At 41.1% G+C, this 72,089-nt stretch overlaps 1 protein-coding gene across 1 annotated transcript; it reads left to right on the forward strand.

The window, feature by feature from the left end:
• Positions 1-27,182: 27,182 nt before the first annotated feature.
• TMEM200C (transmembrane protein 200C) lies at positions 27,183-35,779 on the forward strand. Its single transcript, XM_032122357.1, has 2 exons — positions 27,183-27,330; positions 29,414-35,779. Exon 2 carries the CDS (start codon positions 29,456-29,458, stop codon positions 31,085-31,087), a length of 1,632 nt encoding a protein of 543 aa, XP_031978248.1. The 5' UTR covers positions 27,183-27,330; positions 29,414-29,455; the 3' UTR covers positions 31,088-35,779.
• The last annotated feature ends 36,310 nt before the right edge of the window (positions 35,780-72,089 follow it).

The raw sequence follows: 72,089 nt of genomic DNA on the forward strand, positions 1-72,089 counted from the left end.
GGTGTTTGAACACCAGCAACTGTGTACATTTTGTTTCTTTGCTTGTTTGGGGATTTTTTGCCCCAGAGTCCTGCTTGCTCTTCTCACAGTTTTTTGAAATGACCCATCTGTTTAATCACACAGAGGGATTTCTATCAGCTGTCAGGGGGGGCCACATCAACCAAAGCTTCCACTGCAAAGAACAGTGACCAATCACAGTGATCCAGCCAGGGCTTCCTTTCACTTTAGGTAGGTTATGGGAAAAACAGTGTCTGCTACTATCCACAGTCATAGCAGCAACTCTGAGAAGTGGTAAGAAGTCATCTGGAAGCATCCCACAAGCTTTTCAAAGGAGGCTACGGATCAGGATTTGTCAAGAGGCACTGTCCAGCAGCTGGATGCTTTTCCACACACGGTCTTGTGTGACCATCCCCAAGGTTACCAGCAGCTAGGGCTATCCCTTTCTTATGCAAGTCTACCACTCACTTTTTATCCATGCTCTTTATGCATCTATTGCTTCTCAATGAGCACTCTTTGCTTATAGGTGTTTGAATTTTGCCTGTACGCCTTCTTTCTCTAAGGGCATGCCCAGCCGTGGCATGGAGGGAAATCTCAGCTGGTTTCATCCAGAGATTTGGAGAAAATCTAGGTGGTCCCTCTGAGGAAGAGGCAGCCTGTGTGTGAGCTCTCTGGGGTAAGCCAGTGCCTGTGCTCTTGCTGTGGTACATGTACATAAAAATACATGGAGTCTGATTAGTACTCAACATCCACAATAAGGCAGCTTATTTTACATGTAAATATTTCTTCTTGGGTTTCAGTCTTCTAATTGTGAAAACAACACCCTAAGGTTAAATCTGGTAGGTGTTTGGAAGGTGTGAGAGAGAGGAGACTATACCCCTTGAGGCAGGCAGAAGCACAGGTGGTTTGTGCCTTAAGCTCTACATACCACATCAGTGTACCTTCAAACAGAAAGAAGTCTTTCCTGTTTAATGGCAGAGTCCAAACCCAGAAATATCACAGGGCTGCTTGCTCTTTAATGGAGTTGGAACAGTTTCCTGCAGGCTCTGAGCTGTGCTAATCTTGTGATGTTTTCTGTGCTCATATGGAAACAATCTCACCAGCAGCCCCAATGGCTTGCCCTGCAAGTACACTCAGTACTATAGAAATTGAGAACTGACAGAAGAGGTCATCATCAGTATCAGATACTGAAACATCATGCTAGTAGTTAACAATTTGCCAAGATGCATGCAGGTGGGTGCCTTGCCGCTGTGGAAGCTGATATTCTGTGGGGCAAAAAGGCTGCTGCTGCAGGGTGCACGCACACACGCACACGGATGGAGCACTATGGTCATTGTGGATGCTCATCAGGGTAAATCAGCTGGACAATGCCTCACAGACCTTCACAACAAATGTATTGGTGGATTTGACATGACAAGTCCCCATGAGATTGCTGTGGCAAGCTTCCAAGAGCTGATGAATGCTCATTCTTGAGCTATTGTTGAGAAGGGGAAATGGGAGCCTAGCTAAAATAATTGCCTGTCAAAAATGAATCACTTAGAGAAGCACAGCATCAGCCATGTTAGGGGGGAAAAGGATTCATCAGAGACATGTTATCCACTGAGGGTGCCTCATTTGAGAATAGTCAGCATGGCTTCTTTAAGGTGCAAGAAAGAGGTCAAGCAGGTAGCTGAAAATTACCTACTCGATACAACTGGATTCCCAAGAGGCTTCTTAAAACTCTTTCATCAAAGAGAAAGAAAATAAGCATGCACAGCAAATGCATACAAAAATCAAAAGAGAAAATAGGATTAATGGTCATTTCTCAGTGCAATCACTAGTCAAATTCTTCATGGAATGGTGCTGAAACTTGTACTGTTTAAGATAGTCAAATTTTATCACCTTGAGAAGAGGATAAATGAAGAGAAAATTTGCAGATAATTCACAAAAATCCAAGGCACTAAAAACAAGAACTACCATGATGACTTTTTCTTACCTTAAGGGGCCAAGCAGCTGGACAGTAAATTGGTAGGTGAAATTCAGTGTAGATAAATGTAAAGTGATGCACATGAGGAAAACTAATCCTCGCTTCACACAAAAATTATGACCTCTGTACTGACTATTACACTTGGGAACAAGACCTTCATGTTATGATATATAGCTCCATAAAAAGCATCAGGTTACTGTTCTACAGCTGTTGAAAGAGGAAAACAACAAATGTTTAGAACTATCAGGAAGAGAATCGAGAACAAAGCAAAAATAATCATGCTGCAATATAAATCCATGTTCTGCCAACACCTTGAATATTCTGTTCAGTTCTGCTCACCTCATCTGCAAAAGGATGTATAAGGTTCATAGAAGACCCACAGGGATAAATAAAAGCAAGAAAATCTTTGATAAGAGGAAGAGTCTGGAACTGTTCATTATGGAAGAGGCTTCTTAGGGGCTTAGAGTAAAGGTCCAAGAAATCCTTAGCAACATAAAGAAGGTGGGCAGAGACCATCCACTTACTGTCTCTTCCAACACAAGAACTAAGGCCAAACAAGCAAGATCTGTGTTCAAAAGCAGCAAAAGGAGCTAGTTCTTTATCCAAGTGGGTAGTACACCTGTGGAACTCCTTGCTATTGTGGCTGTGAAAAAACACATATGGGAGTAAAAAGAAGCCAGGCAAGTACTGCATAAATAGGCAAATGCCAGACAAATCCTACACAACACCACAACTAGAAAACCTCAGAAAATAACCTACAGTGGCCTGAGCAGTTGCAGCTATAAGAGGAAGTATCCTGTTCATGGTGTGAGCAATATAAAATTTCTTATGTTCTTATGTTCTGCCCTTAGCTCTCACAAAGAAGCACCTGCAGCTGCCTTTCCAGTCTGTTGTTGATTATTCTGTGCTACGGAGGAGAAGAAAGTGTTACTAGTGATACCCACATGCCAGAGACTGCATCCAACTCCATCCAGGGCACTGTGACTCCTGAGATGATCAGATGCTTAGCACCTCAGCATGAGCAGTTGCATCACTGTTTTTTGGCCTTCTCTGAAAACAGTTTAATTTTACAGTCCATATTTTCTGCACATACAAGCGTATGTTTGTATATTGGTTCTTTAATAAGTTAAATAAATCACCATTAAAAGCCAACCACTGCTCATACCAGTTCTGTGAGATAAGGTCATTGTTGCCCACTCTAAGTAAAAAGGGTGTCTGAAGTGCTTCAGGAACACCAGTACGGTAACATTTCTGTTGTCATGCAGCCACTACATTTTTTTCTGGTCTCCTTCTGCTCTTTCTTTTAAGCTCTTTGCTAGTGGGTAGATCCCTACTGACGTATGAATGAGGCATGAAATTCATTCCGTGATCTTCATGTTCTCTTGATTGTTTTGGACTCTTTACCTCTGCTTTCTGTCTGCTAGATTTAATTGGCATTGGATCAGAATCAGAAAGGCATAGGCTCAGTGTGGCAGATGGCAGCCCTGGATACATCTCTGCTAGAATTGGACATCATGTTGCATCCCCGAAAACACTTTTCTAAGTATAGATAAGATCTATATCTTCTCATTTTAAAGGCATTAAATATTTGCACTAAACCCAAATAAATTTTGGGCGTTTGGGGTATCATCTATATCTACTATCAATCGAGGAGTATAGTAAAAGAATGTCTGGGGAGCAGCACAGCAGGTTATTCATTTTTAGATCTATCAAATGCATCAAGTGATATTAGTCCAGAAACTGTGCCATGCAAGTTCTGGTCTCTGATTACTGACAGTCTCAGTAAGAGAAAAAAGCCCAGTGAGCAAGCACATCATATGTAATACCCAGTACTGCCCATCTAGTGTGCAATAATCATTCTCCCCACACCAAAGAGTGGCGCAGATCCAGACCCACTTCTCAGCCACAAAATCCCAATGTTCTATGAGGAGGGCCTCGCATAAGGGGCTGGCATAATCCTGTGCAGTATATGAGCAGTAGCTCATGCATCAGCCTCCAGATGACATACGTTTAGTAGGATCCTTTAGACTTGGCAAGCTTTGCCTGGAGATTTTTGAGCTTTTAGTTTCAGATTTAGCCCAGCAGATTTACCACCAAGAATAAGAAACTGTTTTTACCTCCCAAATTCCAGTACAGCAGAAACCAGTATCTAAAGGAATAGTTATTGCTACCAAAGCTTAGTTGTTTACATCAGAAATACCATTTTATTCTCACCCCATTTCAACTGCTCTTTGGATATAGTCAATGCCTTAAAAAAGATGCCAAAAGGGAGTCCTTTCTCTGCTTGAACAAAAATCACTGCTTTTAGCTTCTGTTTTATTTCTGTTTTGTCTGTATTTCCGAAGAAGTCCAACACTTTAAATAGCAATTTGGAATCAGTGTTTCCTGCTGCATTTCTCTTTCAGTCAGGGCTATAGTATGTACATTTTGAAAGGACAATCCTCTTTTCTCTCTCCAGCTGAACATTAAACACTGCCAGAGCAGCAGAGCAGAGGGCCACTGGGAGGTGAGCAGAGACTGAAGAAAGTGTGATGAAATCCTCTTCTCAGCTACACTGCCTGTCTATTGACAACTAGAAAATATTTCCCTTAAAGAAACTGTCTGTGGCATTCAAACATATATCATGTATACCCTTCTGGAAAGTAATAGACAAATAACACAGTGTCAAAGATCCTTTTAAAATTATAAAGCTCCATTTCAGTCACTAATAAGTATTGCCCTTTTCTATTCTGAATGTCTTCATTATTCAGAACAAATGCCTGACCACAGAATCATATTTTACTCATATGTCAGGTATTTCTTTTTTCCCCCATCAATATATACTCATACAACATACAAATACAGGCAAACAGATACATATATATTTAAACCCACAAATATCTTGTAGAGAACAGAGCACATTTTGTTTTCCAAAATAGTATGTTTTGGAAAGACATTCTGAAGTTGTATACATACAAAAGTCAGTGAGAACCAGTAGTGTCATTCCAGATACACACAGCAAAGCCAAAGTTGCAGCAACCCAGTAATGGGATCCCAGCTCTGTCTGCCTGATTTCAGTACAGATCCCTCTCCCCAGTGCAAGCCTGGGTCCCTCACCTCTTGAATGACGAGACAGCAGGCCTTGATTTTCCTCGGTTTCCAATGCATTATTACTGATCTGTACTTCAGCTTCTCCCATTCTCAAAAGCAGCATTTCTCACTGCTTTCCTTCCCCCTCAAAGGGTTTATGGACATTATTGACACTGGAAGGACTCTGTTCCCTCCCCATACCCCATAGAGCTCCCACCTTTATCCTTGGTGGTCCCAGTGGGGTAAAGACTTTTTCACACCCATGGGCAGATGTTTCTCTGCTTAGAGTAGGCTCCTCCATGGATCACGTGGCCTTCCTGCTGCACGTTGAATCAATTCAGGCAAGGTCCTTGAGTGTGAGCTGGTGAATCTGAGGATGCTGCAGCTGCTGTTTGAGGCATCAGCTGGTAAATGTTTTCTCTCTGCAGGCACCAACCTCTGCAGTCAGCCTTGTTCCCCCTCATGACTAAGTATCCAGTGCTGTACACATTTGGTAGCAGGAGCTTTATGTACCTACTGCTCTGTGGAGATAGGAGTCAGGGTGTTAGCAGTGTGGAGTATTTTCTTGGAGATTTAAAGCCCAGACAGACTACACAAGAGTTTAATGCTGACTATTACTGCCTTTCTTCAACTGCAGTCTGGCCTTTGAGATAGGTATTAAATGAAAATAGGTTTTACAGCAGCTAATTTCAGGCATCTGATTCACTTTCTGGCCCTGCCTCCCCTCCCTTCTCTTTACTGAGCTCAGGCAAAGCAGAGAATCCAAGGCAAGGAGCCCACATCACATGCAGCCATACCCATGGCAACCCCAAGTGTCAACAGCTTCAAAATTGGCACTTCCCAGACATTCATCCTCATCTGTCTCTGCCCAAATAAGTGCTATATTTGTTTAAATACAGGGAACCCAAACACTGTGGGGATGCCCTGCCTATGTATCCATGAATGGAGAGTCTCACAGTAGGGCCTGAAGATGGCTCCTGCCTGCACTGAGATCTCCCTTCACTCCTGCAATAGAAAGGGCGGAGGATGGTGTCTCTGGAGTTAGGTTTCCCTAAGGATGTTTCTCCAGATTTCATCTCTTGGTGACTACTCTGTTAAGACCTATCATGCAAGTGGCAAAGGCTCCTGGATCCTGGGTGCCTCATTCCTCCTCCTTGTGGTAGAGCATGTGGGCCCCTGGCCAGCCTGGATTAAAGGATCCTTAATTGAAGGATCCTCAGTAGTACCAGAGAATCATATATTTTTCCTTAGTATTTTTCAGGCTTATTTATTTTATGTTACTGAGTCACTGATATCTACAGTTATCACTCAGAGCTCACATTTTCTCCACACCAGGCTGGGCAAACAGTGGGCCGACTTAGCCATTCCTTCTGCATCCTTCATTTCTCTAGCTAAAAAATAGATGTTCCCTTGCACTTCAATTTGTTCTTAGCAGCAACATAAATCAAGTAAAAATATTTCTTTAATTCCCCTTCTCTAAAATTTGTTGAACCTCTACCTCTTCAAGATGGCCACATGCTGCTCAGAACTGATCCCTAAATCAGGAACATCCTTCTTTCCCTCCTGCTCAAACACTTCTATGTCAATTTTTAACAGACTTTCTTCACACATTTTGGTCTTGAAGGAGCTGTGTTTTCCACATTTCTGTTTTGCTTCCAGCTTCTACCAAATGATGCTATTACAAAAACATTGCTTTCTTATTTCATTTAGACTGACTATCAAACATTAGATAAGTGTAAAACACAGGACATCTTCTGAGAAAACAAATGCTGGTAATGGAGAGGAACTGGAAGAAAGAGCCATATAGAAACTCTTCCCAGGGCATGAGCCAGAGAAAATGGCCTTTCTGTTTCTCTTTATTTGTGCAATATTTTAGATTTCTCTGTGACAGAGCCATATAAAACCCTAAAATTGCAGTGTCTCAGCTCCAGGCAGTGTTTAACTCATTAAAAATCTTTCTCCCAAGCAGCTTGTGACCTACAGAGGCACCAAACTATGTCAACAAAATTACAGACTGGCACAAAACTGGGGCAGACTAATCCTACATATACTACACCTTTAGTGTAGTAGTTCCTTCTCCTTCGTTTCTTCTTGAAGAAATGTGCTCCTTAATGTTTCACTATACACCCAGGAGCTCATTAAACATATCCTTCTAGGTCTCTTAAATAAAACTAAGGATTCTTAAAGAAAGAAACACTCATATATAGCTGGAACTTCATATTACATTACTCTGCCAGCCCAGCCAGACTACTCATCTGCTTCCCTAAGACCTCAAAAATTACTTTTCTCTCTATTATTGTTTGCTGTTTTCCACAAGATATCTTTAATACTTAAAATGTACTTGTTTTTACTTCCCACAGCAAATTACTCTTTCTGTGAATTCTACCTCTATGCTCCTAACACACTGACATCAGATAATACTTAATTCTCTTCTGGATTCTGTTCTTGATGAAACAGTGAACTGTCCAATAAGGTCCCAGCTATGGCAACCCTAGCCAGTGATCCACCTCTACTTAGGTGAAACAATTTATTGGTCATGCTGCATCCCATTCCACATGTTTTATTAAAACAAACAAACAAAAAACAAACAAACAAACAAACAAAAAAAAAACAAAAAACAAAACAAGCAAGAAATATTGCCTGTTTCTCAATGCACTGGAAGACAAGTTTTAAAATTAGATCATGCCCCTCTTTCTGTAGATAACTAAGGTGTAGAAAATACTGGAAAAAAGCCCCAACTTTTTTTCAGAGGAGTTAAGACGCATGGATAGCTAGACATACATTGGTGGATTTTAGTGTTTGCAGTAGAACAATAATTTCTAATTAACAGCTTGCATATGACAATTCCCAAGACTTGCTTTTCTCTACACCATGCCCTGTTAAGGGGAGCCAACCCATGGCACAGAAAGATGTAACTACTACAGCAGGGCTTCCACCAGTGTGAAGCACAGAGTCAGTTCTCCCAAAGCACAATATTCCTTGACTTTCTACTTACAAAAATACATGAATAAAGAACATTTGGCATGAAAGCTCAAAGTTCACTGTGATAGAATCAGCTTTCCATCATTCTATATTTGTTGAAAAAATGAGAAGCAAAGCCATTGTTAAACAACTCAGGGAACACACCTTAATTTCTACTTATTTTCTAGTCTGCTAGAAGATTTGTCTCCTAGGTTTACTTGCACATAACCTTAAGAAATATTCCCTGCTGCTTCCCTTTTCATCTCAGGAGCCCAGAAGACCTTTTCAAACAAGGATATGCTGCATATCACACAACCTCTGTGGCTCTCAGCAGTCTAGGTATCCCCTAGCTTGTAGGCATCAGGCAAACAATATGGCATCCTCAAGACTACACAAGGAGCTCAGAGGGACCTATGCCTTAGTCACAGCTACTTTTTCTTCTATTCTGAAATATCTTAAGAATTAATCCTGACAAGACTAATTTTTTAATAATGAAAAGAATGCCAACTTTTTAAGGCATTCAAAACTAAATAATCACTTTTCATGTTCTTCTCCTGCCCTTTGCAGAGACAAAATGGAAATATGAAAGAAAGAGAAGGAAAAGAAAAAGGGAGTTTAAAGCAGAGAATCATAAAAGAAAACCAGAGGAATCATACCTTTTTCACTCCAGCTTTTAAACATGTAATAAATGTTACACTGACATTTTTACTTATTTAGTAAGAATTTTTGGCCAGTGTTTGACCAACTCAATTGTTCAACTCAACAGCATTATCAATAGTGCATGATTTTAATCCTGTTTCAGGTTTATGTGTTTTTGCAGAAGGAAGCTGAAAGGTTCATTATTATTAGGCTGATATTTAAAGCCTTTATTGCATGTTGTATTTATACTGGAAAGTTTAAACTTTTCATACTTTCTGAACGTTTCTTCAATTTTTCTTGGTTTTTGCAAAAAGCAAATACGTGAGGTTAGTGAAAAACACAACAGCTTGGGAGTGGGGGAAGATAAAAATCAAAAGGTAAAATTCTTGTTGTGACACATTTTTAAGATGCTTTCTCATACTCACATGATGGGAAGATCCAGAGGGAGAACTTCTTAGTAATTATTTTGAGGACAGCTTAGAAATATCGTCTGCGCAACTCTGGTGAAACTATTTGCGTTCCAGACTCACGAAGAAAACAAATGAAAAAGGTGAGCAGTTTCTCAATTCTGTTCGGTTCTTCTCTCAAAAGAGAGAATACCAATAAGACAGTGGTGTTGTTTCTTTTGATTCATGGGGTGTCTATCACTCAGGTAGCTTGATCCAGCAGAAGAACAACAGTAGAAGAAAAAGTAGAGAAAGAAATGCACTTGCTGAAGAGGCAGATGAGAAGACAAAACCTTGTCTGCCTCATTTATTTATTTAGAGCTATAAAACCATTCAGAAGCACCCCTCTGCTCTGAATCTCATCTCATGAATTAAAATACCCAGTAATATGCAATATAGAAAGGACAGCTCATCACAATTCAGCACATAAATATTGAGTAGTTATCATGAGGAAAAATAAGCTGAAGGCTGTTCGTCTCTCAACCCAGTCTTCCCTAAGAGCCTAAAGAAAAGACAAATTTCAAAGGTTAAAAAGACAAACTAAAAAGAAAAATGTCCTGAAAATGGTGGCAACAGCATCGAAGTCAAGGATACCACATAGAGTGAAGCATTCAGAAGCCTTGCTCAGCATGGCACCTGTGCATAGGCTTACCAGTGAATGAAAGAATGATCATATGGAATATTCAGAGCTATTCATCCATCTAAGTGACTAAGGTGTTGCTCCTGCATGCATGCTTGGTCACAGTAAAGAACTTGAATTTAAGGTATCCTGCTCCTCTCTTGGTCAGTGCAATAGAGAAAATAATCCCCAATGAGGATGAAACACAGATTTTTATCCTGTGTGTTCTACAGTGTCTACAACATCTTTCATACAGTAGAAGGTACCTAAAAATTTAATTGCCAAGAATTTCCTACTCTGGAAACAAGAATAGTTATCTTTTGATCCCAATTCAGCATTACTAAGAAAAAAAATTATTTATAATTGTGTTGGTTCTTTCTGCAACCCATTGCAGTGGTAATTGTCACTAAAAAATATCGAGTTATTCTAGTTTATTGACATAAATGTAGCAGTTGCCAGTTCCGATTTTACCAAATGATGATTTTTTTCTAAAAATGCTTGCTTCTAGGGGCCAAACAGGAGAGCAATGCATTGGAAGGCAGTAGTGGGTCAGTCAGATGCCTTATTGAGGATCCAACTCTCAGATCAGCTATCTTAAATGCTGGCACAGAAGTCATCAGCATGGCTGTTAATTTTGGTTTTGCACACGTAGTTCTTGGTTTGAGTGCACACTTGGTTGGTTTCTCACTCAAATGAAGTCCAAGCAATTATTTCATGTTGTTGTTTGGCTAAATATCATGAGAAGTCACAGGTCTCTTCTCCATAGCAGGCAATTCAAACAGACCAGGACAAGAGCATGAAGGTAATTTGTATCTACTTTAACAAGACCTGTTACCTTCCACTGACTTTTTCACAAATATTATCAAATCAGTGGAGAGGCTTTTTTTTCACATCTAGCACAAGCTAGAGGAATATCATGCTCTGTGGCATCATGTCTGACAAAGCTGCAGGAGGAGGTCTTTTCTACTGGTAAAGTCTGATCCATGCGAATGCTGTCCTCATGGAGGAAAGACAGTGGTGCCAACATTCCTTCATGGGTTATCCTTAAAGATGAGACAGCTCTCTATCAAGACCAGAATTAACTGCATCCATGGCTTAAGGCAGAAGCTCCTGAAGGAGTGTAATAGAGCTGTGCTTACAAGGGTCGTGCCAGTACTAAAACGTCGACTTCTCAAAGTCCATCTGATCCTTGCAGCACTGCCCAAGTCTTAGCATTTGAGAGGTCATAGCACCTTTTGACTAACACAGATTTAGATGTTCAGTTTCTGCTATAAGAAAAGTACAATAAATTCTATACTGCCCCTGGCTGGCATAATCCCAGTGGTAAATTTGGCCCAGTCTCTTTAAGATTGTATTCCCTCCATTTAACTTCACTTTCACTCAGATATCTGTAGAAATTATTTAATCAATCCACTTTTACCTGTCATGATATTCAAGAAAGTAAAGTAGGTCAGTGGTCAGAGAAATTTCAGTGAAAAATGAGAAATATTATCTTTTTCTCCCCTCTCCTTTTCAGTCTCATTTTGGAACTGAATGTTACCAGTCCTTGGAAGGATGCCAAAATTCAATATTGTGCTGATGGGGACATGAATAATGTATAAAGAGACACTTCAAACAGTGTATAAAATCTGAGGCACAAAATGTCTAACAAGGCTAAACCAAAAGCTTTGTAAAAGTTACAGCAGAACCAATTGTTCAAGTACTCTTAAGACTGTTCCATCCCATTCAAATTCAGATGCCAATAAGTGACAGATTTCTTTGCAAGAAAATTGCTATGACCTCAGTAAAACAGAGAATGGAGTTAAAGATGCTGAATTTAGACACCAAAAAAAAAAAAGCAGCCACTAATAAAAATCACACATACAAAGATATTCAAAGTTTTGGGTTGGTTGCTGGTATTCTCTTTAGTTTGGTTGTTGCTGGTGTTTTGGGTGGTTGTTCCTCAAAAATAAATCCGTGTATTGTTGGGAGTCCCAAAACCAAGGGGACATAAAAGGATAGGCAAAACTCCTGGGTGAAGCTAGTTATTTTCTACAGAGTTTTTCCTCCCCCTCTTTGTATTTAATACATTGAGTACCAGATCTGCACTCCACACTGTAGAAGGAGCAGAGACTCTTCCTTCTCTACAGCTCCTTATTCCCTTCCACTGACAAACAGACTAAATGATACACACCCAGAGTTAGGGATGAATAGGTGTATTTTCTATGTGAAGACTTTCAAAATTAAATGCTTTCAATCTGTCCAGTTATACATACGAATAGGTAATGGAGTATCTAGGTTTAAAATTCAGGATTCAGTTTAGAGAAATAATAGAGGTATCTCCTAAAATGCTTTTTTTTTTTTTTTTTAATTTCTGTTTTTGTTTTCTGGATTTTGCTGGTTGGTTGGTTGGTTGGTTTTTTCAAGTAGAGGCTAAAAATGCTTCAGACTAAAAATTACCTTGTTGATGTTCTTCGGAAAAAAGTATAGACTGTGTAATCCATGAAACACATTGGTGACATTCCCACTTTGCCCTTTGGACTAATATGCCAGGAGCTTTTCATCAGACTTCCTGAGACAAAATCGTGCATTGCTCCCTATAAATTAGAGCCATGGTGTGAGATACTCAGAGAGGAACATGGTGACTGTGAATGTGAACTTGAGCCTGCCTCCTCCAGACCTCAGACTTCCTTCCACAGGAATGAATGAGAATGTGTAGAGCAGGAGAGAGTAAGAAAAGAGAAGGAAAAAAAAAAAAAAGGAGTGAGAGGTGACACACACCTCCAGAACCCCAAAAATGAATCTATATTTAAGGCACTGCTGCTTGTCCTACACACCCTCACTGTGTATATGCACACACATGCACTCAGCACAGGGGGAATGATTTAAGGACTGGCCAAACTCATTGCTACTCTAGCTAATAGCAACTTACTAGCCAGATAAAGGGAAAAACAAGGAAAACTGTGCTTTATTGGACTGTCTGAAGCATGTCATCTCCTGGGGCTACCCTTGCTGTGGCACAACATATTGCAGGATCTCTGTCTGAAGGCTATGCCCAAAGGCAGAGTGTAGCCATATGAAAATAAATGCAAGTGATATTATAAATATTGTGGCCCTTCACAAGATATCACTCAGAGGAAACAGACAGAAATAAAATCCAGCACACTAAAAATGTGAGTTACAGAACATGTTCTGATGATGGAGGATAGCAACAAATTAAGAACCTACGTAGTAATAACTGTGAACAAACCTCGAATGATTGTCCCATCATATTCACAGAGCTGTCATTGAGGGTCAGGAGCTGTTTCCTTTATGAACAGTGTCACTCACTATTTCACTATTCAGCTGTTTTCAGTCATTGTAGGCTGAAACTTGGCATTCACATAATCAGCTCAAATGCAAATCTGTCTCTAAAAATGACTTAAATGGGTTAGGCCAAATTTAGTACTGGAGCAGTAAAAACAATAATTTAGGTATGGTTACATATTGTCTGACAATAGAAATGTCACGTCTAAGTAAATGAAAATTTGAAAGTTTTAAAAAATAGCTGACAAAAAATGGATAAATAAAAAATATCTGTAAAAAATGGATAAAACTTTCTACATCTCAATTCATGTTAATAATACTAATTTAAAAAAAGGCAAGCACAAGTTTATTCTTTACCCACGTAGCAAAAATAAATCTACAATTTACATCAGAATTAACATCACACCCTGATGTTTTCCTTCTGGAAAGGAATGGCCAAAATCCACAGGATTATGGTGTAACTGAAGCCATAAGGGGCCTCTTGGGAGCACCTGGTCCAGTCTCACTCTCAGCGGGGTCCCTGTTAAGTGCAGGCAAGGACCTCACTTTAGAGAGTGCATTACTTACCAATTCAGGTATTATTCAGCGTGACAAAACTGAGCCTAGGGCAAGAGAACAAGTGAAGACCAGCCTTTGAGCATTCTCGCTTTTTGACAAAGAGGTCAGCTCAAAAGGAATAGGCTCTAAGCTCCCAGTGTTTCAGCATCTGTTTCTTTGTAGCAACTTAGTCGGCTGCTGGTTTCCAAAACATCCAAGCTTTGGGTCTAAGCCTTATCTCATTTACACCAAGGTAAATGTATATCTGACAGAGTGCAGCAGTGAGTGCAACTAGATTGTGAGAGATCTGACTCAAATGCTGTTGTTTCCTCTTCCTTTTATCTGAATACCAGGTAAGTCTTTATTCTCTACACTGCAGCTTTCCCCTGTGTGCTTCTGAAAAGCATTTGAGCAGGATGGAAAAAGAAAGCTATTGTCAAGACTTCGTGTAAGATGCACACCTCTTTTTCATCCCTGTTTTCAATTCCTTTCTGGATGCAAATAACAAGCTCCTGAAAATATTTACCAAATTGGGAATAGCATTTGGATGAGATCTTCAAAAAAAGCTAAATGTTGGAACAATTATTTATAGCAAATCAAACACTTCTTTTAACTGCAAGTGCCCACTTCCACGGCTCTTTCTCATCACATTTTCAAACACTTTGTAACACCATGGAGGGAAAAAAAAAAAAAAAAGCGGTGGGGTTTGAGATTTTTTTTTCACTATTACAGTGAATTCTGAAAGCACAGAGTTCATGACCTGCCTCACCTCATAGCCATTGGACTCCCACTGCTCTTTACTACATAGAAAAAAAAAAAGAAAAAAAGGACAGCAACATTGTCAAAAAAATGTAAGTGGAAACAGCTAAAGTGTATGAGCAAATTCCAGGCATCTCTGAATATGAAGATTTGTTTCTCCAAAGTTACAGAGCCTGTGACAAATGACCACCATGATTAATTGCTTATTTTCAGCCAAGCACAAAATTTGAGTTATAATTTGTTAGAAAGGAATATTCCCATAGAATACCTATTCAGCTGCAAAAAGGCTCAGTTTGTCATCACTTGAAACAGCCAAACAGAATAATACAAATGGATTGAAAGGCAAGTAGATTTTCAGACTGGCATATTGTCATTTTACCAGTGTCCCCCACATACATCAGTTGGTGTCATATCTGATATATTGATGGCAGGGTCATTGTTGCCATGTGTTTATTAGTTTCCACAAGTAAGGTTCCATCTTATTAAAATGCCAGTGTCTGTAAAAGTTGTTTGGATTTAAAAAGCCTTGCCTTGAGAGATAACCTTTTATTCAAGGTCAGGACCTGAAATTTCATGTCATGCATTATTTTTCAAAAATCAATTTATATTTACCTCAGCTCCAGGCTGCTTAATTTTGACTTACCCATGCCTTTATGAAATGGGTCCAGCAATCATTTGCAATAATATAATGTATTATTTACTCTGTTGTGTTTAGGGCAAATAGCCACAGCCAGGCAAAAGTTGGAAGGATAATCTCAGAGCTGAGGTAATAATTACCTTCCTGTCTCCTTCTGAAGATGAATGAGTATCGCCAGTTATGTTGGTAAAAAGAACCACAGAATATGTACAAGGTAAGTATCAAGTTCCTAATTGTGAATGGTCCAAATTCAGTAATAAAATCTCACATTATTACAGCATATTCAGGAGGGTACTATGTTAGCCTAAAGGCTCTATGTCACATCTTGAGTATTCCTTTCCTCAAAATAAAAATTCCTCTCCTTAAATAAACAAACAGACCCTTCTTTGACCCCTAGCTATTATAATGGAAAGCATGAAACAGGTATTTGAAGGAAGGAAACTAGCACTTTTGCCTTCTTTCCAGACCATTTTCCAGCTGACGTTAACTCTAAGGCTGTGTTGTAGGCTTATATTCATTTCAGGGTCACAGTCTCAATGTTTATTCAGGCTGTGTCCCTTGGCTTTGATTGCTCATTTTGTGCTACTTTGAGGCACACTCTGTTTCTTCTGCTTGTCCCACAGAAACAAATATGAACAATACCCAGACAAACCCCCTTGACTTAAATGGTTATGGGTGCTTATGTTTAAGTTGGGGGCTGCGAATGAGCGTTTTGGCTCACGGATTCAAAAGAAGCTTGACTCTTATGTTTATCAGCAATATAGAGAGCAGTCACATTTTCTTCAGAAGATGCTAGCCTAGAAGAGGTCTTGGAGATACAATTATGTTTTTAAAAAATGTAAGCATTTTATCAAAAGAAGGTTTAGCCACTTTCCAAACTTCAATCCTTTTTTAAATCTAAGATTTAAAGAAGAAAAGTATTAGAAAAAATATGACCGTGCTCTCTATTTTTCGAGACAGTGTTTTAAGAAAGTATTTTGACATTTTTCATGAAAGGTTAAACAAATTTTTCCCTTACATCTAGTTTTTCCTAGTTTACTAGGATTAATTCCAGCCGTGGCTTACCAGACAAATCCCAGAACACCTTCACAGCAGCTTTCCATTGGCATTATATCCCGCTTTATGAGTAGATTTTGTAGTTTGTCTTGTCAAGGTTGAAACTTAGGTTGCAATCCCAGTCAGCTTCTACTTCATGTCTGTAGTTCTTTTCATGTAAAATACATATGAAGTGCTGGATATGTTTCTATGAGTGGGAGCTAACAACAACACCTCTAGACAAGTGTGAGAGTGGGATTAGAAGTTGCCAGTTCCGTGATATCCTCATTATATCTATATGTGAAATTCTTCATGCTGATGCACTGAAGTGATTCAATTGTTTGTGGAGGAACAAACTTGAAACTCGTCACTTTCCATGTCACAAACTGTCTGCAACTTCACTGACAACAGCTCTAAAGAGCAACACAGCCCATGTTAAAATAGACTTTGCCTCCAGGCTACAGTGGCAGAAGATTTAGGATGATTGTAGTCTACCAGGACCATGCAACATGTAGGTCTCATCACAGTGTGGATCCCCCTGGGCTTTCTGCAGATGGAGGTGGCCTGCCAGCATCAGGGGGTGGAAAGGCTTTATGCAGTCTCCAGGTATGGTTCGATGAGAGACACAAATTCCACCTTCTAATTTCTTCTAGAAATTGTGCTTCAAAGTTTCCACTCTTTTGGGTAATTATAGACCACACAGAGGTTCATTTCATCACTGTTTCAGTGAACAGCCCCCTTAGAATAACCTCAGATCAGTTTGGTTCATGTTTAAATTTTGTTCATCCCGTGCAGGAGTTTAGAGTGCTTAGAGTCACGTACAACATTTTAAGCTGTCCTCTAGGTAAAATAAATTACAAAAGCAGATGTTATAAGTAAACTAAGAGCATACAGGTTCTGAGTTTCACTTGTCTGAAATAAAAAAGCCACTTTCCGTTACATCAATTTCATCATTCATTGAGGCACTACTGACGATTTACACATGTATGACTAGGAACAAAATCCATTCCCTGATTTTTCACATCAATTAGTGAAAAGTAGATAAAAGAAATATCTTATCTATTCCACTGGTTCCCCAGATTACCTTTCCATAAATACTAAGCATCCCATTTATTCTATCACTAACTAGAAAATATATGCACAAGGCTCTGGAGAATAGAAATTCATTATAGTACCTTGTCTCCACAAAGTTTAATGCTTTCTGATGTGTTTCCTTGCTCAGATAATATTTTTGCATCCTTTTTGTCTCAAATAACACACAGGAAAGACATTTTTCTTTAATTCCACTGATAAAGAACCCAAATCAGCTTAATTTGCTTGCAACATAGCTATGTTTAATGAACTAGTACATTCCCATTTCCAGAATCTATCAGAAATTCTATCCAAATTGGCCTTGCTCCACTATTCTGTATTTCAATTAAATTAATTGAAAACCCAACTGTTTATGAGCTGTTAGGTATGACTCCACCCAGACTTCACATGAGAGTATCAATCCCTTTCACCCCAAGACCCTTCAGTTTGCTCAGACAATTCCTCTGCATCTTTGCCTTAGTCACTCACAGGCTGATGTGCGAGACAGGGTAAATATGGGGCCTCATCACCTGCATGAGCAGGGATAGTTATTCATTTAATGCAATCTATCTAAAAACTATCAAAAAAACCCCAAACTCTATTAAGTTATATATCTATATATTCTTTTTTAATTTATTTAACAGGTTTAGACAACCATGTTCCTTTGACAATTTCAAAGTGATCTTTTATTGGAAAATTTAAGTTAGTATGATTATTCTAACAAAAAAAGTAATTCACCTTATTTAAAATGTTTGTTATTTCACTTGTTTTCAGATTGTTGATTCTTTACCTTTTTAGTACTTGGAGGGGTAGGGGAAAAAAGACAACACAGGTTTAGTCTTACTGCTTTTATGAGAAAGATGATACTAAACTCAGTGGATCAGGTTTCAACTCAATCCCATTTGACATCTCATATTCTTACTAAGACTTTTCCCAACATTAATAGTGAGAAACTTTTTAAAAATTGAAAATGGAATAAAAAAAACCAAAACAAAACATCAAAACCAGCCACAAACCAAACCCAAAAACTAAGCCTCTCCACTCTGAGACATTTGAGACAGAGAAGCATCAACCGCAGGAACAGAAAAGGAGTCGGGGATTTTTCTCTGTATTCAGAATGAGGAACAGCATGTTTTCCTGACATGCTGAGATCAAATAATTGTATTTGCTGCAAGCCAACATTGCCCTCTGTGTTATGGGATACCTCTAGGGAAGATGAAGTCGTGGGAACCTTGGGAACCAACCTGTCTCTGGGAGACAGGTAATGGTGCTCAGATGTAGATCCTGTCACCATGACATCCCAAGAGATGCGCTCTCCTTTAAGCAAAATAGCAGATTCTTTCTTTTTCAAGATGCATTTAACTAAAGTTGATATCATCTACTTTCAGGCTGAGAAAAGGCAGGCATAGAGTCATGTAAATACAAAAATCTAAAGATAAAACAGTTAAGATTTAAGCTCCCATTCACCAGGCTTTGGGTTTAAATCTATTACTTGAAATTTAATCAGAGATTATGTTCGCTGTGTTATGTTGCCTTTCAGATGAGGAAAATGTGGCTTGTCTTGTGCTTGAGAAGTCCTATAACATGCTCTTCAACTAGTCATGCCTGATATTTTAGGATATTTTGTTTTCTTTTTACTCCTCAGTTAGCCAGTATACTGTAAACATTTCATAATCTCTGCATGTATTTGAATCCCCAATATGTTGCTTCTGCCAATCAAGAAAGAAAAATATTGTCTGCACCTTTATTGCTAAAATGAACCTTATGCTTTTTAAAGTTTTATAGTTAGCAAGCTAACTGACAACACAGCAGCATGTGGCTAATGGTGGAAGGAGGACTCCAAATGGATGAGTAACTGGGATAATGGGAGGAATGCCAGAACTACAGTAAGTGTCCATAGGCCACACCTAGCATTTGGTACTCCTTTTAATTCAGAATAATCACTGCTTCAAATTTCTCCATGAAAAGTTTCCAAGATCACAGCCTTTTGAATAAGGATATGCTTAATCTTGCACATAAGCTTATCTATGAACTCCTGAACGTCTTTCCCAAACTCAGGCATAGTGCCTACCGAGCAACAGTAAATAAGGATAGCAGAGCTTCAGAGGGCAGCCAAACCACTTTTCCCTGTAAGTAAAGCACCTCTCATTCTGGTATCTGTGCTAGAAGGCTCATCATACAACTTCAAGGACATGTCTTTCTATACCCAAATATTCTGCAACTATTTATTGTTATTTAAGTCACCACTTATAAGGTGATCCACACAGGAGTTACTTGCTGTTCTCAAACTGCTGCCCAGTGAAATGAAACAACCTGCCATTCTCCTGAAGCGTTTTTCTTATCCATTCTTCCCCTCAAAAATTTTTGTCTACACTTCAGCACACCCATCAATCAAATTTCTAATCAGAAATGAAATAAATTAAATTTCTGAATACAGAGAGAAAAAATAGCCAAGCTAAGAGACAGATGCAGATTTCCCTCGAGGATCCATAAGTAAAATACGGATGCATGAAGTCACTGAGTGGTATAGATATTGGGATGTAGAAAGCATTATGAGATGCAGAAGAGAAATCTGTTGAACGTGACCCTGAGATCTAGTGCTTAGCCAAACTCTTATGATGTTATGCAAAAAGGCTCCAGAGGAAGTAATGTAAACATTACAGATAAGCAGAAGGAAAAGTCTGAAATATGAAAATATTTAACATCAAAACCTAACCTTTCAGTTGTTCTATAATCACTAGGAAGAAACAAGCAATTGCAGAAATCCACTCCTCTCAAACTGCCACTGAAAGAGAAGACCAGATCTGTCGTTACTCTAGAAGGGATGTAGGCATGTCATAGCCTTCCAAAGTTAGGTGAGATAAATTTCACACACTTGAGACGGAATATGTTCTATTTGAGACAGGAAGCAACAGAGTCTTTTGTGGTGAGGACCCCTAGGAAAAGCAAAAGTAACGAAGATTGTAAGTGCTCTGGCTGTGGTTGAGACGTCATCAGAAGCTCTGATGTTACTTGTTTTGCCATGTACTGATTTGTACCTGCAGGTGTTACTTGGAAATACCTGTGTAATATTTTCTTCCACTCTGACCAGTTAGTTAAAAGTTAAATAAACAGTTCTTAATGCATCTGTGATCCTCATACTCCTGGCTATGCATGAGTAATAAGCATTCACCAAAAAAAGAACGCATAGTAAATGGAGCTATTGAGGCTTTTTAACCTGCATGCATGACAAGCTTCATTTCACAAACAAAATATTCAAACAAGCCAAGAGAAAAAAGATGTGAAAAGGCCCTTCCCACCCTTATGTTCAATAGACAGAGATAATCACAAATAAAATTCAGGAAAACTAAACGTTATTTCAGGTTCTGTCTTTTTGAGTGCTTTAGGGCAAAATTACTTAATCTGCACTATTAATATCTATAAAAGAAATTCAACCAAATAACTCTCTAAAAATAACTAGATGTACAGAAAAGACTGAAAATCAGCTATGTTCTGCATCACAAGATGAGGCACACATTTTCCTTCTGCCTGGAATATCTGTGTTTTTCAGGAACGCTCAAGCCTACAGAAGCTCCCAAAGCTCCTACCTTGCTACATGAACAATACAGTTAGTGCTTGACAGCTGGGCCAAAGCCTTGCTGCTTTACTCACATACCTAATCCCCCAGCACTTACAGGCCAGTTTTCCTTTCAGTATCTCTGCTGAAATTTTATGGCAAGACAATTGTCTTTTCTTCAGATATATAGATTAATTAGGTCATAACCTACCCCAGTGGGAGCATTGAAAAAGACCAGCACAAGCAACATTATTTTAGACTGTACAATTGAAAGGCACCCTTGCTTTTTCCCTTTAAATTTAGGGAAAGAGAGTTGTGTTGTAATGAAAGCAAAAGTAACAGCAGGCACACGTGGTGTTGCTAATTCTTTTTCATTTATTTAGTTTCACTCTTTCATGTTTCAATCTTTCCTATATTAAAGAAAAGAAGATTTCTATTGGCTTTCTGCTATGAATATTCCCTGGTTTGTGCAATACCACAGTGTTTCCTGTGGATCTACTACATTGTGTAAATTCAGCTCGCTTTTATCAATGCAGAAAAGCATTACCAAGTTGTACTTTATTTGAATTATAAAATTTTAAACCTTTAGAGTTATAAATCTGGTTGAGAATAATTATTGTCATGCCAGGCATTTGACTAACATAACTGAATGTTGCAACATTAATATTCAAAATAAAAGCAGAGGTACAATATGTGTCATGTATACCAAAAGACTAATAATCAAGTTGTCCATGTTAGATGTTATGAATTATATTTAATAAGCAATGGCTTACAATCTGAGTCCCTAAGTGTTGTAAAATTACAAAATTCAAGCTCTAGTTCTTAATCTGAGTTTTTTCTTCTGTCTACTTTAAGGACTTAACACCTACTGATTACTGTTAAATCACCATTCTACAACTGTAGGGCAAAGTTCACTGTTATTTATGAAAATATTCTTTGCTACTTTTGACAATTAGAATAGTTCAAAACACAAATTAAGTGTGTCTGAAGAGAAAATATATCAGCATGCTGACCATGCTTGGGTCCAGAGCATGGAGGAGTTCAAAGAACTCTACAGCTCACTTTTGTGCTGCCCTCAGGCTGGGAAGGGTTTAGCTCCTGTCACACACAGGAAACCCCCAGGCCGTTCACACCTGTGCTGATTAGTAACAGTACCTTTCACGTGTAAGAACTGCTCCAAGATGTGCTATTGACTTTACACCAAAAACCCTTCTCTGCAGAGAAGCTGCAGAAGAGCTGGCAGAAACAAGGTGACTCTCCTGGCAACACAAGGATTCCTACAACAGGGTCCTAATATGTTTTTTGAGCTCCTTCATGTTCCCAAGATGTGCCATTAAACCTTGAATTTGACCTTGGGTTTTGAGCAGATCTTGTATCACTCTGATATTGATAGCAATGAGTCTTAAAGGGCATTCACAATCCATTGGGGCAAACTGAATGTAAAAATAGACCCTAACAACTGTTTCTATTACATGAGCACTCTATGTTAACTTATTGTCTCTCCACAGTGGTGTTCAGAAGTCTAGTGCAGAGTGCAAAACTGCTTGCAGGTCATGGAGGAAGGGAAACGACAAAACAAAAAAACAGGTCAAAAATTTGGGTTAATCTCTCTTGACAGCATACAAAAAAGATACTGTGATAGTTTCAATTTATTAAATGCTAAGATAATCCTTTAATAATGTAGGGCAAAACACCTACACAACTGCAAAAGTATGTAAGTATGTGGGGGCGCTGGTCCGAGAAAAAACCTCCTCTTAAAAAAAAAAGGATGCAATCAGTGTTTCATTCTCCTGACTGATAGACTGTGCTTTCACACAGATTACTGCAAGTCATTTTAATATTAATTCCAAATGTGATTATGATTGCTTGCTTTCTTCCAGTGTCTCACCAGACCAGTCAGGAACTTCCCCAACTGATGCTTACATTGTGTATTCTGTATAATGCAAAGGCAGCCCTGCTCCCTGGCAGCCGGAGGAAATGCTGGGAGGCAGCAGGTGCATCCCCAAGAAACAGGAGGAACCATTGATAAATTAAAATTGTAGAATACCTGTAAAATAGTCAGGGTCTGTGTGATGGTGGTTCCTTGTGGGTGACTAACCCAGCTCATGGACTGGATGAACTAACTCTACTTCATGGATGTCCTATCCCCACGTGGAGGAGACAAACTGCTCACCTTTCCCCCCAGACCACTTCTTCTTTGAGCTGTTTTCATATCGCCAGAACTCTCTGATGTTGGGACTTGCAATGAGCAATGCAGATAACAGGCAAGAGCATCTTTCTCCTTGATGAAAATCCTTTGCACAGAATTGCAAAAATGCTGGGATCAAGTTTATTTTTGAACATATACAATTTTATATTACCAAAGCTAAAAATCTCTCTAGCACCTGCTGTCCTAGATGAAATAAAGACAGGAGGAGTCAGAGGTTATTGGCTCATTCTAATGTTCCCTTCCTACAAACAAAGTGTTTTTGCATGCATGTAGTGTACTTTTAATATAGTATATAACAAAATAAATTTTCAACCCACTGTCCAGTATGCTTTGGCATTATTTCTCATAGACTAGTGCTGTCCCAGTGACTCCAAATACTGCTTCTAAGGCTTGAAGATAAAAAAAGCTATTTTATGTACTTGTCTTACAAAATACACACTCACATAAGTTTCTGTGGGTTTTCAATTAAACAACAAAAATGTTCAGAAAATAAGAAGGTCCTAAGCATGAAACAATTGTACACAGATATCTCATTGAAGCTAGGGTCAAGTTGCAAGAGAGGCTGAAGGAGAACAACACGAAAAAATAAATTTAAAAAATAAGTAATTTCAATTATTTGGAGGAAATATGGCCCTGGTATTCCCCTCCAGGCAAATACTTTGGGAAGTTTTCCTGATTAGCCTTTATGTATTTTTGTCCACAAATAACACACACAATTTTTTGCAGTTACTTGCAGTTGTCTTGTATCAACAAATCAAAAGTGAAGGCAAATAACGTGGCTGAATAGCTCCCGCTTCCTTTTTAAACCAGCTGAGAAGTCAAGCACAGAACATCTAAAAGAAAGTGAGTGACATCTGCCCTTGAGCACAGTTCATAACCTGAGGGGGTGACTATCACAGGCTTCCTGCAATATGTCACAACTGACCCGAGAGCAATTCACATCCTGTCTCCTCTAGTTTCAAGTCTTTCACCAGATGTCAATTAAAAATACGTATATTTATAAAGTGGTTAGTGTAATTAATGCCTCAAAAATAAAATATCTTTTAATGGGGAATGGCAGTAAGAACTGGAGTAAGATAAACTACTAGTTCCTTTCATTATTTTTTTCTTTTTTGTGAAAAAGCTTGTTCATCTGAAAACATTCATTCCCTTTACCTTTCAATCACCAGATTTCATGGCTGTGTATTCCTTCACCCAGGCAAATCTTCCCAGCAATGTGTATGTCTGCTATAATCAATTTTGAAAGAAGAGCAGACATGCAAATTGCCATTCACTCTCAGTGGATTATCTATTCCCAGATTTGCTACACAATTAAAAGAAAAGTTGCCTCTGATTGTACCACATGTCAAATAAGCTGGACGAATCTAATACACAGTGCAGATTCAGTGTGGTGAAGGTAAGTTCGTAAGGAATTCAAACATATATTTTCTCAGTGAGGATGATTTTTCATGGTTCATTCTCAATGCTGCTGTTTTCTTCTGCATTTGTTATCAAATCATCATTAATTATACCAGAGTCTCCACCATTAATCATATCAGAATTTCTACTGCCATGGGAAACAAACAAACAAACAAAGTCCATGAGGCTAAAATTAGAAAGAAAATCCCAGACCACTCACCTCTCTGAGACCAGTGACCAGGCTTGGAGTGATGCTCTTACAACTTCCCTAGCTATTGAATAAGATGAAGCTGTGAATTCCAGCAATGAAGACTCAGGAACTTGGCTCAGGACTTGGCATTTAGCATAATATACTGTGAAGCATATGTACAAAATGCATATCAGCTTTTGTTTTTGTTACTGTAATAAATTAGCTAATCAAAAATAGCTAAATAAGCTATAATTAAAATGGACTTTCAGGCTAGGTCTAGTGTTGCACTTATAACAAGTAAGGGCATTCTCTCTGATTTTGTTTTGTAGGGTCTCTACTGTGGGAGCTGCAGGTTTGTGTCTGGAACCAGGAGATGTTACAGTATTTCAGACAAGTACACCAAGTACTTTAGGTTGCCTTTTGAATTGCTTTTGGACCTTGAGCCTGCTGAGGGCTGAGATATATTGACTTGGCTACATATCTCCTGGGTGCCCAGCCAGCCTGGGATGGAACATATTCAAGTGGATATACTAAAACTGATGGCAGCCCTGATGTACTGAAGCATGTCCTGACAAGGACCAGATAAAGGTTATCATCTTATGCTTTACACAAAACCAAGTGTATGCTTAAAAATTAATGATTTTTTAGAATGAAGGGGAGGGGAGGGGAGGGGAGGGGAGGGGAGGGGAGAGGAGAGGAGAGGAGAGGAGAGGAGAGGAGAGGAGAGGAGAGGAGAGGAGAGGAGAGGAGAGGAGAGGAGAGGAGAGGAGAGGAGAGGAGAGGAGAGGAGAGGAGAGGAGAGGAGAGGAGAGGAGAGGACCTGTGGGAGCATAAAAATCCATATCAACTAAAAATAAAATAAATGTTTCATTAAAGCCCCCAAAGCTTTTTTCCAATGACAGGAATCTGTAGGATAGGTAGGGATACATAGCTTGGCAAAGTAGTTTGCTGTGAGGGATTCAGCCTGCCATCGTACAACTGGTCCTTAACACGTAGAGCAAATTAAGATTACATTGATAGCTGCCACAGAACAACACCTTCAGAAGCTTTTCATCCAAGAACATATTTCTTGTTTTCCAGGATTTGGCCTCACCTACAACACATTTTGCTGAGAGTTATTTGAAAACTGTGAATGTGATGATAGCCCAATCACTCAAAACTTTAGCAATGAAAATATGGCAAAAAAAAGGGCTGTTGTATAAAGAAGATAGCTAAATAGAATGGTTTGGTTTGACAGAAATAGAAAATATGACTCAGATAGGGAAAAGAGTTCTTTGCCCTTTAAAAAATCAGTCTTGTTCTTCCTCTCTCTTTTACACAGGAGCCTTTCAGGGAGAGTCTGGTGATGCTGCATTATTGATGTGATACAGGTCTCCAGTGGAAACAGATGTGATATGTTTGGTTTCCTCTGATAGCCTGGGCTGAACACAAAGCAAATTACTGAATGTCAGAAGACTTGGGTTCATTGAGACTGTTCAAAGCACACATTTAAAAGAAGTTCTTAAATAATAAATCTTAAATTTCAAGCCTGTTGCATAACCAAAAGTTATATATGTACTAAAAAATGTGTCCCAAATGATTTTGCTGAGACAAACTGCAAATGACATTAAAATGCATATGTGCAGCTTTAGAATTTGTTTAGTCTCAAACCAGGCACTGATAGTTGGAGTGAAAGATGCAAAATAGCACGGTCTGGGTGAACACAGAATTGCAGAATAGCTGAGGCTGGAATACGTACAATTTAACTGAATATTCATAACCACTCTTACAATTTTCCCAACCTGTGTTGGAACCTTTATTTTTAAAAGCAACATTTGACAAATTTTTTGTTATTGCCCTTTGCTTTCTGCCAGGCTGTTTTAGCCACAGTCTTCCACACAAGAGGTCACAAAGAGGTAGAAGAAAGCTGATTTGGCTCAGGCTAGGTAACACTCCAGCTTCAAGAGAATTTTAAGGCTACTGTACAAAACCCCAGGTATTTGGTCTCTCCACCCCAGCAAACCCTGCTGTGTACATTCATCCCAAGCCACGGGATGAGGTTTCTGTATTTACTGAAAAACCTTCCTGAGATTTACCTTTCTAGATCATGGTGAACATCTAACAAGACTTGACTAAAGCAATCAGCAGCAATCTCCTCCCAAGAATAAGTGCAGCAGTGTGACGGGACATGTTAGATTATGTCTCACTGAGGTGATAGCTTCAATTTCATCACTTTTCAGAAAGTAGCTCAAAAGAGAACGCTGTTTCCCATTCTCTGCTGAAACGGAGAGATTCTGGGTGACACCATTGATGGAAAGCTGTCACTTTCTTCTTCATCCCCTTGCTTCATTTTTTCACCTGCTTCTTCGCTTTCTCCCCAGGCATTCCGGCAAACTTTGGGAGGAGAAAAACCCCAAAGGTGAGGTGGCTGAGGATGAGGCCGCCAGGACGGTACCGGCGGAAAGGAGCCCGGGGGTTGTCGTGGCGATCGGGGCGGAGCCTGCGCGGGCGGGGCCGCCGGGGTGCGGGGCGAGGCGGCGGCGGGCGGGCGCAGGTGCGCAGGTGGCGGGGGCGGCGGTGGCCGCCCTGCCGCAGTTTCCCTGTGTCACGGCTGCCGTCGCTTGGCAACGGCGCCGGGTCCGGCGGGCAGCCGCGGAGCCGCGCTCCGCCCGCAGCGGCGGCACCGGCACCGGCACAGGCGGCGGCTCCGCCGGGAGGGCGGGCGCGCTGCTGCGGGGGGCGGCCCCGCGGCGGGGAGATGCGGCGTGGCGAGGGGACAGCGCTCCCGCGGAGCTGCCTGAGGAGGCGGCCGGCCGCGGCGGGGCCGAGGGGGCGCCCGGCGCTCGGCCCAGCCCCGCCGCCCGTCCGCCCGGGGCCGTGAGCGGCGGCGGGGCGGGGATGCCCGCTCGGGCCGGAAAGTTTCTTCCCCGCGGCGGCTCGCCCGCTTCCCGCCCGGACTTCTCCCCGGCCCTCCTCGGTAAGTGACCGCGGCACCCCCGTCTTGAGCGGCGGCTCCGTGCGCCGGCGACCCCCGACAGGCGCGCCCGGGGCGGCCGCCGGCGGGGCTCGGGGCTCTGCCGCGGCGGCGGGAGCGGAGCGGCCGGAGCGGCCGGAGCCAGCGGCGCCCCGGGGGCTGGTGCCGGGCATCCCGGCAGCCGGAGCGCGGCGAGTCCCGCGTGCGAGCCCAGGGTGGGAAGGAGTTAAGCCGGGTGCTGTTAGTACTGTTACAGCTGTGTTTGGGCTTTGCCGGGAAAGGTCGTGGTGCTTGCGGGTCCGGCTGCTGGAGATGGATGGGGGGTTGTGGTCCGTTCGTGCGGGATGTGGCTCCAGCCCCGCGGTTCCCGTCCGGGTGGTTTCATGGCATTGCGGCCGCTGGCGATGGCCGGCGGCCCGGCCGTGCCCTCCTTCGCCTGCCGAGCGCTGCTCTCACCATCGCCGAAACTAAGTGCCCGGCGATGCCGGACTGGGAGCGTTCCTCGGAGCTGATTGATGACCATCTGTTATCGCCGTGGAGAGGAGACGGGCAGCTGGCTAGTGGGGCAGCGGAAAATGAGATCAAAGGATCGGCAGTTACAGCAAAGCATGCCCCGATAATTACACTTTTGCATCAACGAAATGCGCTCCCTTTTTCTTTTTTTTCTATTTTTAATAAATAGTTCAGCGGTAGGAAAGAGAAATCTCTGCTCTTTGTTTTGAGCGTGCAGTACCTTGGAGAGTAATTTAACAACGTCCTTGCTGACAACACCTATCTTTTTTCTGGGGAAGATACAAACAGAGTAAATAGGACACAGTATTACTGCATATGTGGCAATTCTGGCATTAGAACAGAAGATGGATGAGATTTAAAGGCTGAACAGGCAAAGAGGAGACGGGGGGGCGGTTTTAGGTGCTTACTTAATTGCCTTTCAGTGCGATTAATTGAACTTTGTGAGTCGTATTATATTCAGTGATGTCATCTTTTGCCCCGTCAAAGAAAAAATAATAGGACGCTCAGAAAGAGAAAAGGGGGAGGGGATCCTGCTTCTCGGTAGCATGAAGAAATAGGTTCCAAAAAGAATTGCACAGTGAAGAAATGCTCCTACACACTGTGTTGTTTAGCTCAGATCACGGGAACAGCGAGATGACTTCTGATGGTCCAGTAAGACAAAAGCCACAAATGCTCAGTGTTTAGTCCCCTGACAGTTTCCCTCTTCGGGTTTCCTCGGGTGACTCATGGAGTTTCACTTCTCCTTTAATAGGATTTGACCTGCTGTCTCTTACCTGGCAGCCACCATCTCCCCCTTCTGAGGGCAGGGGGGGAAGGGGTTGAATTTGTCAGTGTTACATAACAGTTACCTGGAACATCGCACATGTTCCCAAACTAGGGATGCCTCTGGACCTCAGGAGGGAGATGCATTTCTAATATTGCAGATCAAGTGCAAATGGCTAGGAAGAAACTTTCACAGGGCACCACTTTCCAATGTTCAAATGTTTCCCTTGTGAATTTCACAGTAATTCCTTTCCCACTCATTTAAGCAAGACAAGTAATATGTTTAACCCTCACTCCAGTAATATGTAAGTAGTGCAATGAAACAAATGGTATCTATAGATCAAATATACTGCCTTTCTGCTTTTATTTCTCCCATCCCCTCAAATCCTGGATGACATCACTAACCACAGTCAGTGTGCAGTGTAACCCCAGAACATATTAGGGGCTTGGCGTCCTCTGAGATCTGGGGCTTTGCAAACTCTTTCTGAAATGAGCAACGTCTTTTTTTTGTTTACTTTAGTGGATACTATTAGTGCTGTCATTTACCTGGAGCATAAAGAAATTAATTAGCTGTTTTGCAAGAGCATAGTGGGACATGTGGCTGCTTTGATGCTGTTGGTCTGCTTGTTTCTTTCTCACACACAGGAGCTGTGTGGGCAAGGGAGACCTACCTGTCGGTGTCAACCCCCATCCCACTTGTTCAGGGTTTTAATTAACAGGACTTTGAAGGAGGAAGAGCAAGCAGAGACATCTCTTGTGTTGCAGGTCTGCCCTTGGTCCTCATCCTCTTCTCTTCTCCCTTTCCCTGCAGGAGCTGGATTGGCCGTGGGGGGCAGTGCGCTGGTAGCCAGCCATGATTGCCACTGGAGGCCTCCTGAGGATCTCGGCCAGGAAACAGGACCCCTTGAAACCCCAGAGCCAAATCCCCAAACGCAAACGCAAGGCCAAAAAAAAGCGCAAGAATGATGTGGTGGTGGTGAAAGGCAAGCTCAAGCTGTGCTCCCTCTCAGGGTTCATTGCCCTCTGTGGCATCCTGGTACTGCTGGTGGGCATTGCCTTGGCTGTGGTGGGCTACTGGCCAAAGCCCAGCCAGGTGTACAGAGAAAGCAGCTTTGGCAAGGGCCGGCACCCAGCACCGCAGGGTGGCACCCCCACGAACTGCTCCCAGAGCCAGGAAGGGGTGCAAGCAGGGATCCACCTGGAGTCACCCCCCAGAGCCAACACCTCCACCACTACCACCGGTGGGTCCCCCCATACTTCCTCATCCCCTCAGGCCTCAGCGGGTTTCCTTTTCCGTCTTTTCTCGAGCTACTTGCATTCGGACAAGCTGAAGGTGCTGGGCCCTCTCATCATGGGTATTGGCATCTTCCTCTTCATCTGCGCCAACGCGGTGTTGCACGAAAACCGCGACAAGAAGACCAAGATCATCAACCTGCGTGACCTCTACTCCACCGTCATTGATGCCCACAGCCTGCGGGCCAAGGATGGAGGCACCCCAGCCTCAGCCCCTCTCAATGGCTTTGTCAACTATGTGCAGTCCCGGAGCCTGGAGCTAAAACCTGGCGGTGAAGGCCTGGGTACTGCAGCCATGCTGGCCAAGAGCTCCTGGCCACCAGGACTGGGTGTCTGCCTTTCCCCGCCGGATCTGGTGTCCTCACCACAGCGTTCCTCCTTCTGCGGCCCACCTCAGCCACCCAGCCTGGCTGAGGCTGTGTACAGCATCTGCCGGGAGCGTGCTGCCCTTGCTGGCCGCCCTGACACCAGCCCACCCTGCAGCCCACCGGAGAGCTGTGAGCGCTGCAGCACGGCCAGCTCCATTGTTGGCTCTTCGCTGAGCACCTTCACCCTCCTGCCCTTGGGGCCAGGCAATGGAGGGGGAGGCTGGCAGAGACCACTTGGTGAGCGGGGAGCCCAGGAGATCCCACGGGGGGAGTTTGAACTGAGCCTAACTGACCTCAGCAGCAGCAACATCAAGGGAGGCTGTGCAACAAGGAGGCACAAGCTGGTTCTCCGGCGGCAGAGCACCAGCTGTTTGCCCGATGCCAGGTGTCCCCTTTCCCCTGAGCCACCTCGGTCACCAGCTGTCAGGAGGGTCCTGGACTCCAGCCTCTTGGTAAAGGCATCTCCTAGCTACTCCAAATCTCTAGATCTGGGGGGATCACCTCCTTCAGCTCCTCCTGCCATCATCACGACGGACTCCCAGAGCTCCCAGTCTGAGCATTCCAGCAGCAATAAGGGCTACAGCCACCTGGAGGAGGCAGGCACCTCCTTGGAGTCAGTTGCCAACACCAGTAAAATTCCAGACTGTGAGGAGGAACCAGTTGAGAAGATGGACCCCCTCAAGGCTACCAGCAGAGAACAAACAGGGGAGCAATCCCAGCAAACTCAAAGACAGTACACAAATAAAGAGAAACTCTTTATGATTTCTAGTTCAAATGCTGCATTAGGGCTGGAGGATGGGGAACTGGAGAGTACAGGCATCTAAATAAAACAGACGGCAAGAGGACACCTTGTATCCCTCCACACCTTCCCCGCTTCTTCATCTCCTTGTGGACTTAGGAAACTAATCAATATCCAAAGAGCTGCACTATGTTACCCTTGAAAATTGAATTCCATAGATCCTGTAGATGACTTCAGGAAGAAAAAAGAAAATCCTTTCTGTCTAATCGTGATTGTATGTTTCATGCAAGCCAAATTGTATTAAATATCCACAGTCCAGCAAGATTAATACAATTTTGGATGGTATAGCTGTGCACTTTACTGTTTTGATTTTTAAGTGCCCCTTCTTCTCCTCTGATTTCTTTCTTGCTGATTTGCCACTAACTGCTTGAAAGCTGCAGGCACCTTTTTAAGCTCAAAAGCAACGTGGTCTTCAGAAAGAAAGCTGAGCTCTCTCTTTGTTTTGGTTCAATTACTAAAACATTTGCAAGGCCTTAAGGATGATGTACCTTGACAAAGAATGAGTTTGTTTAAATTCTAGAAAAAAAAAAGACAGTTTAGAAGGGACTGGAGCAGAACAGAGCTCTGATGATTTAGTTAAAACCATTACATTCCTGAATCCAAAATACATATTACTACATGATACTTTATCAAAGTATTATTACACATGTATTGACTAACAGCATTAAAAGATGTTTTTTAATAAAATATTTACAAACAAAACTTACAAAAAGATTTCTTTATTTTGGTAAGTAATTACAGATATCATAAACTCTTTTGTTTTATACTGTGAAAGATTATAGAAATACTATGAAGCCAAAGGCTTGCTTATACTTTAAAGGAGGTAATTAATAATTTATGTGTAATTTCAGAATAAATACTGGATAAGTCCTTGAGAAACCACACTGTAATTCAACCAGCAGATTCTGTCTCCATTCTGACAGTGCTCTGTGACAGACAGCCTAAGAAATGTGAGATTTTGACATGCTAAAGGAAAAAAAAATTTAAACATTTGATCTTCTGTTCAGATTAGGTTTTTTGTGAGAGTAATCTTGAACTGCAGCATCTTCTTTCTGCATTCTTCAGTTCCCTTATAACTGTTGCATTAAGCCTTTCTGCTGTTGCAGTTCCTATTCATGAATGCATGTGCATAAGCTTCATTTAAAGCATAATGATAGCCCTGTCAGTCTCTTAGCAGTTTGCCGTGTTGAAGTCAGCAGCAGTTTCTCCTGAGTTCAGCATGATGAGGATTTCTTCCTGCATAAGAAAAGCATCAGGTTTCCTGAAGGCTGGAGAATGCCTTGTCTGTAGGCAGAGTTTTGGTAAATTGATGAGCTGTTTCATTTTAGTAGCTGCAGCATGGCAGGCACTCATGTTTTGTCAAAACAGCTTTATGCACTCAGAAGATTTTGTCAATACTTCTGATTTTAAATATGGATGTGGCATTTCTCTACTATGGGAAGAAGAATCGACTTTAAACAAACACAATGTGTAGGCAGACAGAAATATTTCTGTTGCAATTAAAATTTTTCTTGTGGTTCCATGTTTTAAAGTTCCTATCTACATATTTAGTTACATTACAGTACATCGTGACATGGACTATAACTATCACTAAATACAATTGTATTTAGTAATCCTGCAAAATTCCGTAATAAATAAGGCTACTTTAAAAGAAAAGAAGAAAGACAAAAAGAATAATTTGCCATGTAAGAGTCTTGAAACTGGAGAAGCAGAAGGTGCTTGTGCTTGTTCTCTTGAGCAAGAGAGACATCCAGGTGGCAATATCTTTCCTCCTGTCAGTGGCAACCAGTGCACTGACAGTATGAACATCACTGTGGCATTTTTTGCTGTTAAACTGCTAGCACACAGCTGGCAAAAATCTGTTGTAAAACTGCCTGGATTGGCATGGGCTGGATTAGCCACCGCAGGAAGTGGCAGGCAGGTGGCTCAGCTGGTGCTGGCATTTGCATGGATCTTTCAGTTCTCCATGGGCATGTGCTTCTGCTCCTTCTGCTGTGACTCCCAGCAAGATTTATGAGATATATGTGAGCAGAATTACCTACTGATGCAGATACTAGTTAATGACAGAGCTGAAGACATCCTGTTTATTTTCCACACTAAAACCTTCCATGGAAGTGCAAGGGAAAAGGCAAGTTGTGTGCTACTTACCAGGGCATGGAATCCTCATGAAGATGTGACAGGGGTTTTGTTTGGAGAGAGGGAAATGTGCTTTTTAAAATATTCTGTGTAAATATTTCTTCTATCATCTGAAGTGTGCTCCAGAAAAAAAAAAAAAAAAAGCAACTTTAAAAAGCCTTTGGTTACTCCTTAGATTGATTTACATCAAAGCAGGCCAGTAATTATTCTGATGATTAATTTACTGCAAAGTCTTTTGAATGACAAGATTATAAGAGTTTGTGTTTAATAAGTAAAATTATAGCTTGTTCCTGTGTTGCCAAAAAACATGTGAAACATCAACTTTCATCAGTCGAGCTGGATTTTTTAATAACAGCAGCAAGAAGGGATTTTCTATCATATAAATTACTGAGCAGAGAAAGCTGCCTCTCTGTCTTTACAAGTCATTATTTTTGCAAATTTATTAATTAGAACTATTTGTTGAGCGATTTGTGCAAGGGTAGATTTGGAGTCAGAAACCTTTGTTTAAAATTAAAGCTGGGCAAGTTAGTCCAACACCCCGATGTTGGAAAATGAATGAGAGATTCAACCCCTGTGCACCATCTCTGACTGTTTATAGTACCAACAGCCCTGGAGAGAAACAGCAGCTGGCAAAGAGCTGAGCCTTTCCTGGTGACACCCACAGGTGATTGGGGTGATGGGGTTTGTGGTTTGAATGGCTCTTGAGTCTCTCTGAGCTGGCCCTGACTGCTTCTCAGGACTGCCAGGCTGCCTCTTGGCCGTCATTTGCACATCCTGGCACAGGATGGTGATGCGTTTTTCTCCAATCCAGTCTCTTCCTTCCAGCCTTCCTCTCTGGTGTCCTGCCACCTAGTGCTTCCTCCACAGTCCTTGTCAAGCGCCCTGAAATGCCTCTGCTTGCCAGTATACAGCTGCCTGCATGTTGCAGAAATAGATGGGCTGTCACACGTTTATTAAGAAGTAATTAATTAATTAATTTAGAAAAATTTCTAATGTTTATTAAGAAAGAATCATTAGTCCTTGTATTTGAGAAGTGATATCCCTGAAGATATGTTAAGCTGGCCATTCATTTTTGCTCTGGAAAATTCAGATTTTGGTTTAGAAATGTGTGCTTTGGTTTGATTTGGGGTTTTTAGCATAGAAATGCTATGATATTTATATAAAATTTCCAGAGGAAAGTTAATTTCTGCCTGGACCCTCAGAATACCCCCATACCTAGGAGGGAGGCTGTGTCTTTTCATTAGGAGTGTAGATGCTGTTTGGACGAGTCTGAGGACAGGGAAATGCCCTAATTGTTCTTCAGTCATGCTGCTGTTTGTTACAAAATCCTCAGGACTCTGGAGAAGCTGCTGACGTGATCATACTGTAACCTAGTTCTGGCTCAGTTTTCACTAGCTAGCAAAGTATTTAAAATCCTTGCATTAACCTGGCTTGCTTGGCTGGACTGGTTTACTGAACTCCCCAATTGTTGACATGTCAGCTGATCAACTACAAAAGACTATAGTCTAGATTTAATTACCTGTATTGTTTAGATACATTTTTAAGAGCCTTTTCAAGGACTGATGCTGTCCAACAGCAAGTAATAGTGCACTTAGAAAAATTGAATTAGGTAACTGTTGACATAGTTTTAGGTCTGCAGTCTGAAATACAGATGTTATGGATTGTTGTAATTTTCATAACAGCCAAAGTATTTTACACAGAAGTAGCAATATGACTTCAATTAAACAGCAGTTTTTATTACAAGTAAAGGAGGTGACAGAATGATAAATCTTACTGGATTTCAGTTGGAAAACAGCCTTTGATAATGTTAAACAGTTTTTTTTCTATACAAAACCCACACAAAATACAAGTACTCACTGCTAGCTGACTAGTAAAATTTTAATAGTGAATAAAAGTATAGATTTTGGGGGGCATTTTTTAATTCTAGGGAACAAAAAGTAAAGGTTTCCCTGTCACCTCTCCAAGACTGTCAGTAGCAATAACATAATGCTTTAGCCAGGTCACTTACTCACTGTTTTTAAGTTTGGGCTTATGAACAGTGAACAAGATGCACAGCATGTGCAGGCACAATCTGAGAGGATAAATAGGCTATCACAGCCACAGGAAAAAAGTGTTTCATGGAAGGGTATACCATTATTATTTAATTTTAGAAGCCAGAATTTCTATTTATCATTTCTAGAAGCTCCAAACCAGAAAAGTGAGCACACTAGAAATTATCTTCTACCATTTAGTTTTCACTGTAAACATGGAGACAGAGGGAGACCCTGGAGATCTGAAAAAGGCACATACAATCAGGTAAAATGGCACTGAAGTTTGGATGGGGGAACTAGGCTGCTAGAAAGGATCTGACTGGATTACAGGGTAATTCAGGAAATAGGAGAACATGGCATGTGTTTTTCCACTAGCTAGTCTTCTATCTATGTTTTAGTTAGAGACAGTGAAGTCAAAATACAACTTTAAAGGGGTTTTTGTTACTGTTATTCTTTCCAAATTACATTGCAATGAGACAGAAAGCTTATTTGGGGAGACTGTGAAAAGAAACGCAAACTAAATAAATGTCAAAAAATTACTGTTAATAACAGTTTGTGAGGTTTCCTTCACCTTCTTCTGCACAAAGGAGTTTCAGTCTAGGATTTTTGAGTATTAATTTTTCTTTTCTTCCCTTCTTGTCTCCCACCATTTCTCCAGGCTGGGATTAAACAAAACACTTGTGTTCACTTTATTTATCAGTTTTGCTGAAACACAGTTCTATTATTTTTATGGTAGCAGAGTTACCTGAGTATATGCCAAGTTTGGTTCTACTGAGGACATAGCTGGTACTCTCAGACTGGGAGGTAAAAATGGGTAGAGATGGTTTGGTTTTAGAGAAGCAGCCTGTTCCACGCTAAGCTTCATAGCTGAAGTAGAAAATGACAAGTAAAACAGGAATGTTCAGAATTCAAGTTTCACCATTGCATCAGGTGATGTAATACCGTTACACAACCTCGGATTGCGTTTTGCTCATCACTCAAAAGATTTGGCGTGATCCTGCCTGACCTGCTTGAGAGCAGGCTGAGACGATCCCATACAGCTCCCATTTTGCTGCCAAAAGCTAAATCAGCCTTATCTAAAGGAGCAGGACTTCAGAACATGACTCTCAGTTCTGGCAAGACTTGGAGCTGCTAAAGGCTTTGTGAAGAGGTGGCTTGGTGCAGGGTGCAGTGCAGTTCCCTTCACACCTTGGAGCAGCACAGAAACCTGTGGCAGGGTCTCACACAAAAGTGCCTGCAAAGGCACGTAAGAGTCACCAGAGTCAGCTCCATAAGGATAAATCCCCAGTGAAATAATATGATACTTCTGCAACATCGTAGACTAGCCTTCCTCCCTCATTACCAGAATCTACTCATTTTAAAGAAATGCAGTTTGGTCTCAGAGCCTAATGGCAACTACTATTTAAAATGCTTATAGAGTCCCCATTAAATTAGTATCAGATGACCTCTTAATGTACTTCTTTCTAACATGCCTTGGGTACAGAGCACGATTATCTTCCTCTGTCAAAACAAGACAGATACAGCCACAGACAAACTGTGCAAAGACCAGATTTTTATTTTCTTTAAAAGGAGAAGAATGTAGGCATCAGTATGCAATCCTAACAGCATGGAAGTGTCTGCCTCTGAGTGATGTTTCCAAACCATGCAAGTAGCCTGCTGGGGAACAGAGCCTTAAATGCTTGTCCTCCAACAGGACATCCATCCTTCAGCTTTAACAGAACTTCTTTCTGCATGTGAGGCACTGAAGTGCTAATTTAGTTCACTCTTTCAGACTCATCACACACAATATTACAGAAATAACTTAGCAAGACCTCCCTGCAGAATATTTAAGGACACAAGGCATACTAGACAGCTGGTAACATTCTGTTTCAAACTAGAAAAACTTAAAATGAGAACAGGTAAAGTCTGCCACTGCTTATTACCTTACTGTGGTAATACAGCCTAAGATGATGATAGTAGCAGCTCTTTGAGCTTTGGAAACTTAAAACTGTCTGCTGGCACTGCTAACGTAATTCACACTACAGGCTGCCTCAGGGCTGAAAATGCAAACAGAATAGTTCCTGTCCTTGTGTCTGTCTTTGCAATGTGTACAGTGTCTGGAGGAGCAGCACTGAAGCAAGGACGGGTGCTGAGGCTGCATCTCTCATCATCTCTCACCACAGGCAAGCTGTGGAAGGAAGTTATTTCTTTTAGACCATTAAACGGTGCACTGCCACCTTAATGAAGCACTTGCACTCTTTAGAGTACTGCTTGGTCCAATATGCAAAGGAAAGGTGAGGATGGCTTCCTAGCAATGTTGTCTGCAGGGATATACTGCCCCTCCTTTGGCACACAGAGAGGAAAACCTGAACAGAAGCTGGAGCATAGTTCTGGGATCAGTGAGCTTCTAATGCTGCAGCAGTGTTGTTGTGTCTTGGTAGCCATTTGGCTGGTACATGCTTGTCACTGACAATCTGGGAAGAGAGAAAAGGGTCACATGGTGAGCTATGGAAGGTCAGCAGCTTTTAGCTGTCACCAGTTTGTGTGTCAGCTGCCAGCATGGCACCTAACGAGCCCCAGGAGTTACCTGAAGAGCAAAAGAAGCCAACGAAAGTGCAGGTTGCATCATGTCTGATGCCACCAAGAAGGCACTATTGAAGATGGCAAGCAAAGCAAAAAGTCACTGAATTTCTATTGTACTTGTCCTTGCAGTTTTGGGTTGTCAAATGTGGACAAAAAGAGGAACCACAAAATGTTGCAGTTCCACCAGGAGCAGTGAGTAGCGCTTGGCTGCTTCCACCTATGGCTGCCTATGGTTTCACTCATGACACCCTCCAAAAGAGCTCTTTGAATTTCACTGGCAAAGTGAAATGCAGTCCTCTACTCAAATAAATATTTTAAGCTGCCTGATGATTCACCAACAGGTTGAATTCTCATACAGGCTACAGATTTCTCAACAGCAATGTTTTCTAACGAACAAATTAGGTATGTATCTGTCATGGTTCAACCCCTGCCAGCAACTAAGTACCTCACAAAATGTTCTGCAGAATGTCTTGGCTTAGATTACAGCTCTAGATAAATCTCACTGGCAATTTAAGCAGATATACTCAGGTAACTCTGCCTCTATAAAAAAAAAAATAGAACTATGTGTTTCAGCAAAACTGATAAAGTGAACACAAGTGTTTTGTTTAATCCCAGCCTGAAGAAGTGGTGGGAGAACAGAATGAGGTTTGGATCAGCAACAGATTCTTTATTTAGAATTGCCATTTTAAAATTCAGTTTCTTGTTAGAAATGAAATTTTCACACCATCAGTTCAGACATTCCCAGATACTTTTGTAAATTCAAGATGTCAAAACATTAGGAAATTAAAGCATAAGTTATTCAAATTATTTTAAAATGAGTTGTGGTTTCCTATGAACAGTTGGAATGCTTATAAAGTGCAGGCAAAATAAAGATTCCTCCCTAAATATCTTCAGATGTTCACAAGACATTTCTTTTTTTAACATAAAAATGGAATACATGTGGCAATGTGGGGGATGGAGAAGTTTTTTGTCAACAGGAGCTCCAAGGTGAGCAATATATCCATTGTAAACACATGCTGATAACCGTTCCATACTATGATGCTGGATTGCTTAATCTCTTTTGTTTTCTTTCCAGCCACATGAGATGATAGACTATTTGTATTACACATAGTAAATGGAAGCAATATCCAGGATGGAGCCTTCTCTTGAAAAATCTGTGTTTGATCGACATAGGCAGTGTGTGGTTTTCAGGACTTCAAAATAGTAAGTAATGCACTGGTTTTACTGTCTTAAAATACAGAAGCATTAGCAAGTCTCATTCCATCAAGAAGAGTTCTGAGAATTGCTCTGCTTCTCCTCTGTCAAGGGCTACATCTTAATCAGCTTTTGTTTAATTGAATAATTCTTATGATAGACAGTATAAGCAATTGTTACATGTGCTTGAATCTGCATCAGCTGCAGCAACATGACATAAATAAATCAGCATGGTTGTGCTCATGGAAAAGACATTACTTCTACACAGCCCAAAGAACAACCAAATGCTAAAATCTGAAATTCTGGTGCAACACATGGGGTAACATATGCACTAAGAGTAAAACAGGTGTCATAGATGGGGATGGCAATGAGAAAATAACTGATTTCAGAGCAGCAGTGATTTAAAACCATAGATCTGGTAATCAGAGCTGCTTGAAATAGGACATTAGTTTGAACCTGCTACAAGTTCCCAAAAAAAATTTGAAAAAAGGAAAAAAGAAGAAGAAGAAGAAAACCCAGATAGTAACTGAAGGCAATGCCAAGGAGCCCACCTGCAGCCCATGAAAGCTGCTTAAAAGGAGAGAGGAACTCTCCCCCATCAGTACCACATCATAAGTCAGGCACATGAGAAAGGGCCTGATTTAAGGCAGGAGTTATTCTGAAGGCAGGAGATCCTTAGTGCCAGCTTGCTGTTTTCAGGCCCCACGCCGCTGTGACTGGTGTGTCCTGAGTGGATGTTCCCTCTCCAGAGACTGGTAGAGCATTTCCTACAATTGCAGGCTGCAGCACGGAGACCCTCCGTTTGCCAGTGAGGAGCAGGGACACTGGTGACAGCAGCAGCCTTAACATGACTCAGCTCACCCTGCAGAGGAGCCCAAGACCCTCAGGAATAGGAGCATGGAAGAACCATTTCCTAAGAACAGAATATTTTGAGTGAAAGGGTTAAATGAAGGGACCTTCAAGAACATCCAGTTTCAACCCTCCTGCCATGGGCAGGGACACCTTCTGCTAGATCAGGTTGCTCACGGCCCCATCCATCTTGGCCTTGGACACTTCCAGGGGTGGGGCATCGACAAATGATGGCTGATACGCCTACACATCCAAGGTTGGAGCCAGCCTGAGACAGGACAGCCCATGACACTGAATCCTGCAATTTGCTTCTGCTTCTCTGAGTCATCTGAGTAAATTGAAGACTACAGGGAGAACTTGTGCCCCTTCTGCCTGATCTTAAACAACCAGCATCTGCAAAGGAAAGTGCAAGTGCTGCTCTGTGAGACCCTGAGGTACAGTTGCTGGTACATTTACTGCAATCCCATTTTGTGCTGGCTCCACTTCCTATGTGCAGTAAGTCAGCAGTACAGTTACTCAGTTATTCTGAGTAGGATTACAGCAGCTCAGAGACTTTGGGACAGCTCAGTGCCCCCATTGCAACAGGGGCTCTGCAAACCAGAGCAGAAGGGGCTTACTAAGCAGCAGACTAACAGCTGCCAAAGAGAGCTAGCCCAGAGCCCGTACCAGCTCAAAGGGGTGAAACTGGGCATCCTGCTCTGCAGCAACAGGCTGAGCAAAAGGTTCCAGCTGGGAAATTCAGGCAAATACAGAAGCATCATAGAAGAGGCAAAAGCATAGGGCCCTATGCCTAACTAACTGGATAATTGGATTGGAGGAAGACAAAACTGAGAGTAGAACAGAAAATGAATAGCAATGGGAAAAGCAGTGTTAAAGAAAGTCTAGTGATGGGGCAGTGAATCAACTTAGCAAATTCTACAAAGCCATGCTCCTGACAACGGGAAAAGGAAGTGTACTTTAAGTTTCTGACAGGCAGATTTAAATGCGTAAGTGCTTCTCCTGGCATTTCTCTAAAGGGGTGAGGGAGACCTGATTTTATGGACCACCTTCACATGCATTACTGCTTGATTTCTGTGCACTTAAATACTGATGGGTGATGTAACAGTTCTCCCTTTCTGCTTTAAAAAACCAGAACAATGTCACTGTAAATCCTGCAGCTACTATGATGGGTGGCAGCGCAGGAGTGGGGGTGGTGCATCAGACAAGTCAAGAGATAAGGCATGCAGATATGCCAAGCAATAGACACCTGCCTCTTGCCCTCAGTGGATAGTAAGACATAGAGAAGGAAATAAAAAAAGTAAAACAAATGTTGCCACAAGGCTGTCCATTTCTTGTCAGATTAATAGTTTTTTCTCAAAGCTTAAGCTCCTGAAATTTTATGTTTACATCACTTCTTAGGCATTTAATTTTTTTCTTGTGCCAGCAAAAGTTAAAATGCCCTGAAATATATCTTAAAATATAACTTTAAGCAAAACTCAAGATTCATTTGGGTTTTGACTGATAATATATTAACATTATAATGTATTTCTTTATAACTCACTGTGTAAAGGGTTTCATAACAGTACCTAAAGGGATCCAATTATCCAGGCTGAAATTATATTGCTTCAATAAAATTTTATTTCAACTATGTTTTATTTGTTTCAGTATAATTTGATTATTTCTGCAAATAATCATTTCTGGGTGCTTTATGTGTGAAATCGGTAGATAGGATAATGTCAGTATCAGCCTCAGAGGCTAGTTAGTGGGTTTTAGTAAAGAGCAAAAAGGTCTTTTTCACAAAGTTAAAGGTGAGAGAATAAAATATTTTTGTCAGCAGAGCTACCAAGTCTCCTGGAGGCCCCTCAGCCTCCTTCTTGTCTGGCCAAGGTCCCTGTTCAGTGTGAATTTCCCACAGGTCACCTGACACAAGGAGATAGCATGCCCTGGGATAAGACTCAAGAATCAGGTCCATAGATTTTATACAGAAAAAAGAACTATTCTGTGAAGCAACATGCTCACATCAGGGTGCTGTATTTGGAGGCAAAGCCTTAAAAAATATCTGATTGTACAGAAGAATCTCTTCATTTCTCAATTAAATTTATTTCAGCAAACAGAATACCCAGCTGCTCTCAATAACAGCCTTTATCATGCAGAAAACTGGGGGTTTGATTCTCAGCAGCATTAGATAAGACCTCAGTGTCACTGACAGCACTGCCTCCACTGCAGTCTGAGCAGGATTTAACCTCAAGTCAACTTAATTCTGAAAAACACCTATGAACCACAGATCTTCCTAAGCTTAGCCCTCTACCTAAAGGGAATTTATCAACAGAAAAACCCTCAACAGGTCTTTGACTCCAGTTCACGACTGACAAGCAGCTGAGCAGATTCCTTGTCTCAGAAAAAGACAAGTAAAACTTCCCATAAACTTTTGTGTATTAGAAACGCAGTGTGATCACCTCTCTCTGACACATGTACTTGCCACTAGTTAATGCTTATTCAGTATTATTATCTTCTTACTCAACAGCACAAAAGCTGAAGTAGGCACCTACCAGCAGATAATAAATGCTGGATTTCTGGCAAAGAGGGATATAACTACTGTCTCATACAAGTGCTCATCTCTCTGCTTTACATTAAGAAACTGAAGGTTCAAAGGGTAATGGATAGCCAGGCAGCAATTTACTGGGTTTTTTTTTCATTTCAAAGAAGAATTATCTAAGTGGTATGTCCAGTTTAAGAATAAGATTGTTTTTTCCACTTCTGATCCAAACACTGACACCCCACATCTTGTAACTGAGATAAAAATAATTCTAAATAAAATTTCTAAAAGAAGTTGTTAATGTTTTCAGCTGATCTGAAAAAGCAGTTATCTAATTAGAAGATCAAAAGTGAATCTACGCAGTAAAAAAGAAAAAGCCCTGGCTGGATATTCAATACCTTTTTAAAATTCTTTTTTTAAATTAATTTCTCTCTCATGCTCTCATTTAATATGTAGTCGTTTTTAGACTCTTTTTACGAGACTTGCTTCATGTTTCCGCTGCACAGGTCAGTGACCAAAACCCATAGTGGGAAGCCAGCTTCAGAGGTGTTAAGCCCACACAGTGCTTGGATTTAAGCCCATCTGGGAGTGGTTTTGAGAAGAAAACTGTAGAATACAACTGTATGAAGTTGCTTAGGATTTATGGGGCCCCAGATACATCCTTCTGGTTCTAGCTCTGAATAGCCACTGCCACAAAGAGAGCATTTACCAACGTTTAAATATTCCCCAAGACACGGCTTTTGCAACAGACATGCTTATCAAACTTGTCTTTCATTCCCCCAGTTTTAGTTCCCAGACAACATGATGAGAAAGAAATGGAAGATTTACTAACAGAGAAGAATCCATGGTTTGATCTCCAGCATGCCATAAGCAAGCTTCTCTCCTGGCTAAGCCTGCAGCATTGCAACTGGGGGTCAGGATGACATTGCAAGGAGCGTGGGCCTGTTCAAAAAACTGCTTCAAGTGTTTTGCCAAGTAGAGGACTTGGGAAAGTTGGTTTTGTAGTTTTTTTGTTGTTGTTGGTTGTTTGGGATTCTTTTGTGTTTGTTTTTTACATAAGAGGTTATGAGAAACAACAGCAAAATGTTGGTAAATATTTTAAATTGAGAGATTATTCCCTTCTACCTGCATGCAAAGAAACAATGTAGGACTTCTGCTTTGGTAATACACTACACCATCAAAAGTGCAGCTAACAACAGCAGAATAAAACATGGAAATAAAATGGTTTAACAAGGTCAATTTACTATCCACCCCTACAATTTCCTACTCCTACTTGAAGGATCAGGCAGGGTGATTGTAGGGCTCCCACCTGAATGTACCACCTTTCTGCTGGCTCTGCTGTGCCAAGAGAAGCGGCTGACATCTTCCTGACATGAAGTGTAGGTAAACAAGGAGGTGTCTCTGCTTTCTTCTGCATACATACAAAGTACTTGACTATGGAAAGGGAAAGCCAGCTGAACTAACCAATATAATCTTCATGTACTTTAACACAGAGACATCCGGCTCTTGTTTAGTTGCATTTAGCCTGCAAAATATGTAACATCCAGGAAAAAAATTGGCCCATCTCATGTTTAGTGCCTAACAGCAACCAGAGTATTCATGATGAGTTATTTACAGAACATTCCTTCCTCTGGCTTTGGCATCCTGTTTATTAGGACAGCTAGTTTAACAAACATCCAGTTAAAACCAGCCAAGACACAGGGAGATGCTGTAGTTAAAGCCTTCTCTCAACTTGCTTAGAAAATACTTATCATTGCAGTGCAATTCCTCATTTAGTACTTTCACAAAGAGAAAAAGTCACAGTCAGTGGGTAATGTTTATTGCAAGTTCTCTCCAACCCCAATGCTGTACCATTGTTTCAATAACTCAAGTTATATTTAACTAAACTCAATTACAAGATATGAGTAGATTGCATTTCTACATAAATTACTAATGCTTATGAAGAAAATTACTCAAAGGGAAAAAATAGGCAAGTTAGAGACCATAAAGAGAAAAGAAATCATAGGAAAAGTACAGCAAATGCAGGGATCATAGTGAATCAAACTCCCTCCTGGATCTGAATTTCACAGTATAATTTCCCTACAGTACTCATAAAAAAGGACAATTAATTTGCTTCAGCAATATAAAGATATTTTCATTTCAGAAACTCTCTCCCTGTTGTGTTACATCATAAGTGCCTAATAATCAAATATATTTCAATTCATTTGAATGAAAAAGAAACAGGTAACAAAAACATGGATACCCTTAGCTAAAGCAGAGAACCCGGAAAATTAAAGACTTATTTAAAACTTTTTATATTCTCCACCACAAAGCTGAAAAGAAGTTCTTATGATTTGAACATCTTTATAGAAGTTTATTTTGACTTGGTTGTCATCAGAGACTAAAGAGATGAATTTGGTAGACATTTGGTTTCAAGCACTATTCTAAATTGTCCAGATTAATCACAATGGTACAACTTAAGTATATATTTTAACTTAATGTACCAAAACAAGTTATTTACTCCCAAGATAAGTGAAAATAATTACCCTACTATCATTATAATAACCCTAAAACAGAATTAAACTCAATTGGAACCTGTACACACTAAACCCCCAAATGTTTATGAGTGCAGGTTCACCACGCATTTGCTACACTCCAGTGCCATCTGTCTATAAAAAAATAATTAACATTTTCAATAAGAAGAAATACTGCATGTTGTAAAGTGTATTTGGTCCTAGGCCATTGAATCTACTTCACTTCTTACAATGAATCCTTTTCTGAACTAGAAAAAAAAAACCAAACCCGAACCTAAGAAACACTGTTTCCTCAGTGTATATTTGAAGCAAATTTTCCTGAAAAGAAAAAAATCGTCCAGAATGCCCTGATACAGAGATGCTGTTTGAGGTGTCACTCTTATTTTTGGGGAGCACTTAACCTTGGAGTCTTCCTTCTAACAGTGTAGCTGCCTTTTGAAGACCACAGAGAAGCTGGGAATAGCTACTCTGGAATTTGCATTTAGAAGACCATTTGGGGACAGCCTTTTCAAAGTCCACAACCTTCAGTGGAGGGACATAAAAATAAATGCTCTGCCAAGCACTGCAGCACAAGGGATCTGACACAGACCCCAGTGTGAGTACAAAGCAGGTTCATTAAATGCAGAGCCTTCCCTTTCCTCCTGTACAGTGGCTGGCTGGGGAGGGTTGTTTCCCCCACTCCCTGTGGACAAATGCAGCACTTTGTTTTTTCAAAAGTTTGGTAACAAGTTTTAAACCAGCCTGATGTTAATTTAACAGAGGGCATCCTGGCCGTTCTGCCTAAGGGTGTATTCCCACACACCTTGTTGGGAAGCAAAATACCATATGCCTAATGCTACTACACTTTGTGTGTGTGTCTGTCTGTGTGTGGAGGGGGAGCTACTTCTTGATCGCACACTTTTTTTGAAATGCACGCTTCGCCCCCACGGAAGAAAGAAAGAAAAGAAAAGAAAAAAAAAAAGAGAAAGTAGCTTTTAAAATACAAAATATCCCTTTTCAATGAGCAATTAGAACAGATAAGGGAAGAAAGCTGTTTTCCAAGTGCCCGACCGGCTCCTTCCCGCGGCTGTAGGGATGCGGGGGGCCGGGAGGCGGCCGGTCCCTTCCCGGCGCATCTGGCTCTCCAGCGGTGCCATCTGCTGGTGCCGCTGCCGCGAGGCTCCGCCGGGAACGCCGCCCCCGTGCCGGAAGGACAGCGGGCACAGCTCGGCTCGGGCCTCGGCCAGCAAAGGGCAAAGCCAGGAAACGTCAGCCCCAGCCAAAAGTCCGGTTTAGAAAAGCGCTCTTGTCCCTTGTGTCCTCCTTAAGGCATTTTACAAAGACAATTGGTTCGATAAAGAAAAGGAGAGGAAGAGGAAAACAAAGAAAAGTATTTAGTGCTATACCTCGTTTTCTTCCAAAAATGTTATTTCCATAAGTCAGGCAAAATAATTTTCTCATTAAGTAGCTACTAGGTCAAAGGAAATAATGTATTTCACAATAGTGCGTTAACAACTAAAACCATCTACCTGTTACAGATATGCAATGAATGATGGTGTTGCAATCGTGGTTTGGAGTCACAAATCACACCAGCTGTAGGCATTAAGCAAGAAAAGGTGTCTTTCGGCAGTATTCAGAGAGAAGGCAAGCAGACAGATAAAGGAGAAAAGTTGAGGGTGCAGGCCCAGGGCAGGGGGTGAAGCAGGGCAGAAAGAAACTCAACCAAGGTAGCATTGTGCATCGGGGCACCAGAGGTGTCTGGCAGCAGCTTTTGTATCAGTGGGGGATGGCTGAAGGGTCTGATTCTGTAAACCACAGCTCACTTGTCTTTGCAGTACACATGTTCACACACACTCATGGCACAGGTTTAGAGCTAGGCATTTCACCATTACAATATTCAGTGATGTTCCCCTCAGATTTTGCTCTACTTTTTTTTTGTCAGACTCCTAAAAAGATTGTTTCCTGCCAAAAATGAATTCACCATACCCACCCCTGTGACCTCAGCCCAGTGCAGCTCAGCCCCACTGTAGCTTTCTGCCTTCTCCACCCTCACCAAGTGTGGGTTCAACCAAGTTCACCAGGGACTGCAACAACTTTATTCCAAACTTGTTGTTTGATCAGGTGCATATTCTGTTCCTTCAGTTTTTTGCAAACTGCCATCTGTTATCTTTGCTTTTTCTTGTTCTATTTCCAAGCTTTTCAACACATCTGAACTTGCTGGCAGCAGACCAAGTACTGACTTCGAGCAGATATCTCCAGCTGTAGGAAAAGTCCCATCTGTAGCTTCAGGCTGTCCCTTTGCCTCATTGATTTCTTTTTCTTTAATTGCAATTGAGGCCTCAGCAACATTTTCAGATGGTTTATCATCAGCTACTACTGTTGAGGCAAGCTTACAGCTTGCAGCAGGTGCTCCTATTTCAGCCTTTGCTACATTGTTTGGGAAGTCTTCACTGCTTGTTTCTCCCACATCTTCTGCCTTCATTTCTTGCTCTTTACTCTCTTCCTTACCACTGGAGCCCACGTTAATTGAACACTCACAGTAATAGTAACCAGATTCCTGCTTCTTCTTACGCATGGCACAGAGATCAATTCGACTGAAGACTTCTGTGCCAAAGTGGCTGTCTTCATATTCCTTATACAGATCTGTACAAATTTTTCTGAAGCCCTATATGTTGAAAGAGCAACGTGACGTTATACATATGTTATATGTGCACAAATACACATGCACTTTAGGAAGGTGCATCAAGTATTATCTTAACAAAACTCAGCCAAGAAAATACCACTCCCCCATCTCACTTCTGATTAGGGTAACAACATCAGCTTTATGTGGCAGTATTTTAGTGGATACCAAGAAAAGTCCTCCACTACAAATTAAAGTTATAGGAAGATTGGCTTTTGCTGAATACTCTATCTACCCCACCCTTCTCATGAAAAAAACATACCAAAAGATACAAAAATCAGATCAATTTAACCTACTGTCTTTTATGTGCATCCACCTAATTTTAGATATTTCAAGCAAGTTCACAAGTCACCATATCTAATTATTCTGAATTGCCTTTAGGAGGGATTGCTTGATTTCACCTAGAGTTTACTTCACTCAGTTTCATCTTACTGCATCTTAACAGAATGAAAAGTTAACCCTTCTCTTCGGTGTTCACACTCCACAACAGTAATTAAATTGTGTGCTAAAGACAGGCTAGAAATAGAGTTCATACACCTTCATCCCTGTGAGCAAAGTAGTATTCAAAACAAATTTAACTCAGTGACTTACTGGGAAAACAAGCTCATTTCAGCCAGCCAGAAAAGAAAAAGAAAACCTCAGCAGCTCTTAGATAGTTACCAAGCATTGTCAGTATCCCAAAGGCCAAATGCTGCAACAGTCGTGACACATAAATGAAAGTGTGCACTCCTAGAGACATGTTTTCAAATGCTGACATGTTCTTTTCAGACTAAGAAAAGTAACTTCATTGCCATAACCAAAGCACATGCTTAGAAACCATTGCAATATGTGACTGTCAAGACTAAAAATCAGCAGTTCCTGAGAGTAATTTCTTTGCTCTTCTCCCCCTCAACAAATATGGGCACAGCAGCACTAGTTGCCCTGGACAGGTGTCACCAGGGATGGGTGAGAAATCCAACAATTCCATGGTTCCCATGGCTTTAATTCAGACAGCAACAGGCTGCTGATTTACCTGAGGTGCTCCCAACAAAGCATTTAGCCTATAGCAAACCACATATGCTAGGAGCACATATGGAGATGTAGTGAAGGACAGATGAATCATTAAGCAACAAAGAATAGTCTCCACCTTCTCTTAACCTAACGAGTATGTGAGCTAACAAAGCTCCAAGGAGCTCCTTGCAGCACATTGCCTCAAAGAGCTCTCAATCAGTTTGTTTAGACCTGCTCCCAAACACCAGGGGGAAGAAAAAGAAGAAAGTATTTTTACAAGGTTTCTCCCTCATAATGACAGCCTTATTAGCAGGATATGTATGGTTCACAGCATGGGGATTGTGGGAGGACAGCCAGAGTCACCTGGACAGAAGCAAATATACATAGCTTCACAACCAAACACATCAAACCATTAGGCACTGCTGCCCGAGGTGACTAAAACACTTGAAAGTTTATTTAAACCAACAGCACACCTTTTTCTGTGCCCCAGAGATACCTATGTGTCAGTCAGAGCTAGACTGTTCAGGAGCCAGGAGCTACATATCACCTAAATGCTGTGAGGTTTGAGTTCTGCTGAAATGCAGAGACACACTGCGTATGGGCTGATTCCTGGGTAATTGGGGAGGATAATGGAAACTTGAATAAGGTCACACCACTGAAGATAACTTATCAAGCAGCCAGAAGAGGGCAGGATTAGGACTGCCCTTCCATTAACAGGCTCCAAATATTTTAATACAAGTATGTGACTTGTTAATACTTGTTAAATAACAAGTATGCTCTCTCTCACAACCCAGGGTAGACCACAGCTATTTCCAGACCTGCACTAAGTGAATCTGCTTAAAGCAGCATAAAAGGGAGCGAACAAACATTTTTCACTTTAGCACAGAGGCACCTGATCCACAGCTTTGCTCTGGCAGAGGTGAGTGCAAGCAGTGCCCAGGACTAAAGGCTAACAGCCTACACTGCAAAAGTTCATCTGTGTGCTGGAGAAGGCTCTTACTACAAGTAATGAAGTGGATTCTCTGAAGAGGTGAACTGCTCCCTTTCGGCTCCTTAGAAAGGTAGAGGTCAAAACACCTGAAGAACCCATATTTTATATTTATGCCAGGGTCACACTGCCCATTTTGAACCTGATCTTCAAATAGAACATACTGCTCCTTTGGTAGCTATTGAGAATAAAAAGCACACAATTCAAGCTCTCTCCAGACTCTTGGGATATTTAGGCACACAACTAAAGCCAAAGATGCACAACTTCTCAAGGTGAAAGGTTACAGTTGTATTAGTCTTAAGGAGAACCATCTCCTCTTTCCTCACAAATGAGAACAAGGTCTGCAGCTACATCACCAGTATCATCATATACCTCTCATTAACAAAGAATTCTTGAGATGTAAAATATAATTTGTGCTAGCAATTACCTCTTAAGTGTCATACAAGAAGCACTTAAACTGTGTGAAAACTGTGTGAAACGCTTAAACAACACCCTTTCTACAAGGCAACAGTTATTTATGGTATAAAGAAAGTAATTACAGCCAGTAGATGGCATCATAATAACTTAAGTGATATTTTGTCTTATTCATACTTTGGCATCTTCTAGTGTTTAGGAAGGCTGATTTCTCTCCTACAGTATTTACAAATGGGATACTGTAAAAGTAATGAATAAAAAGGAGGAAAACTGATATCGTGTTTTGAAAGAAATACAGTAAGTTGACAGTGTCAACTGATGTCATATCATAAAACACATACACACTAATCTTCCAATTTGGTCTTTGAGATTGTCTCATGTCTAGGATTGAGCTTTAGTAACCGCAGGGAGATTTGTACATGGACTTGCCAAGTTCACATGCCCCTAATAATCAACTCAACATATGGCCCTACTCCACTTCAGTTTCACAATCCTGGTCTGTAAAATAGTATTTTAGGAGCAAAGGTTTTATTGTGAAAACAAATTTGTACAGAAATAAGTCATGCTTGGTAAACAAGGGAAGAGCAGTGAACACTGTATACCTGAAGTCTGGGAAGGTTTTTGACACTCTTTCCTGTGAGAGGTCCATAAAGAAGGCTGATGAATTATTGGCTGGCTGAACAGTTGAGGTGGATTGAAAATTGACTGAATGGCCAGTTCCATATGGCAATGATGGCTGGCACAAAGTCTAGTTGGAGGCTGGTAACTAGAGATGTACCCAAAGGGCCAATACTGGGTCCAGTACTGTTTAGCATCTTCATTAATAATCGAGTGCACCCTCAGCAACTTCACCAATAACAAACTGGGAGAAGTGCCTGATACCAACCAGAGGTATCTCAACAGGCTGGAGAAATGGACTGATCGGATCTTCATAAGGCTGAACAAGAAGAACAAATGTCAGCCATAGGGGAGGAATGGACCCAGGCATGAGTACAGGCTGACAGCTGACTGTGAAGGAGTTTTGCAGAAAAAGGACCTAGAGATCCTGGTGGACACCAGGCTGACCACGAGCCAGCAGGGTATCCCTGCAGCAAAGGCAGCCAATGGTAGCTTGGGCTGCATTAGGAGGAATGTTGCCAGCTGATTGAGGAAGATAATTCCCCTCTGCTCAGCACTGGTGAGGCCACACCAGGAATACTGCATCCACTTCTGGGCATACCACTTGATATGCCAACATTCAAAGACCTATACACTTGCGTATTTTTATGTATATACACAAATAGATGGCATACATAAATCATGCTATGTGAGATTAAGCTATATTTAGTGCTAGAGATCAAAAGAGGAGAGCATGCAAGAAATTACAGTTCTATTTTTTAGTTTTAAATTTCATAGGTAGAGGAAGTGTGAAAATACTCCAGACAAGAGTCAACAGTAATTCATACGTGCCTACTGTATAGTTTCTTTTGCATTAGGCCTTGCAGATGCCTGTGCTCACAGAAATCCCTATGGGCAGTATAAAAGAAAGAGCCTCCAGCATAGATCTATCAGTCCTATCTAACTTTGATTTTATCATGTATACAAAAGGCTAATATCAAGTCAATATGAAGTACTTGAACAAGGTCATTTTCTTCAGCTATTATAGCTTTTTCTGTTTTCCTTTCTGCATGCTCCTCTGGTGTTTCAGGTTTGCAATATATTGACCTCATAAATACAAGTATTATTCCTGGAAAAAAGCAGGACTGTATTCCACTGGGAAATGAGCAATCTAATCAGAGTTGTTTTTTACTTTAATTGTTTGTGATAAATCCCATACAATGCTGCAGTAAAGGTTAGAAAAGCACATCATACATTCATAGTATAAATCAAGGCACCAGCCTGACTTCCAACATGACATTAATCTTGTTCTGAGGTAAATATTACTCAGAAGACAAATATTGCTCAGAAGCCATCCTGCTCTATGGAAACAGCTTGACGTTGTTTTTGTGCAGATTTGACCAGCCACAGCAGAAGGAAGCACTCTGTACTCTACAAGAGAGCCTTACACAGTATTAGCAACAGGCCTCATTTCTTCCAGTCAGATATAAAGAGACAACTGTGTTGACCAGCTGATATACAAGCTTTGTTAAATAAGAGAAGTTATACTGTTCTCTGGTTGCAATGATTATTGCTTAGATCCCAAGAATCTCATTAAAAGAAAAATAATCACTAGAACAGATCCCAGAAAAAAATATTTTTAAACCCAGTTACTTACCCTTCTTCTCAACCTTGATGCTTTAGAGAGCTTCAGGAAAGTCAGATGTGGTTTGAAATCCTTACTCCCTGAAATGTTGAGATTCATTTTGATAAAGCATTCTTCCACAGCTTCTGGAAAAAGATAATATAAGTAAGAAATTAATAACTGTGGGAAGGTAGGGAAAAAAATATTTACAGGGAGGTTAGACAAAAAGCCACTATCCCTTTCTTGAGCAAGACAGTTAAAACATACAGCAGGTAACCAGTCCTTGCACCATCACAGGCAACAGACGAATTTGAGAAAAGTACTCAAAACCAAAGTTCTGCATGACATGCAGACATATGTTGCAAACCTGAAACTGGATCCAAACTTCTGTGTTTGCAACAAAATTCCTTCTGAATTCACAAATCCCCTATCAATGGCGAGCTCAAGAAAGTGTCTGTCCATGGCAGCCCTGCCAGGAACAAGATGCAGCTACCACCAGTGGCTACACCTAGGGTCTGTGACAGAGCAGATTCTCCCCTGCAATTGCAACACAAACATAGTACTCCTTCCCCAGATAATGTGATACAAAGTGTTTATGATGGTATTGGCTTAAAAACTTCAGTCATGAATTTATAAAACAATATATCCTTCATAGAAAAAAAGTATCTGTGAGTAACTCCAGGATTTATATTCTTCAAGGCCTTTCAGCTAAGGATTTTAATGAGAAGTCGAACCAAGTTGAACTATTCTTGGTTTTCTTGAACTTGGGGGATGCAGAGTCTCAATAATAGCAAGGCAAGGCTTGCATGAGGCAGATCCCTACAAGTCTGGCAATGTCTTGTTCAATAGTTGTGCTTAAACAGTAAGAAATAATTCCAAGATTACACTGAAAGCCTTGGCTAAAGCTGGAGTACTCCCCAGCAATTTTTCTTATTGCCAGAGGTCTTTATACCTTGATTTTATAAAGGGGATAAAACAGCAGGGGAAAAAAAAGGGGAAAAAAAAAATCAGCATTTTAAAATTGAAACCTGCAGCATTTGTGGCTCTCCCTGCCAGATCTCCCCCATCTTGACACTTATCTTTGTTACTGCTTAATTGTTTAGATACTGAGAGAAGGAAAGTCTATGTTGAAACTGAGTAAAAAATAGCATATTGCATATCTGATGAGTGCCTTGTTTGAAACCACCCTACTTCCATTTTATTTTTCCACCTATCAGGAAGTTTAACCACATGTGTGTTCACTAGTTTGTCATATGCATTTGTATCAAGGCTGGGTCTCTGGCTTGGAGTTTAGCTAATTAATAGTTTAAAATGTTTCTTCTCAATATTTATGAAGGAACAGCAGCTGGGGCTGTCTGATCACTTTGCCAAGGCAACTGCTTTTTATATTTTCCATCTGGAGAACACAAAGAATAGGATCCAGTTGTCCAAACAAGTACCTAATGCCCTTTTAGATGCCCTACAGGATGTCCACCTGGCCTCCAGCTGCTGCTGCAGAAGGTACAGCCTGGCTGTAAGTCCAGTGTGAGTGCTGCAAGTACTTTAGGGCATCTGAAAATGGTCCTAGATGATTATGGTTAGGTATCAAACAACCCTAAAGTGCCTGTGGTACTTTGTCAAACATGAAGAATTTCTTCACATTAAATCTTCTTGTTCCCATGCCAGTAGGTCAAAGCACAGCAAGCCCCAGAGAATAAACACAGCAGAAAAGCATCTAAGCTCCTTCTAGAAAAAAAATGCCGTTTCCCATACATCATCCAGCATATAACCTCCCCTAGCTGCGTAAAAAGAAGCCAGGTAGATCTTCACCTAAGAAAGAAAACCTGAAAATAGCATCTCCTCTTGGTTACCACCAAGCCTATGGAACAGCAAGAAGGAGTTATTATTGAAAGGTGAAGGTTTTAGTGCCATGAGCAGATTTTCATCAGAAGGGCTGATGATGGAACAAAGGTCAAGGCCAGAAATTGTCTTCAAGAAGTCAGTATAGGAACAAGGATGCTGGATGGCATGTTCTGCCCATGCCAGGCTGGCACTCAATTTTCCGGACACTGTCTTCTCTAGCTCATTTGAAAAATATCCTAGGAAAATTCCAAGACGTCTTAAGCAGTATCTTTTCTCCGAAGTGGATGAAGTCACTAGCAGGAATATAAACACAGCAGTGCTCAGTATTTACCAATTAACTGCAGTCAATTGATCAAGAGACAGGTTAACACTCCACTTTGAAACTGAAGTCCATGATGTAGGACCAAAAGCAAATGGAGGGCCAGTCACCTGGCTAATATCAGGAACACTTCAGAGGCTAAAAACTTCATTAGAGCAGGCAGAAATCTTAAACTTGCTGACAAACAGTCACTCAGGGCATGATGAGACAGACAGCTGACAGGAGTATCTTGACCTTTGCCAGCCAAATTATTGGCACATCATGCTGCTCAAAAAGGCAGCATTTAAAATTCACACCTAGCTCACAACAACCAAAAATATTGACTAGAAGGTACAGAAAAAAATCCCCGTTCATAGGATAACAAATCAATTGCTTTGCTGAGAGAGGGGAGACAAAAACCCATCTCTTTGGAGATAACATTAAAAGGATAGACTTTGATATGTATTTGCATAATTCCCAGACTCCAGGTTCTGGAAATGGTCAAAAGTTATGCAAAATAGAACAACACTGGAAGTTACAACTCTGAGTAGCAAAATCATTGGTAATGAAGTTAACAGCTTGAAAACTGGCAGCTTGTCTCCCAGTCAAGGAATTATTTCAGGCAATCAGTGAACAATCATATTGCATTAAAAACACAAGTACTGGCAGAATATTCCCAGGGCTTGCAATCAAAATTTTTCTCCTCTATCTAATTAAGGGGTTCAGATCAGAAGCTAGATATTAGTTTTCCTGAACCCTGAAGATGCAGGTTATCCAGGCAGAGAAAATGAAGGATCTGCCACCCACAATTGTAATGACTTTTAGAGCTAATGAAAGTCCAAGATGATATTTAAAGAGCATCATAGCACACATTCTGCAGAACCAAAATTAGACACTTCTGCTGGGGATAAAATAACATGATGAAGATTGACCTTGTATGCTATGACTCATTGAGAACAAAATTCTCAGTTAAGCAAGACAATGAGTCGAGGGAAAACCAGTTTTCAGATGAGAAGCGAGGTACTCATTTCTGCATCTTTCAGGAGCGAGGAGAGAGCCAAGGTAGTGTTCTCAAAACAGTCAAATTGGGCAGCAAAAGAGTCAATCAGTCCCTTCTTTCAATGACACTGAATTGTTTATATGTTGTAGTCAGGTATGTACCAAATATGATCTTATAGGAAATTGCATCATCTGCCTTCTACTTTATCTTCCAGTCAAGATTATTTCCTGCTAAAGACTTCAGAAGAAGCAGCTTGTGCATAGGCAAGTTTGTTGAGGTTGTAATCCTAATAAGTAGGGGTAACATCAGCATACTTTCAACAAAAGCACAGCTGTTTCAAGTCAAAATTAGCTTTGGAATAGATGGAACAAAAAGAGAAGGCCAGAGTCAAGTAAGAGGTAATGGCTAGTGAAGTAGCTAATTTTATATAGCTGAGGCAAAGAAGCTGTTCAAAAGAGGCATCCCCTGTCTACTGGTAACACTGACTACTTAAGAGGTAAAATAAACAGGAGGATAAGAGAGCAGAACTATTATATCAAAGCTGAGAACTGGAGGAGGTAGGAAACAGCATCAACAAAAAGAAAAGCAGACTTCTGAGAATCGTATTCTTTGAAGTTTACACAGCGTCTTCATATTGCATGCCTTTCTGAGAAGCTTTAGTCGAACTATGCTTCCTTCTTGTTTAGTATGAAAATAGCACAGAAAAATAATGTATATTGATTATTTCTTTTCTGTTAGAATGGAAGCCCAGGACACAGATTAGGTTCTGCATTGCAGGCTAAAGCAGCTCCTACACGCAGAACAGAGTAGGGAGGAAGAAGAGAGTATCAAGCCCTTCTGAAACTGCACTCAGATGCAGGTAAGCAGATCAAATGTCTGGAACATCTCATGAACCCATCAGTGCTTTGGGAGATTAGAGCAGACAGCAAGATATTCTTCCACTTCTGTTTCATCTTCTACAGTAGAAGCAAAAGACTGATTTTCTGGTGCTACACACCCACATGCAGACAAATACTGATTTTTGTCACTTCCTGTCCCAGAGATACTTATGAGTTCATGCATACTCCAGTTTAAAGGAAGTCCTTGTATACTCAGCTGGGGCCAACACTTTCAGTTTATTAGAATGAACAGAGCCTGAGTCTGAGGTGTCACTTTGACGACTGTGCACAGCTTGGGCCTGTGAGATTCCAGCTGCAGGGCAGGCTAGGTTAGCCTTGCTGTGTGATCTTCACGTGAATGTCTGTGCATTTCACCTGGCCCAAATTAGCACAGACAACCCATTTTAATAATAACGCTCTGCAGGAACCCAGTTGTTGGCTTCATATTTAACAATTAAGAAAGAGAGGAGATGAAAGGTAGCACATCACAGTCACACACAACAGCTTGGTCCAGTGCTTACAAGAGCTGACTAACTCTGCAAGCTGGTTTATCATAAGTGGTAGAGAGTCAGGTGCTGTACTTACCTGCAACTCTGCTCAGCATTTTCTGGTCTTCCTCCAACATTTTCACATATAGCACTTGGTTATTAAACTCTCCAATCCCATGGAATGTCAAATTAAGGTCTTTACCCTGCAAGATGTCTTCCACTTTAGTCTTGCTTTGCTTCAGCGCCAGAACAGCCCTTAAAAATAATCAGTATATAAATGCTAAAAGTTATTAGGTTTTTTTACATATGGGAATATTGTTTTATTTTTAATACCAGCTAATATACCTGATTTTGACCACTCTGCAGCACTATGCAGGGTGTAACAAGCACACTGTATTTCATTGCTGATGTTTTTGTAAGTTAGAAGATTGCAAATACAGTGTCTTTCACTTCAACCTTAGCTTATACATTAGTAGTGAGTTTTGTTAGTGAACATTCAAAATATTAACATTCCAGAAAAGCTATGAATATATGCTACTGAAGAGTCAAAAGTGATAAAACTGAACTTATATGTCTGTCATGTAGCTTAAAACTTTCTCTGTCATTTTCAACTGGCTGACTAATTTTATTCTTAAACTAAAGCAAATTCATTCTCCCACCTGAAGGACAATTAGCATTTTTCTCCATTATATCCTCCTGTTCCAGGCTGGCTAGCAAAACATTAAATTGACCATTATATTCTCAGCTCTGTGTCCCATTTCAATAAAGTTTAGACACGCACCTTGCTGTGCACAGAAGTCTCAAAAAAGTGAATTATCCAAAGACACTAAAACTTCAAATTAACCCATTTTTTTAAAAGACACAGAAAAAGTATAATATTAGTTTCTAAACATAGGCACCAAGGTTTCCAGCAACTTAATACCTGCTGAAGTTTTACAGGTTCCCTTCTTTTCCCTGCTGTCTCAGGAAGGGGGATCCTGTCAGTCTTCAAACAAAAGACTGACAGTCTTCTACTAAGACTTCACACTTTAACAAACTGCAGCATGACTAAGGACTGCAGGACACCATCCCACAGGTTACTGGGGCTCTATTAGCCACATTTACTTTATCATTACACCTAGAAGAGGTTTTGACTGCATTCATTTTACTCTTTTAAAATCTCAGAGCCGTGTAACATCCAAATAGAAGCCAGGCATTAAAACCCGCATAGCACAAACTAATGCTCTTTGGAAAGCATGTTTAATGCACACAGAGGCCGCTTCAGCCAACATTATGAACAGTACTCACTACTACATTGGAGTTATTTCAGCTCTAATGACATAGGAGCAGCTTCTTTCCAAGACTCCTGGGGACTCAGCAGATAAAGATATAGCAAGGACAGGACTCAAGTTGAAAAGATAGTGAATTCTTTGCAGAGGATTTTGATTTTTCCACCTTAACAAGCACGGCTAATCTAGCCCTTCATTTAAGTTCATAATGTCTAAGCTAAAATTAAATACTGCTAAGACAACTTCTCCCATCAACTGGCTTCTGTAGCAAGGGACCTTAAGCCTCATCTAGTTCCAACCTCTCTGCCGTGGGTAGGGACACCTTCCACTAGACCAGGTTACTCAAAGCCCCACGCAGACTGCTTGAATGCTTCCAGGGATGGGCCATCCCCAAGTTCTCTCTGTTCAGGGCCTCACCATAGTAAAAAATTTTTTACCAGTATCTAATCTAAACCTGCCTTTTTCAGCTTGAAGTTGCTCCCCCTTGTCCTATGCATAAATGTCCATGTAAAAAGTTGTTCTTCATCTTCTGGCCTGAGATTTGAAAATGCCTCCCTCCCATTGTGAGGGGCTGGGCCAGCTCTATCAGCAGTGGTGTTAGCTTAAGAAGTGAGAAATACTTAAGCTTAAGGCATTCTTTCATATGACAGCACAGAGCAGTAGCCACTGAACTACAGCCTCATTTAGAAGAGCTATGGAGGTAGGTAAAAGATACAGGATGAAAAACATTTGGCAAGGCAGATCTGCTTTTCATTAGGTATGTCCATTATTTTTACATTACAGACACACATCCACCCTTAAGTTCATTAACACTATTTAGCTACACTCACCTCCCTAACCAATTGAGTCCCATTTTGATTGCTGCTCTCAACTAGCTTCCTATCCTCTTGGACATCAGCCTGCCCAGTCAGCAGCACTGGCACAGCGTTCTATTACTGAATTACTGTACACTGCCTTCTGCATGTCTCCTCAGCCCATATAACACTCCTATTTCTTTCCCCCCCTTAGACTCTCCAAAAAAAGTCTCTGGAATGAAAATTAAAGCAGGTAATTTTAAAATAAGGCATATACAAGCCTGTCATATGCATCTTAATCCAGCCTAACTGGTGTTGCCTGTATGGGCAGAAGAGGTTTTTTCTAGCCATATTGGGTTTTTTGACACCTTTCCAGCTAGGCATTCTGCTTTACACCCAAGCAGATCCTGTGTGACACTCGTATGGTGTTGAGGCCTGTTTTTCACTCCCCTACTGATTTGTGCCAGGGCCCCTGAAGAAAGGGCTGTTCTCACCAGGTTCCCACCTCTACCACATGATGCCTTCCTAGGCACATAAGGGCCTTTCTTTTCTGCCTCCTTCTGCCTCAAGAAGTCCCTGGTTTCCCAATGTGGTACAGTATGATAAGGCTTAGAGAAAAAAACTTCAGCATACTGGCATTATTTTCTGGACCTTTCTATCAGTTCTAGCCTTCCTGACCGCAGGGTAGCTTTCCTTAGTCATCTGTCAATAACCCCATCTTAATTCACAGGGCCCCAGTGACAGCCCACAGCTTGAATTCAACAAGAGAGCAGCTTGGGAAGGAACTAAGCAGACTTTTTTGTCGTTTTCTTCTTAATGCAACATATCTTAACAGCTAACATTTTCCAGCTGATACAAAAGCATGGCTGATCTGAAAAGCTGAGGTTTCTCGAAAGACAGCAGCTCAGGGAAGCTTACATCTGTTGAGCTAATTTGTGGTAGTAACACAGTAAGAAAGTAGTAATACTATTTACAGCCACACTGCTTTTTCCCTTCATCCCATGGCTTTTACCAAAAATTTCAATCTCTGATGCATCACAGCTAGCTTTTGTAAAGATCTTTCCCCCCAGGTACTGAAAGCAAGCCAGAAACTGAACAAAAGTGTTTAAGAGAAATTGTGTGTAGGCTCTAATAGAACATAATGATTCACCATAGCAGAAGTAAGGGTACAACATTTACAGAAAAATCAGCTGCTCCTGAATTTGGCAGGATTCTTACTTTTTTACTTCTTCTTCTGTTCCCAGATGAGCTACTAATATAGTAAGGTGCATAGTTTGAACAGGAAGAAGAGCTCTTGACAGGTCAGGCTCTTTAGAGAATATGAGTTCTTGGACATCTTCAATTCTGTCCAAAATCTGCAGTGGAGTAAATAGGAGACAGAGAAATAAATTTTCATTTTGGAATGCCCACACATTACTGGAAAAATTCAGAATGCCAAAATTTTACACACCCAAAAGTGCAACTCCATGTTTAAGCCAGGGGTCCACAAAGCCACCTTCCTCTCCTCCTCAGCCCACGGATTTATCACATAGCAACTTTTATTTTCATACTTAATTTTTCAGGAATTGATTGATCTGTTTTCCTTTTTTAAAGCCCTACAGGCTAAATTCATAGCACTCCTGTGAACCAGAAGCCCCAGACCTTAAAGTAGGTGTGAATCTGACCCTAAGCATGTTAGATTAAAGCTCACAACACTGTGTAAGTATTAATGGGATCTTCATGCAGTTGTCAGCTGTTAATAGACTGTGGAAATTGAATAGCATTTCCATAATTAATCTTATGCCATTTTCTGATTACAAGTTTGATCACAGATTAAACTGATATCTCTTCCCAAAAGGAAAATGTAGCAGCAAACAAAGTAGATTGGCTGGGTAAACATGTGGTTTTCTGAGCTAGTGTTTCTCCAACTTTGTGGCCAGTTTCTGGCTCTTGTGTATCTATCTATGCCTTCACACAATTCTGTTAAGGTTTATAAGTCAGGCATGGGAATGGGCAGGAGAGAGAAGAATTCATTCACACAGATGCTGTGTATCTGGTGGATGCCCATGTTACAGAGAAATCATTTATAGATTTTCAAATTATTTCACTGAGCAAGCTCTGCCTTACATACTTATGTGCTCAAACATGTTAGAGCTCCCCTTTATTCTTACTTAGATCAAAACAGCTGGGTCAATATGTTTTAGTTTTGCAATCTTTCTCCATAAAGCCTCAGCAGTTATTGTGCAGCCCAGTAAAAGTCCCACAACCTGAACATCAGAAGAGATTAGCATAACGAGTTCCCAATAAACATGAGGATAAAAGCCACACAATTAAAATAACCATCTGAAGATATAAACTCTCTGAATTCACCAACTCTTATGGTACATTTGTCACTGTGAAAAACACATCATGGAAATGACTCTTACATTAAGTTAATTTCTACTGCAACTGAAGCACAATTTATTGCAGGCTGCTATTTACAGCATGTGTTTAGACTGTGAAAACATTGAGCAGGAATCAAGCCATCAAGCTGTCCGACCACACAAACTATAACCTTTGCTTCAACAGACTAGGGTAAGTATTAACAGTAATTCCACAAAAGAGCCTCCTGTTGTTCTCCCTTACCCAATCTTCCCAAGAAGATCCTTGAAATAAGAGAGAAGATCATTTTGCCTTTCAGTTTGAGGCTTAGACATCTGGGAAGCTGAGTTTGAGTGAAAGTCCTTCATGTAGATATTTAACTATTACAGAGCAGTTGTTAATGTCTTTTCTTACCTCTTCTTTTTATCTTCACATACAATTCTTCACAACTTTCTGCTCCTTCTCCCATGGGAACAGTCTACCCTATCACTACACTTTTTTTTTTTTTTGGTGCATCAGTCTTTAGCACTTTTCTGTAAATGCTGTGTATTCGATGGGATAGCTGGGGGTTTTTTGGGAAGTGAGGGCCATGAAGGAAGCACTTAAGATGGAGCACTGAAAGCCTGAGACCATAACATTCTTAGATCCAATCCTGTCCAACCTTGGTGTCCAGCCTCCTGGAGTCCTGCTTAGACACAAAGGAAAAAGGGCTATGCACCCACCAGGACTGGAACAGGACTTTCCCTTTGTCCTCTTTAAAGGGAGAAAAATGTTGACAGCCCTAGGCCCTACCATCTGGAGAGCTCTCTTAAATAATTAAGGCAAAATAATTATTCCCAAAACACTAACAGCATCTTTAAAACCCTTCTGTAATAGATAAGGCCTACAGAGTAAAAGACAACCAAATTGTATGTTCAGTGAGGTCATGAACATCTGCTTTAGAGGTAAAAGCACCTATAATTGTCAAAACACTATTGTATGTGCAAGTATATGTGTATATACACACACACATTTAGCCAGCAGGTTGGGGCAGGTGATTCTACTCCTGTACTCCATTTGGTGAGACCCCACCTGCAGAACTGCATCCAGCTCCTGGGTCCCCAGCACAGGAAACACACAGACCTGTTGGGACAAGTTCAGAGGAGATCCACCAAGATTATTAGAGAGACAGAACACCTCTCCTGTGAAGAAAGGCTGAGAGAATTCTGTTTGGTCAGCCTAGAAAAGGAAGGGCTTCAGAGTAACCTAATTGCTGCCTTTCAGGACCTGAAGGGAGACTACAAGAATGATGGAGAGGGACTCCTTACAAGAGCATGGAGTGATAGGACAAGGTGGAAATGGATTCAAACTGGAAGAGAGTAGGTTTAGATGAGAAAAGAAAGATTAGGAAAGAACTACTGATTGTGAGGGTGGTGAGGTACTGGAAGAGGTTGCCCAGAACTTGTGGATGCCCCATTCCTGGAGGTGTTCACAGACAGGTTGGATGGAGCTCTGAGCAACCTGACCTAGTGGAAGGTGTCTTTGCCTACAGCAGGGGGGTTGAAACTAGATGGCCTTTAAGATCCCTTCCAACCCAAAACATTCTATGATTTCTTTACTCACCCTCTCTACATATATACGCCAACTTTACAGTACTACACTCTTCAGTGTTTCTTTCAGATCCTCCTACAGGGCTGTCTCAGGTCACTGCCACCCTTAAAGTAGCATTGAAGAGGAACATGAACTGGGAATATCTTGGGCAGAGCATCCAACCAGGGATGCCAGAGCTACCAGATTACCAGGTCTGGTGTGAGTGCAGGGAAATCTGTAAGACCAGAATTGAGAGAGAGAAGAAAAGGAAAAAGAGGGGTAGGACATTCACAGGGCTTCACAGGATGCGGTCCCAGGCCATATATTAAGTCACTGAAATCTCATTAAAATAGCAGAATAAGTTAGGCATTCATGACCCTTCAAGCTGTTCCATGATCTCATTCCTCAGATGGCAGGAAACTTTCCAGTTTCCAGCTTAGATTTATTCTTTGCCCACTTCATACCCATTTGTTCATCTGCCAACATTGTCTTCAGCTTGCACAGTTATTTTCCCTTCCTGGCATTTATCTTCCTGATGTGCTCTGCACTTTTGTTCACCTCTCAAAAGCCAGTCATATGTAGGAATCACTAAAGGTATATGAGGCCATCCTCCAGATAACCTTCAAAGATCATTCAGCTCGAGACCGAGCCAGAGCAAATAATTGCCTACCAAGAGGAAGGCACCTTTGACTTCTCCCTCTAACACATACATAAGTGTTTTTACACTTAACTAAGGTAAAAACAAAAACTCAGAAGCCTGCCAAAGCAAGCTACTGTACTGCAACTGCTTGTCACACTGGAGGAAAAAAAGGAAAAATTCTGTACAACAGATACATCAATCCTACTTAATTATTGCCTTTCAGCAGCATAAATAGTCATGCCAGATACTGCATGAAAGCTTAAGCTAGGGAAAATAAAAGGATCAAGTTATGTATTGCAATAAACAATATCTATTTTGTTCATTGGAAAACACACCATAAACTTCTAGCAGAAGCTGATAGTAGAATGTTGTACTTTCACTCTGTTCATACAAGCTAATATTCAGGTTTTGCCTTTTAAATTTTGCTGTATAGAAAAAGATACCAAGATACATATATATAATAAATGTTAATAATTTACAGAATTTATATGCTGTTTCTCCATTCTGCCCACACAGTTTCTGATTCAAATTAAAACTTTCCCCTGCCTATCTCTGTCAGGTAGAATAGTCTGCTTATTATCTTGGCCTCCCAAGGCTTTTCTTTCTCTTCATAATATATTTGAGTGCAAAGTCACCTGCTGTCCCTATGTAAAGGGCATGGGGCATGTCTCACCTCACAATGCTGCTGTTCCACAGTGCTGGAATAGAATCCCTTCCAAGCCCCCTTGGGATTACAGCAGGTAGTGGGACAAAGTGTGAGGCTCTGTCTGCTTTTCCATACCTTGAGCAGCTGCAAACAAAACATTGCCACCAGCAGGTCACACCTGTCTATGAAATGCTAAAGGGTAAAAAACCTGTCCATAAAGGTACTGACAGTACTTCTTGGAAATGAGACATTCCAGATCCTTCTTTCAGAAAGTTTTGTGTGAGCTTCAAAATTCATAGCAGCAGAATGGGAATAAGTAGTTCAAGGTGAGCCAGTATCTTCCCACTTTCTTTACAAGTACAAAGAGTTGTGCAGAAGTTACGTAAGATTCATTTGAAGCTCCTAACTAGTAAATAAAGTGTGAAATCTGTCTCTCCAGTTATGGTATAATTTTTGGAATTTATTTCCATGGATCATAAGACAGGGCCTGTAGTAGCCAAGTGCTGCAAGACTGTATTGACATATTTATGAAGAAGCATTTACTTTGGTAACTGGAATGCTTTGGGTCTCCCACAAAACCTCTAGAAGAAAATATTTCTATTTGTATTTCCACTGTTTGCTGCATTTTGGTTTAACAGTATGGAGGTGAAACGATCTGTTGCTTTTTCCAACACTGCTTAAACATGGGAGTCACAGAACATAGCACACCTCAAAGTATGAGCATACAGACTCCACACATGGGTTCTTGAAATTAACTCTCTACATAGGATCTCAGGGCAAGTTTGTTGGATAAAAGATGGAGAAGAGAAAACAGATCAATTCTCTATAATCTTCTATGGAAGTGAAGGAAATTCTCATTCTCCATTGTGAACTTCAGTGGAAAAGATGAACAAACAAATCAATACCCTTGCACTAAATACAGCCCCAAGAAAATATAGGATGGGACAACACAAGATGATGAAAGCCAGGCCTTTTATTTGAAAAAAGATTACAGAATAGAAGATACTACTGATGAGAAACAACGCCTCAGACCCTATAGAAAGGGCAGTGGCAATCCTGACAGCAACGTCTTTTTCCTAGCAGTAGCAGAAACATGGGTGTGTATAAATACAGCTCTAGCTATAAAAACAAAGCACAGCACCTACAAGGGCTGCTATGAGGAAGTTAACTCCATCCCAGACCCAACAGACCACTGCAGTTAAGGGGGCAGAATTTGATCACTCTTGGCTTGTTAACAACCCTTGCAAACAAGATGAGAAATTAAGCCTAAGTTTAAAGTTAAGTTTAATAGAACAACTACTTCAAAGTACCTGATCGTCTGTTATTGGAATAGCTACAAAATAATTTGGAGCCTCTCTTGGACGTTTCTTTGACAGTTCTTGTCCTAGGTCTTCCTTCTGGTCTTTCACCATCCCCCTGGGCCCTTCTTGGATATCACCTTGCTCCTCTCTCATCTCTGTACTCCTTTGGCCGCCTTCTTGTGGAAGCAGGTCTGCTTTTAGCTGTTCCTGCTCTTGGCTCTGGTCGTGCAGCTGCTCCTCTGTCACAATCCCATTCAGGTCTGCTTTGTCTTCAGCCTGCATGTCATGCAGCTCCACCACTTCTGCTCTTTCCTCTTGGCTCTGGTCCTGCTGGTATTTTGCCACTACTTGATCCTGCTTTTGGCTCAGAACCCCCTGTGGCACCAGCTCCACCACAGCAAGCTCTCTCTCACCTTCAGACCTTGTCATTGTCTCTCCCTGATTTTGTTTTGGGGTCCACTGTTCTTGATTATCTAACACTTCCTCACCTTGGTTCTGGAGACAGGATTCCTCTTCTGGGTCACAGCCCAACTGCAGCTGCACCGTGACCTTGATGCCACCAGTGCCTTGTCCCCACTCCTGGGGCTGTACCTGTACAGTTACTTGTGGGACAGATGGCCCTGGGCCCCGCTGCTGTAGCTGCACCTGCACAGTCACTGCTGGGGCCTCCCATCTTGGGCTTGGCTTCTGAGGCTGCACCTGCACAGTCACCGCCGGGGACTCCCACCCCTGGCTCATGTTCTGGGGCTGCACCTTCACAGTCACTTTTGGGAACTCCCACCCTGGATCAGTTGGTTTTGGTCCTGTGTTTGGGGCCATGACTCCTTGCACGGGCTGCCTCTGTGCCTGCGCATGGACACCATTCCCTCCCTGGGGCTCTTGAGCAGAAGGCAGTAGCTGTGCTGCTGAGGGATGGTCTCCTTGCTCCAGCTGTACTGGTGAGCAGAGTTGCTGAGTTCCTTCTGGGCTTTCATCCACCTGAACCTGTTCCTTGACCACCTCTTGAGGCTGAGCTCCCTCTGGACTTCCATCCACCTGAACTATCTCTTGATGCCAACTCCTGCACAACTCCCGTTTTATCATCTTCATCCTATAACACCAAAGCTTTCTTCTTCTAAGCTGGGGATTCTCCAAGATCCTCCTCTTTCTTTGGGGCTTGAAGTACTTTTTTAAAGGAACTGAGAAAAAAAAAAGAAAAAAGCGCTCAACAGTTATCAAAAAAATAATTCTTACAATAATTCAGTCTGGGTTCAGCTCTGCAGTTGGAATCACTACAGGGAGCTTCAACCCAGTCAAACAGCTCAGCCTAAAAACCTCTGGAGAGCCTGACTGAAGATTGAACTACTGCTTCTAGCCACTGCACTGTGGTCTTGACTTCTGCTCTTGCCCTGATTAGGTCTCCCATGCTTTAAAGCATGAGTACACCATCTCACAGCATGCAGCAGTACAGAGACAGAAGCCCTATCAAGGGACCGCAGGTGCATTGCCTAGAGGTAGTTACTCACAGAGATTCAGATTCAGAGAATAGCCTGAGCCAGACTCAGAAGCTGAATACATACAGAAACAAGGTTGCCGGTGAAGCTCTGGTCTCCTGTAACCTGCACACACTACTTTTTTCCTTCCCAGGTATACATTACAGTTTCTTCTACAGCAAACTTCTGCCACTTCCTCATTTCTCTCAACATCTCCCATTCACCCTGTCTCATTCTCTTCTCCTCTTCAGTAAAGTTGCAGAGGAAGATGTTTTTCTCATCCATACTGTTTGGATATAAGCAGTGGAGGCACTGAAAGAGCAAAGGGATTTTTTTTTTCTTTTCCTCCTTGATTCAGAGGCAAACTCAACAGAAGCCCCAAAACCAAGAACATTTCTTCTTTAGTCAGTGCAGCTCACTTGCGCTCAACAGAAACAGCACTTTTTCAAGAAGATGCCTAAGCAAATAAATTCTACAGATCAAACAGGATTCATCTGTATGAGAAAAATATTTCAAACCCCAAATTATGACCTGCCTTGACTAGGTCCTTCCAAGTCATGGCAACACTGAGGGTTTTCCCCTTGAAGCTATAAGAGGTAGGTAGATATATTTTTTATAAATCTGCTCTCCAAGACAACCAAAATGTTTGTTCAAATTTTTCAGGAAAACTAGATCCCTTCCCACCCCCACAAAACCCACAACCATGAAAAAAGTTGAAACTCAATAGAAAAAGTGTAAAAAAATTGACACACAACCTACATATTTTAATGTTGGGCAATCCAAGACAGAGGTAATACAGTTATCTCCTTGCAAAAAAAAAAAAAAAAGAAAAGAAAAAAAAAAGAAAACCAAAGACACAAAAAAATCCCTACAAAACCAAATTATTTTTGTAGTGAGTTAAAGATGAAAAGCTTAAGAAACTCTATTGAATTCATATGAAGGCTATTATATGTTCTTTCCAGAATCCAGATGCCAGCACATTGTTCCATAGAATGGACTAATTTTTAAAATGAGATTTTAATGCCTGCATATATTTCACATGCAATTTCACTAATCAGATAGCTACATTACAAATATTCTATTATGCTTTAAGAATTTTGTTGACGGTATGTCAAATCTAAAGACTTAAAGAGACTAATAAAGATTTTAGAAATGTAAGAAGCCAAATGCTTATGGAAGTAGACCAATCTTACTTCTCTGGAGGCAAAGCACTGTGGTCATAAACTAGCTATAAAATCAGCTATTATCCATGATATTTGTGCCTGGAGTCCAAAAGAAGATTTTGTCCTTCTGGAAGAGCATTTAATCAGGGATATGAAGAATCCCTGTTCAGCTCAATGATCCTTAATAAAAGGCACAATCTAACATAGCCCTTCATCCTGAAACAGAATGAAACTTACTTTCAAACATCTCTCTGACATCAGCTTTGACAAAAACAATCTCTGCCATTGCTTTCATGTCTTCACTGTCCAAGAGAGAAACTGGAAGAAAAGAGCAATTTTGAAGTCTCCCAGAGAACCCCTTTCAACCGTGTAAATGCTGTAGAACACATGCATTTTTTAAATTAGTTTTAATGGGACAGAAGCTCCTGAGACACCATTACACTCCTCTGCCCTCCTCACAGTCAAGGTACTTGAGAAAGCAAGTCCTTTTTCTCTTTCAGAAGTCATTATGTAAATTAAGCCTCAAAGCTGTGCAAAACCTTGGTAGGTACCTATTACAGTAGTTCAGTTAGATTCAGAGAATGCAGCATCTAAATTTGCTGTAAACAGGTATTTAGATGCATTTAGGTGAGTCAAAGTTTCATGCACAAAGAGTGACAGGATTCATGCCACTAAAACATCATAATCCCCACTGAAGTCTTTGTCTTACTAGCAATGTGCAGCTGAGGCACAAAAGAAGTTTAAATAAACCCTCTCTTGCACACAGCCTAAGCTGCTTTGTGAAAAATCATTATACAGGTAACAACTTGTAACAAGCTGCCCTGGTGGTGCACATTTGCTGTTGGATTTGTTAGGATTTCCACCCCCTTTGAAGTAACACTTGAAGCCATGTTGTCTCTCTTGCATTTGTGCCTGCACAGTAACCTTCAGTAGGGACTTCACAGACTGCCATCAACATGGTGAAGACAAAAATGCAACAGCTCAGCTTGAGTATAGAAGAATCACATAGAAGCATCAGCCCCCTTTACAAGACAATAGACTATTTTTAAGGTATTTAATACATAACATCAAGGTAGTCTCATCAATTTTACACAGTTCTTTCCCTACACTATTTCACTCAAGCCTGTATTCCTTCTTCTGGGCACGTGTCCCACAAAACTTTCATTTGATAATCCCAGCACCTAAAAAGAGTTAAAGTTGCAACTGTTACCCAGCCATCCCTACAGTATTTGCAAGTCCTTACAGCCACTGTGGGGCTGTCATCAAGTTGAGAATTAAGGGCTCAGGATTTATCTACCTTGACTTAGTACAACCTAAACACAGGGTTTAATGAGGTGGCAGCATCTTGGTCCTTCAAACACTTCAGTACCTGTGTAAAGTAAAAGGTAGCTGGAGATCCTGAGTTCTAGAAGCATCCCAGAGAGCCCCAGGCTTTCCCCAAGTCCCCCCCCTCCAACTGTTACTCTGAGCCCTGCCAAGCCATTTAGCCCATGTGACAACACCACCTGCAGCAAGGTCCAGTGCAAGATGGGCAGCCAAGAGTTGAAGACTGCAGTCTATACAAATAGGAAAGGTTCCTGCCCCTGGAGCACTGAAATACGCCCTTAGAAGGTCCTGAAAAAAGCAGGAAGACCACCCACCTACATCCAAACCATTTAAACCACAAAGAAGGCTCTTTCTACAAGTAAATAGTTTGTTCCATTTTCAGCCTTTTGACAGACAGAGCTCATGCAGACACTTGTATCCCCGCCAGCCGCTCTCAAACAACAACTGCACAAGCTCCAAAGGCAAGCTCCCCCACCCTCAGTCCCATGCCAAAGGCTGGAAACAGACCCTAACTGTGCCTAACCTTTAGTCAAAAGGGTCCAGAAATATCCAGAAGGAAAGCTAACCTGTCTCATGAAGATACAGGCAGCATTTGGCCAAAGACCTGTCTTTGCTTCTTCAGACCATTACTTCTCACCTCCTCAATCTCAGAAGAATCCCAATGTGGATGACAATACAAAATTCAGCTCTGCTGCTCTAAACTTTAATTCTGGTGCAAAGCAATTCTCCTTTGCCCAGCTGACTGCATTGCCAGTATTAAGCTCCCATACCCTACAGAAACCTTGGAAGCCAGGCAACATTCACTTTTACCCAGAAAGATATTTTGCGCTCCATAGAACTGCCATGGGAAACTGCTGACTGGGTAACATTGCCTTGGTGGCTCTGAAGGATGACGTTGAAATCTGCTACAGCCACTCTGATGCATACAAAACAGCCTCCCTGCACAGAAAATAAGCGATGAGAACAGCTTTTACACAGTTCTGCTGCATCAGATAGGTCAGAAACTCCTCAGCTGTAACAGTGACATGCAGGTTTGCTGGCACTGGTCTGGGAAGCCCAAAAAGGTCCATTTATGGGCCTTGCTTTCTGCACAAATCTCTCCCTTGCTATTCAGTTGCAGGAGAGCAGGATGCAGACACAGTTCAGCAGCTGAGGGGCAGACTTGCATCCCAGGTCCAGAGAGGCTGCTTAGAATGCTGGAGATAAAGGGAAGATTTACCAGGTCCTGGTCAAGCACAGGCAGACATCTACTGTAATAACTCACTTCTCGTGTTTTGCCCAAGATCTGAATGGCTTCCTGGGCCTTTGGTACTCCCCCCATTCCTCTTCCCAATAAAGCTAACAATTTACTGAAGTAATCTGGTGTACATGAAGCAAAAGGCATTTGAAGCAAACACCCTTTCCTGCAGCACTCAGGTCTTTTCTCTAAGCAATACTGCCCTCTGGCAACCCATGCCTAAAACATCCACCTCGTCCTGCCATGCTAGAAGGCTGTAGTTACACAAACTCCCCTCAGTCTTACGATATATTTGTATGGTCATCAGGTCTTATTTACCCCTTTCCCACCTCCCCAAAATAACTGCATTCTTTGCAGACTGGACATCTCAGATACCTGTTTTTCCTGCTAAGATGCTTTTTCAGCATTCAGCTACCACAATGTTAGAGGAGAAGAGGAAGAAACAGGTCAAGGAACCTGCCAGAAATACTCTTAGAAAAAACAATTCTATATAAAGCTGCATCATCTAAGTCATCACAGTATGCCACAATCTATTCATTTTATTCCCTATCAATTAAAACTAAATTAAGTTAGATCGAGAGGAAGCACATAGAAGTTATTGGGCCTGAGCTTCTCCCTCTTACTGGTTTATTGCACCTTCGTAAGTGCAAAATTTTGTTGCAATTGATGATAAATGGTAGCAAGAAAGAGGAAAAAAGTTTAAATACAATTAGAAATCACCTGTACAATATGGTTTCAGCTAGAGAATTGTTTTACTGAGATGTATTTGGCCGTCTCTCATTGTACCTTTTGCTAGAGGTTTAATAAGGAGTAGGAGGAAGGGTGAAGGTGGGAGGGAATAGAGCCACAGTTAATTAACCCATAGAGAATGAGTGATGAAAAACATCAGTGTTCCATGGTCTATACCTACATGTTTCTTCAGTCTAAACCTAAACCCTTTAGACTGAAGTAAATCCTTCAGTTGCCTTGTGTGCAACATTATCTCAATCAAGAGGCACAGAAGTTCCAGAGTTTCTTGACACATTAATTTATTAGCTCCATTTTCCCCAGTATAAAAGTGGTAAAAACACCTCTCAAAACTGATGCTGTATATGGTGATGTCTATTTTTCTCTGACTAGTCACCAAAGTAACCAATGAGCATTCCAAAAGCAGTATTCCAAACTGCTCTTTAACAGTAGGACACTAATTCCTTACGAAGACTAAATTTAAAGGGTTTGTTCACCTACAGAGGTGAAGCCAAGAAAAAGGGGTGGCAGGTAAAAATGGGAGATATGAGAGTTCTGAAATGAACAATATTTATGTTCGGTGGAAAGACATTAGAGGCAGAAACAGCACCCTTCATAGGAGCAACATATACTTTACAAAGCTACTTTTTCCTTAGTGGCTCATTAGGATTCCACACTTTGTCAGACCACACTGAATGAATTGTTCCCAGAGTACAGATGAAAGATAAAAAAGGCTTGACTTGTATTTAATGATCCACCATTACCATATCTGTATGTGGATAGAGTTTCAGCATTTAGCATGCAGTATGCATATAATAGTGACTACAGTGTCTTATGGACCACCACTACCTGGTGGAGAAGGGAAGCTGAACCACCATTCCTCTGAAGAGGAATGCAGTTATTAGCTTTTCAATGACCGTGTGTAGCTTGCTTTACTAGCCATTGTTTAAGGCACGATAATTAGAAAA

This window comes from Corvus moneduloides, chromosome 1, assembly GCF_009650955.1.
Source record: "Corvus moneduloides isolate bCorMon1 chromosome 1, bCorMon1.pri, whole genome shotgun sequence".
NCBI lineage: Eukaryota > Metazoa > Chordata > Aves > Passeriformes > Corvidae > Corvus > Corvus moneduloides.

Bases quoted from the DNA above. Each gene is read 5' to 3' on its own strand.
- TMEM200C (XM_032122357.1), top strand. From the start codon at position 29,456: ATGATTGCCACTGGAGGCCTCCTGAGGATCTCGGCCAGGAAACAGGAC.